Source organism: Pelodiscus sinensis, chromosome 19 (assembly GCF_052426305.1).
Source record: "Pelodiscus sinensis isolate ZL-2025 chromosome 19, ASM5242630v1, whole genome shotgun sequence".
NCBI lineage: Eukaryota > Metazoa > Chordata > Testudines > Trionychidae > Pelodiscus > Pelodiscus sinensis.
The window spans coordinates 2,426,990-2,494,792 of record NC_143070.1 but is presented as its reverse complement, the minus strand read 5'-3'; the positions used below and the strand labels follow the sequence as shown (position 1 = coordinate 2,494,792).

At 58.2% G+C, this 67,803-nt stretch overlaps 4 protein-coding genes and 1 non-coding gene across 11 annotated transcripts in view; 3 read left to right on the top strand and 2 right to left on the bottom strand.

The window, feature by feature from the left end:
• LOC112546115 (uncharacterized) overlaps positions 1–1,727 on the bottom strand; it is a 15,802-nt gene extending 14,075 nt beyond the window's left edge. Inside the window, exon 1 of one of the 4 annotated variants that reach the window (XM_089771737.1) lies at positions 1,706–1,727. The gene's annotated coding sequence lies outside the window, so the exon portion shown is untranslated. Of the gene's footprint in view, positions 1–189; positions 616–1,705 lie in introns of those variants that run through there. The other 3 variants (XM_089771735.1, XM_075918086.2, XM_089771736.1) reach the window with 3 other exon arrangements.
• A 14,823-nt stretch (positions 1,728–16,550) lies between these two features.
• Positions 16,551–16,741, bottom strand: LOC112544979 (U2 spliceosomal RNA). The gene has a single exon (XR_003088372.1). It is a non-coding gene; the product is annotated as a U2 spliceosomal RNA (small nuclear RNA).
• A 565-nt stretch (positions 16,742–17,306) lies between these two features.
• On the top strand, positions 17,307–33,211 carry LOC102447265 (uncharacterized). Of its 4 annotated transcripts, XM_075918138.2 has the most exons (10): positions 17,307–18,319; positions 20,902–21,048; positions 22,442–22,532; positions 25,951–26,422; positions 27,583–27,605; positions 28,688–28,785; positions 29,270–29,374; positions 29,916–30,103; positions 31,352–31,455; positions 32,454–33,211. In XM_075918138.2, the coding sequence occupies exons 4-10, from the start codon at positions 26,012–26,014 to the stop codon at positions 32,620–32,622; spliced, it is 1,098 nt and encodes a 365-aa protein (XP_075774253.2). In that variant the 5' UTR covers positions 17,307–18,319; positions 20,902–21,048; positions 22,442–22,532; positions 25,951–26,011; the 3' UTR covers positions 32,623–33,211. The 4 variants fall into 4 exon arrangements, with proteins under 4 accessions (XP_075774253.2, XP_075774255.2, XP_075774256.2 ...); XM_075918140.2 differs by lacking the exons at positions 17,307–18,319; positions 20,902–21,048 and adding an exon at positions 21,398–21,781; XM_075918141.2 differs by lacking the exons at positions 17,307–18,319; positions 20,902–21,048; positions 22,442–22,532 and adding an exon at positions 24,455–24,906.
• Positions 33,212–51,754: 18,543 nt separating this feature from the next.
• On the top strand, positions 51,755–53,788 carry IER3 (immediate early response 3). The gene is made up of 2 exons (XM_075918096.2): positions 51,755–52,062; positions 52,714–53,788. The coding sequence occupies exons 1-2, from the start codon at positions 51,871–51,873 to the stop codon at positions 52,987–52,989; spliced, it is 468 nt and encodes a 155-aa protein (XP_075774211.2). The 5' UTR covers positions 51,755–51,870; the 3' UTR covers positions 52,990–53,788.
• Positions 53,789–59,033: 5,245 nt separating this feature from the next.
• FLOT1 (flotillin 1) overlaps positions 59,034–67,803 on the top strand; it is an 11,904-nt gene continuing 3,134 nt past the window's right edge. Inside the window, exons 1-9 of the mRNA XM_089771734.1 lie at positions 59,034–59,127; positions 60,338–60,397; positions 61,062–61,137; positions 62,571–62,661; positions 63,732–63,875; positions 65,347–65,466; positions 65,552–65,647; positions 66,340–66,492; positions 67,347–67,528. Coding sequence (XP_089627860.1) covers positions 60,355–60,397; positions 61,062–61,137; positions 62,571–62,661; positions 63,732–63,875; positions 65,347–65,466; positions 65,552–65,647; positions 66,340–66,492; positions 67,347–67,528 — 905 coding nt within the window. The 5' untranslated portion in view covers positions 59,034–59,127; positions 60,338–60,354. The remainder of the gene's footprint in view (positions 59,128–60,337; positions 60,398–61,061; positions 61,138–62,570; positions 62,662–63,731; positions 63,876–65,346; positions 65,467–65,551; positions 65,648–66,339; positions 66,493–67,346; positions 67,529–67,803) is intronic.

The following is a 67,803-nucleotide window of genomic DNA, read 5'->3' as shown; positions in this document are numbered from 1 at the left end:
AGCGCTCCCGAGTCCCGTGTAGACGCAGCTGGCCGGGGGAATCCGACGCGGGGAACGGAACGGGACGGGTCTCCGCTCACGGACGCTGCCAGCCCCGGCCGGTCCTGCTGCTCTGGAGTCTCCGAGCCCCGCAAGCGAGCGGTGCGGGGATTGGGGGGGGGGGGGCTGCGCACAGAGCCGGCTACTCACACCCGGAGCCGCCTGACTTGCCGGGGATGGGAGGGGGGGGGGGCGAGATCTCCCAGGCCTGATTCTCCCTGCAAAGTGCCCCGCACCTGCCGGGGGAGACGCCTCACCACGAACCGCCCGCTCGCTGCGCCCGTCCGCGACGCGCTGCCTCCTCCGGGCTCCGGGGCACCGCGCTCTGAGCGGGGACGGGCGGGCGGCTGCCTTTAAGGGCCTGGGGGCAGCGCGGGGGGCGGAGGGGGCTGGCTCCCTCCGCTTTCAGTTTCGCTGCCCCCCACCCCGGTGGGGCCGGAGCCACCCGCAGACCAATGACGCTAGAGCAGCGCCCAGGGAGCTGCGCCTGCGGGGCCGGGGGGGCCCTTGTGCAATTCGCCGTGGCTGGGGCCCGGGGGCTCGTGTTGCCCCCAGCGCCCACCGCTCGCGTGCCCCGTATGGACAGCGCCCGGCGTCACGTCGGATTCCCCTGCCCAGCTGCGTCTACACCCTGCGCGGGGGCGGGTGGAGCGGCCCCTGCGCGGGGGCGGGTGGAGCGCGGAGCGCACCTTCCCCGCCCCAGGGCTAGTGCTGGGCCCGATAAATGCCCCCCAAAGATGGTGCCAGCCCCAGAGGGGCAGAGCGCGCTGCCCCCCCCCCCCCCCGCAGTGGGAATGGCCCCAGCTGGCCGGACTCTGTGTCTGTGGCTCTCGGAGCCAGAAGGGCCCTTGTGCTGGTGACTGCGCCCCCAGCTAACGCCCCAGACGATCCCAGCTCAGATCAGTGAGGGGACCCTGCTGGGCACCAGCCCCTCTACTGCCCCTCCCTCCGGGCCACCCTGACACCTCATTTCCAGGCGCAGTTTATCCAGCGCCTGCTGCTGGCCCAGGAGCTGGTGTGAGCCCACAGGGGGAGCCGGGAAGTGTCCGGTCACTGAATCGGTGAGTAACCTCATGAATTCTCATCGGTTACTTGACTAGCCCATAGTCCCTGGGGGCGGGGCCGGCAGCCAGTGCGTCCAGCCCCACGCTCGGCTAGCCCCCTGCCACTCCAGCGCAGGTGCCAGGTGGGCGCTGTACCAAGAGAGAAGCCAGTTTAAAAACCAGCTCCCCTCAGGGACCAGCTGCCTCTCGCCCCATGCTGCTGCCCTGAAACAGGGCCCCTATCCAGCACTTAAACTCCCAGGCCCGGTGCGAGCCAGAACTGAGCCGGGCTGCCTGTCCACCCAGCTCCTAATACACTTTAAATGCAGAACCTCAGCGGGGGTAAGTCCCAGCCCCGGGGCAATCCAGGGCTGGGCTGGGCTGGGCTGGGCTGGGTTGCTCGCCAGTCTGCTAAAAAATGGACTGGAAAAGGGCGGGGGGCGTGAACGCGTGTAGTCTAAAGCATTAACCAATCAGCTTTGGCTTATCGGGATCAAAGCTCATTCCATAAAGACTGGCATGAGATGAAACCTCCAGGGACACATCTGATGAAAACTGGCAGCTTTTGCTTCTCGGTTAATCGACTCCACTATTACGTCCCTAATCCAGGCTGCCCCACTGACCCGCCAGGAGTCGAGTTCACATGATGCCTGTTTCTCTGCTTTGCTTTCGTTTAGTTGGGCACCGCAGTCCGGGGCGGGACGGGTCACACACGCCAGCCAGGCACAGCTGGGGGCAGAGCGCTGCCCCTCTGGCCTGTTAGTCGATTCCCCTCGACCCTGGGGCTGCCTTTCAGAGGTTCCCAAAGAGAGGGCCCTGCAAGGGGGAGAGTGAGCGGGATTCGGAGGGGGACCGTCCAGGGGGCTGCACAGAGCCCTTGACTCAGGCACCTGCAGCCTTTCTTCCCAGAGGCCAATAGGCAGACACAGCCTGAAGCTGGGCAGATGGGCTGGGTGGGGTTTCCTGTGTGGATTTCAGCGCTGGGCTGTGTTCGGCTGGCTCTGCTCACTGTAGGACACACAGCGTCCTTCCTTCTGGGGGTGGTAGAGGTCATGTCCACAGCTGCCAGGAATCCTCCAGTTCCCCCTCCCATTTACTGGCAACATTCTCTGCAAACTGGGGAGCCTGCTGGGCTCTGCCAGATCCTGCGACCCCTAGTGGCAGCCGGCAGCTCCACAGGGCCAGTGCTGCGGAGAACAGTGACATTCTGCACAGAACAGTCCTTCTGCACAAACCCCGCACAGCTCCGAGGCGCAGGATTCCCCGGAGCAAAAGGCCCCCAGGGGCGGAGTTTCCATGACCTCCCTCAGCAGCCTGCACCATGGTCCGGCCGTCCTTACACTGTGGAAGTGTTCCCGAGTGTGACAAGATGACCAGTGTTGATATGTTGGGTCCCCAACTTTTCTTGGCAGGAGGGGATCTAGGAAATCACTTCGCCCTGTTCTTGAGAGCCAGCCACTCTCTATCCCTGAGGGTTTGTGCCCATTCCACAAAGATTTGGAGTCCATAGATGGTCCAATTCTCTCTTTCCTTTGGGAGGTTCTAGTTCATTAGAAAATGGTTTTAATGAAACTCTCAAAAGTGACAACATGAGGGACCTACTTTTGCTATGCAAAGACCGCAACCCATTGCCACTTGAAAGAAGCAGTTCCTGACCACCCCTTCTCCCCCCCACACACACACTAGCACTAGATAGTATAAGAATTGTGCTAAAAAAGGCCCTGATTCATTTAAGCACAACTTAACATTAGGCCTGTGCGCAAATCCATCCTTATTCAACAATTCACTCCATGGGGGTGTCTAGACTATAGGGGGGGTTCGAAAAAAAGTGGCCTTTCTTTGAAAAAACTTCCCCTGTGTCTAGACTGCTGCCGCATTCTTTTGACAGTAAATCAAAAGAACGTGGCAGTTTTTTCAACCCCAGAAAATCTCGTTTTATGACGAAGAACGCCTTCTTCAAAAGCGCTCTTTCGGAAAAAGGCACCATGGAATGCAAACTGTGCTTTTTTGAAAGAGCATCCAGACTGCCTGGATGCTCTCTTTCGAAAAAGCAGCTTGCCTTTTCAAAAGTATTGGTTGTCGTCTAGACGCTTTTTTTCGAAAGAGGCTTTTTTCAAAGTATCTTTCGAAAAAGCCTCTTTTGAAAGACGCTTGCAGTCTAGACGTAGGCATAATTTCCAGTACGTGTTGTTTCTTTTTAGGGCGAAGGGAGGGGAATTGGATTAATCAAAACAGTCACACGAAAAACTAAGGGTTACATTTAGATTTTTCCACATGCTTTGTGTTTCGAGAAAATCAGTTGGAGTAAATCAGGAAGTGGATGATGACTGTGCACCATGGTCTGCCCTAGGGAATTATTTCAAAATAACAAGAGAAGTGTCCCCATTCTCAAACCTACTATTATGAAATAACGGGCACTTAACGGGCACACCTAAACCTCATTCTCCGAGGAAGAACGCCTTTTTCCGGCAGAAATCTGTCGAAAAAAGGCGCTATTGCATGAAAACAGGGCTTTTTCAAAAGAGACTGTCTAGACTCTCTTTTGAGAAAGCGAACCGCCTTTTCGACAAAACTTCTTGTTCTCTAGATGCTTCGAAAGATACTGTGGAAAAAGCATCTGTCGAAAAAGCTGTGTAGTCCGGATGTACCTATGGTGTCGCTTGTGTAGATGTGTGGACAGAGTTGGCAACGGTGTTTGTTGCAGGGACAGGTTCATGGCTAAGCGTTTCAGTGGCTCTGGGTACCTGACTGGCTTTGTCAGTCTGTTTTCTCCTCTCCCCAGGGCTGTGTCTACACTGGCCACTTATTCCGGAAAAGCAGCCACTTTTCCGGAATACCTTGCCAGCTGTCTACGCTGGCCGCTTGCTTTTCCGGAAAAACTATGCTGCTCCCGTTCGGGCAAAAGTCCTTTTCCGGAAAAACTGTTCCGGAAAAGGGCCAGTGTAGACAGCCCAGTAGTCTTTTCTGCAAAAAAGCCCCGATCGCGAAAAAGACGATCGGGGCTTTTTTGCGGAAAACCGCGTCTACATTGGCCACGGACGCTTTTCCGCAAAAAGTGATTTTCCAGAAAAGCATCCTGCCAATGTAGACGCGCTTTTCCAGAGATACTTATAACAGAAAACTGTTCTGTTTTAAGCATTTCCGGAAAAGGGTGCCAGTGTAGACGTAGCCCAGGTGTATATTTAAGTTGTAAGAATGCTGGATAAAGAGCTTAGAACGGTGTTTCTTAAACTGTGTTCTGCGGCACACCGGTGTGTGTTTGGTGTTCCTCAGCCTTACAAAGTTACACTGCCTTAGATTCATAGAATCATAGACCACTAGGACTGGAAGGGACCTCGAGAGTCATGGAATATAGTCCCCTGCCCCCATGGCAGGACCAAATACTGTCTAGACCATCCCTGACTGTCCAACTTGCTCTTCAATATCTCCAGATTCCTCAAACACCCTAGGCAATTTATTCCAGTGTTTAACCACCCTGGCAGGTAGGAAGTTTTTCCTAATGTCCAACCTGAACCTCCCTTGCTGCAGTTTAAGTCCATTGCTGCTTGTTCTATCCTCAGAGGCCAAGGAGAACTATTTTTCTCCCCCTTCCGCGTGACGCCCTTTTAGATACATGAAAACTGCTCTCATGTCCCCCCTCAGTCTTCTCTTTTCTAAACCAAACAAACCCAATTCTTCCAGCCTTCCTTCACAGGTCATGTTCTCTAGACCTTTTTTCTTCCTCAACAATTTTTATTCCTCCTCCTTGTGATACTTGAAAGCCGCTCTCATGTCCCCTCTCTCTCTTCTCTTTTCCAAACTGAACAAGCCCAGTTTCTTCAGTCTTCCCTCTTAGCTCATGTTCTCTAGACCTTTCATCATTCTTGTTGCTCTTCTCTGGACCCTCTCCAATTTCTCCACCTCTTTCCTGCAATGCGGTGCCCAGAACAGGACACAATCCGCCAACTGAGGCCTTGGAGGTGTTAGTCTCTGTCTGAGGGATTGGAGCCCATAGGGTTGTATCTTAGGACTGGCTGTAGACGATCGATCGGGTGATGTGTCCTGGATGGAAGCTGGAGGCATGTGGATAAGAAGAGCGGTCAGTAGGGTTCCAGAATGGGGTGATGTTTATGTGACCATCAATTTTTTGCGCTGTAGCACCCAGGACGTGGCTTCTTGTGTGGATTGGTCCAGGCTGGGGTTGATGGTGGGGAGAACATTTCTGCAATCCTGGTGGAATATTTCAAGGGCTTCCTTTGGGTGGCTCCATGTGATGAAACAGGGCGGGATTTGCATTTCTCCTTTGGGATTTGCAGTGTCTGAACGGACCCACAGCCAAGGCAACTTCCTAGGAAGGGGATTTTGGCCGTTGCTTGTTGGATCTGTCGTCTGTGGGCGATGGCCCAGCCCTGGGTCACTGACCGGCACCCACCGAACAAAGACACCCTGGAGCTGGAGCGGAACCAGGAAAGCTTCACGACATCCCCGTCTTTGTTCTGCCCGTGCTCAGGGGCCGGTTCTCCCCTGGGCTCTGTCCCCTGCAGGGCACAGGGACCGGCAGTGCTGGTGATACAGGCGGGCACCATGCCGAGGGAGGGGGACTGTGCTCCAAGGGGTGTGAAAAGGGAACAGTTCAACGAACAACCCCCCCCACCTCAGTCTGGCTCTGCCCCTCAGCCCTAGGCTGGGCTCAGCCTTCCCCTCCCCTCACAGAGCACTGGGCAGCTGTCTCTTCCAGTTCTATGGTTCTATGATAAGGGGATGGTTTGATGAGAACATGATCTTGGTAACTAATTGACCATTCATTATCAGAGGTAAATAGGTCAATGGAGGGATGACAGGAGTTACTATAGAGAACTTTCTGGGTGTCTGGCTGGTGAATCTTGCCCACATGCTCAGGGTTTAGCTGATCGCCATATTTGGGGTCGGGAAGGAATTTTCCTCCAGGGTAGATTGGCAGAGGCCCTGGAGGTTTTTCACCTTCCTCTGTAGCATGGGGCGCAGATCACAGCTGGAGGATTCTCTGCATCTTGGGGTCTTCAAAGTATTTGAAGGCTTCAATATCAGAGATCTAGGTGAGAGGATTATTCTAGGAGGGGTGGGTGAGATTCTGTGGCCTGCACTCTGCAGGGGGTCAGACTAGATGATCATAATGGTCCCTTCTGACCTTAAAGTCTATGAGTCTATGAGCTGGGCACCGGGTCCTGCTTGTGGCTGTCACAGAGCCAGGCTGGAGCTGCCGCTGTTCTTCCTGTGGCAGTCAAAGTCTCCCTTGTGTGGGAAGTGAAAATCTGTGGCTTGGCTAAATGCCTGTAGCATGCAGGGGGCTGTTTTCTTGTCATCTCAGCAGGCCGGGTGCCTGCCACACTCACACGCAGCCCTCTGGTGTCTCTCACAAAAGCGCCATCAGGGAAGGTCACTGACCCGCCACGTCCCAAGCCGCCTGTGCATTGTCTGGCTGGGCTGCCCCTGGCTGGAACGACGACTTATCGGCCCAAGCCCCGAGCGGTGCCAGCCTGCCCCCCAGCACATGCTGAGGGTGCAGAACCCGGCGCTCCCCTTGGGTGGTGGCGCAGGGAGCCCCAGGCTGGGCTCCTCTGCTCGTCTGAACCGGCGTCACGGCCCTGAAGTCGGGGGGAGGGACCCCAAGAGCAGAACCCAGCCCTGGCCTATGGCCGGCCCTGGGGTCGCTCTGGATTTGCACCCGGGTCTGCTCCGTGGTTCACTTCCTGGTCACAGGCTGGCAGTGGGGGGCGACGGCGGGATGGGGGGGTCAGTGCGTAGGGAGGCCCTTGGCCTGTAATGACCCTACTGCTTTGGCCAAAGGAGGAAGGAGGGAAGTGCAGCCGCCAGCAGCGAGTCCCCAGCTCTGCCCTTGTGCGCAGGAGGATTGTGACAGGACACGGACACGAAATCCATCCTCTGGCAGGGAGTCCCGGCCAATGGCTCCCTCCCCTCCCCTCCCCCACAGCCAGGGCACTGCCCTTCCCCTAATCTAGGCACTTTCACTTCCCTCTTCCTTGTTCCCGGGGCCGGCCCCCAGCGGAGCTCAGGGCTCCAGGCTGTGAGGCAGCCCAGCGCCCCTCTGGCCCGGCCCAGCCGCCTGGGGCTCTCGCTGCACCTCCTGCCCCGTGAGGCTCAGGCTGCGGGATGTCGATGGGTAGCAGAGTACAGGGGTCATCGATAAGCCTGAGCTCGTGGGTTAACCCTGCTGAGTACATGCTCTCCCCTCCCCTTGCTGCCTCCGTATCAGAGGGAACGAAGGGGGGAGGGGGAGCCAGTGGCCTGGGTACGGGCTTCCAAGCCAGCTCCCCACGAGTCCTGGATCTGCACAACTGCCTCTCCCCCGCCCGGCACTGCTGCCTCTGATGGGCGGAGAGGGGCAGGTGGGAGCTAGTACATGCAGGAAGCCGGCTTTCCAGCCTGCTCCCCACACATGTCAGCTAATGCGAGCTGCTTTCTTCCTGCCCGTCCCCCACCCATGCTGCTGCCTCAGTATCAGAAGCAGCAGCGCTGGGACGGGAGGGCAGAGGCTGCTGCCTCAGAGCTGCCTTTGTACATGGCGGGCCCAGGCTCACCACAGACAGAGGCTGCTCCGTGGGATTCAGGCAAGGCCTCTGTCCCCAGGGAGCTAGGGCCCATTCTCAAGGTAACCCGTCTCCTAGACCGGTGCCCTGCTTTTGCTGCTGCTGGAGAGGACAGCCGATGAGATGGCGCCATGTCTGCCGCCGGATGCGCTGCCGGTGCTGTTACACAGGTGAGTCTGATGCCGTCGGGCTCGTCGGTGAGCGGTGCCGACACTGGCGGTGCCGACTTTGGCGATGCCGTTGGTACGTCTTGTTCTTCCAGCGCCGATGCCGGAGCCGAGTCTCCACCATGGAGGTCAATGGTGCCGGTTCCCTTGGAAGGGCCAGTCCTGGTGCCGATGTGCTGCGGCCCTTCTTGTGCCTCTCGGCATGACGGCTGAGGGCCATTCCCGACGTTCCCGGCTTATCCCCCACACTGATCCGCTTTGATGACGAGTAGCGGGGTGGGGATACCTCCTTCTTGGGAGCGCTTGGGGTGGTCCAATGTTTACTCCCCCTCCTCCCGACCCCGGGATCTGAAGGACTCCGTGTCCGTAGGCTGCAGAGCCTTGTGGAAGAGCAGCATTTTCAGCCGCATTTCGCGATCCCGTCTGGCTGGCGCTGGGAGCGTGGAACAGCGCGGGCATTTCTGAGGGATACGACCCTCGCCCAAGCACATAATGAGGCTCGAGTGGCCATTGGAGGCGGCATTAGATTGCGACTCATAAGAGATTTTTTGAATCCCAGAGATCCCGGCATGGCTACTTGCTAAGCTATCTACCGAGACTATGAAAGCAACGTTGTTGTTTTTTAATGACTATGAACAGAGAACTATCGACTGTAACTACTGAACTAACAACTCTACCAATTGCCCTGGAACAGGAACTTTCTAACTCCCTCTAATCTTTTCCCCTCAGGCGTGAGGAGAAGCCGTTCACTCCGTCTGCGGTTAGGAGGCCTGGTAGCTTTCAGACTGGACAGTCACAGGCCCGTATGCGAGGAAGGGAAGGGAAGGTGAAACGTGCAAATCCCTCCTGCCCCCCCATATTTCCCCTAAGCATGAGGGGGCTCTTTTAGAGCAGTGGGTCCGCAGCTTGAGCTCAGCCCGCCTTCCTCCCCCCACAGCAGGAAGGGGGAGCTGGCGCTCCAGCCTTGCCCTCCTCACCCCCGCGAGGTTGGAGCGCCAGCCCCGGATTTCTGGCGTTGGGGGATAGAGAAAGCTCCGAGCCCTGCTGCGTGATCAGACTAGCGGGGAAGAAGGGCTCCCTAGCCCCAGTCGCTCTCCCTCCCTCTCTCGGGCTAGGGGAACAGCAGCGCATGGGCACACTGCCTGGAGGCTTTCCCCGCTGCTCCCATTGGCTTGAATGCAGCCAATGGGAGCAGCAGGAGGTCTTGCCTCAGAGCAGTGCAGGGGGGAATCTTTTTGGGGTTGGAGGGGGCCACTGAGCCACAGAAAAATCAGTTGGGAACCACACAGGGGGCTGGACTTGATGACCTTCTGAGGTCTCTTCCGGCTCTATGGTTCTATGATTGTATGAGGTAGGGTGCAGAAGCAGGCTGGGAGTAGAGTCTCTGGCCAGGAGGCAAGTGCCTGGCCAGCAGGGAGGGGGCAGGAGCAGGCTGGGGGTGCAGAATCTCGGTGGGGGACAGCATGAGCGGTCTGGGACTGCGGGGGGCTGGACAGGAAGGGGTAGGGGGACACTTCCTTGCCTTTGTGCCCTGCACTGCTCTGAGGCAAGGCCTCCTGCTGCTCCCATTGGCTTCATTCAAGCCAATGGGAGCAGCGGGGAAAGCCTCCAGGCAGTGTGCCCATGCGCTGCTGTTCCCCTAGCCCGAGAGAGGGAGGGAGAGCGACTGGGGCTAGGGAGCCCTTCTTCCCCGCTAGTCTGATCAAGCAGCAGGGCTTGGAGCTTTCTCTTCCCCCCACAGCAGAAAGCCGGGGCTGGCGCTCCAACCTCGCGGGGGTGAGGAGGGCAAGGCTGGAGCGCCAGCTCCCCCTTCCTGCCGTGGGGGGAGGAAGGCGGGCTGAGCTCAAGCTGCGGACCCACTGCTCTAAAAGAGCCCCCTCAGACTTAGGGGAAATATGGGGGGGGGGGGATTTGCACGTTTCACCCTCCCTTCCCTTCCTCGCATACGGGTCTGTGACTGTCCAGTCCGACAGCTGCCAGGCCTCTGGCTCTGATGAGGTCCCGTGACCAGGCATTCCACAGGCTACTTGCCCCGGGGCAGGAAAAATGTCCCTTTTTAAATGTGCTGCATGTCACTTCAACGGGGACTCATGTGGGGATGGAGTAAGTGATACTGGACGTGATCCCCCGGCCCCCGACACCCGGGGACCATTTTGGACTTGTCTAACGCCCAGAAAAATTATTCATCTCTGGCCTGGGCTCTGCAGGAAGGTCGGTATCCACTGACATCGACCAGTTTCCTCAGAGTCAAGCTCAGGGTCCAATTTGTTCACTCCACCCCCTCAGGTGACTGTTGCCTGGATGGGATGCGGACATCTCTGCCGGACTCCCAACAATTGGAGACAGTCTTTGATGAACTGCCCTGGTCTGGTTGCACTTTCACAGGGCTCCCCAGCGAGCGAAGACCTGTGTTCCCGGGACCTTGGCGGTGGCCTTTGCAGCGTGAGCTTCCAAGAGAAAGGCTTCATTGTGAGGCTCAACAGTCACCCAGAGTTCTTCTTCAGGTCGTGTCCCCGCGGGTGCTCCAGTCTAGGTGTCGAGCTCGTCCCGGGGCCGCAGATCGGAGACTCGTGAGCAGTAGTCTAGCCAGCAGACGTCTCATGATGCTCGCGACGTCTTTCAAGTGCGCGCAGTCCAGTTCCCGCCAGTTCCTCCTAACCGCAGACGGAGTGAACGGCTTCTCCTCATGCCTGAGGGGAAAAGATTAGAGGGAGTTAGAAAGTTCCTGTTCCAGGGCAATTGGTAGAGTTGTTAGTTCAGTAGTTACAGTCGATAGTTCTCTGTTCATAGTCATTAAAAAACAACAACGTTGCTGTCATAGTCTCGGTAGATAGCTTAGCAAGTAGCCATGCCGGGATCTCTGGGATTCAAAAAATCTCTTATGAGTCGTAATCTAATGCCGCCTCCAATGGCCACTCGAGACTCATTAAGAGCTTGGGCGAGGGTCGTATCCCTCAGAAATGCCCGCACTGTTCCACGCTCCCAGCGCCAGCCAGACGGGATCGCGAAATGCGGCTGAAAATGCTGCTCTTCCACAAGGCTCTGCAGCCTACGGACACGGAGTCCTTCAGATCCCGGGGTCGGGAGGAGGGGGAGTAAACATTGGACCACCCCAAGCGCTCCCAAGAAGGAGGTATCCCCACCCCGCTACTCGTCATCAAAGCGGATCAGTGTGGGGGATAAGCCGGGAACGTCGGGAATGGCCCTCAGCCGTCATGCCGAGAGGCACAAGAAGGACCACAGCACATCGGCACCAGGACTGGCCCTTCCAAGGGAACCGGCACCATTGACCTCCATGGCGGAGACTCGGCTCCGGCATCGGCGCTGGAAGAACAAGACGTACCAATGGCATCGTCAAAGTCGGCACCGCCAGTGTCGGCACCGCTCACCGACGAGCCCGACGGCATCAGACTCACCTGTGTAACAGCACCGGCAGCACCGGCTGTGCATCCGGCGGCAGACATGGCGCCATCTCTTCGGCTGTCCTCTCCAGCAGCAACAAAAGCAGGGCACCGGTCTAGGAGACGGGTTACCTTGAGAATGGGCCCTAGCTCCCTGGGGACAGAGGCCTTGCCTGAATCCCACGGAGCAGCCTCTGTCTGTGGTGAGTCTGGGCCCGCCATGTACAAAGGCGGCTCTGAGGCAGCAGCCTCTGCCCTCTCGTCCCAGCGCTGCTGCTTCTGATACAGAGGCAGCAGCATGGGTGGGGGACGGGCAGGAAGAAAGCAGCTCGCATTAGCTGACATGTGTGGGGAGCGGGCTGGAAAGCCGGCTTCCTGCATGTACTAGCTCCCACCTGCCCCTCTCCGCCCATCAGAGGCAGCAGTGCCGGGCGGGGGAGAGGCAGTTGTGCAGATCCAGGACTCGTGGGGAGCTGGCTTGGAAGCCCGTACCCAGGCCACTGGCTCCCCCTCCCCCCTTCGTTCCCTCTGATACAGAGGCAGCAAGGGGAGGGGAGAGCATGTACTCAGCAGGGTTAACCCACGAGCTCAGGCTTATCGATGACCCCTGTACTCTGCTACCCATCGACATCCCGCAGCCTGAGCCTCACGGGGCAGGAGGTGCAGCGAGAGCCCCAGGCGGCTGGGCCGGGCCAGAGGGGCGCTGGGCTGCCTCACAGCCTGGAGCCCTGAGCTCCGCTGGGGGCCGGCCCCGGGAACAAGGAAGAGGGAAGTGAAAGTGCCTAGATTAGGGGAAGGGCAGTGCCCTGGCTGTGGGGGAGGGGAGGGGAGGGAGCCATTGGCTGTGACTCCCTGCCAGAGGATGGATTTCGTGTCCTTGTCCTGTCACAATCCTCCTGCGCACAAGGGCCGTGCTGGGGACTCGCTGCTGGCGGCTGCACTTCCCTCCTTCCTCCTTTGGCCAAAGCAGTAGGGTCATTACAGGCCAAGGGCCTCCCTACGCGCTGACACCCCCCCATCCCGCCGTCGCCCCCCACTGCCAGCCTGTGACCAGGAAGTGAACCACGGAGCAGACCCGGGTGCAAATCCAGAGCGACCCCAGGGCCGGCCATAGGCCAGGGCTGGGTTCTGCTCTTGGGGTCCCTCCCCCCGACTTCAGGGCCGTGACGCCGGTTCAGACGAGCAGAGGAGCCCAGCCTGGGGCTCCCTGCGCCACCACCCAAGGGGAGCGCCAGGTTCTGCACCCTCAGCATGTGCTGGGGGGCAGGCTGGCACCGCTCGGAGCTTGGGCGGATAAGTCGTCGTTCCAGCCAGGGGCAGCCCAGCCAGACAATGCACAGGCGGCTTGGGACGTGGCGGGTCAGTGACCTTCCCTGATGGTGCTTTTGTGAGAGACACCAGAGGGCTGCGTGTGAGTGTGGCCCGCACCCGGCCTGCTGAGATGACAAGAAAACAGCCCCCTGCATGCTACAGGCATTTAGCCAAGCCACAGATTTTCACTTCCCACACAAGGGAGACTTTGACTGCCACAGGAAGAACAGCATCAGCTCCAGCCTGGCTCTGTGACAGCCACAAGCAGGACCCGGTGCCCAGCTCATAGACTCATAGACTTTAAGGTCAGAAGGGACCATTATGATCATCTAGTCTGACCCCCTGCACAGTGCAGGCCACAGAATCTCACCCACCCCTCCTGGAATAATCCTCTCCCCTAGATCTCTGATATTGAAGCCTTCAAATACTTTGAAGACCCCAAGATGCAGAGAATCCTCCAGCTGTGATCTGTGCCCCATGCTACAGAGGAAGGTGAAAAACCTCCAGGGCCTCTGCCAATCTACCCTGGAGGAAAATTCCTTCCCGACCCCAAATATGGCGATCAGCTAAACCCTGAGCATGTGGGCAAGACTCACCAGCCAGACACCCAGAAAGTTCTCCATAGTAACTCCTGTCATCCCTCCATTGACCTATTTACCTCTGATAATGAATGGTCAATTAGTTACCAAGATCATGTTCTCATCAAACCATCCCCTTATCATAGAACCATAGAACTGGAAGAGACAGCTGCCCAGCGCTCTGTGAGGGGAGGGGAAGGCCGAGCCCAGCCTAGGGCTGAGGGGCAGAGCCAGACTGAGGTGGGGGGGGCTGTTCGTTGAACTGTTCCCTTTTCACACCCCTTGGAGCACAGTCCCCCTCCCTCGGCATGGTGCCCGCCTGTATCACCAGCACTGCTGGCCCCTGTGCCCTGCAGGGGACAGAGCCCAGGGGAGAACCGGCCCCTGAGCACGGGCAGAACAAAGACGGGGAAGTCGTGAAGCTTTCCTGGTTCCGCTCCAGCTCCAGGGTGTCTTTGTTCGGTGGGTGCCGGTCAGTGACCCAGGGCTGGGCCATCGCCCACAGACGACAGATCCAACAAGCAACGGCCAAAATCCCCTTCCTAGGAAGTTGCCTTGGCTGTGGGTACGTTCAGACACTGCAAATCCCAAAGGAGAAATGCAAATCCCGCCCTGTTTCATCACATGGAGCCACCCAAAGGAAGCCCTTGAAATATTCCACCAGGATTGCAGAAATTTTCTCCCCACCATCAACCCCAGCCTGGACCAATCCACACAAGAAGCCACGTCCTGGGTGCTACAGCGCAAATATTTTATGGTCACATAAACATCACCCCATCCTGGAACCCTACTGACCGCTCTTCTTATCCACATGCCTCCAGCTTCCGTCCAGGACCCATCACCCGATCGATCGTCTACAGCCAGTCCTAAGATACAACCCTATGGGCTCCAATCCTTCAGACAGGGTATGTCTACACTACCCCGCTAGTTCGAACTTGCGGGGTAGTGTAGACATACCCTATGAGATAATGATACTAGGGGTGATAGTTAGGGAAGCTATCTTTGTAATGGGTAAGGTAATTAGCATCTTTTTTAAGGTCCATTTGTAAAGTGTCAAATTTAAGCATGAATGACAGTTTGGAGGAAGTGGGTCTGACCCACAAAAGCTCATCACCTAATAAACCATCTTGTTAGTCTTTAAAGTGCTGCATAGTCCTGTCTTTTGTTTCAGCTATACCAGACTAACACGGCTACAACTCTATTACTAGTTTGGAGGTTTCTCTTTGTCGTCTGGTGTTAAAGTCTCTTTGAAGTAAGATACATGTAGTAAGGTCGTTAAGACTATGCCTAGGTTGGTTGAAATGAAATGAAAGTGATTTTCGTGGTGATAATGTCTGATGTCTGATTTGTGGCCATTAATTCTTTGGCAAAGTGTCTGAGAAGTCTGTCCAATGTACATAGCAGAAGGACACTGTTGGCACATGATGGCATAAATTATATTACTGGATGAACAGGAACACGTGTCTTTGCTCATGTAACTGACATGGGTTGGTCCAGTGATGGTGTCAGCAGAGTAAATATGTGGACAAAGCTGGCACTGGGGGTTCATAAGAACATAAGAACGGCCGTACTGGGTCAGACCAAAGGTCCATCTAGCCCAGTATCCTGTCTACCGTCAGTGGCCAGCACCAGGTGCCCCAGAGAGGGTGGACTGAAGACAATGATCAAGCGATTTGTCTCCTGCCATCCCTCTCCAGCCTCTGACAAACAGAGGCCAAGGACACCATTTTATCCCCTGGCTAATAGCCTTTTATGGACCTAACCTCCATGAATTTATCCAGCTTCTCTTTAAACTCTATTATAGTCCTAGCCTTCACAGCCTCCTCTGGCAAGGAGTTCCACAGGTTGACAACACGCTGTGTGAAGAAGAACTTCCTTTTATTAGTTTTAAACCTGCTACCCATTAATTTCATTTGGTGTCCTCTAGTTCTTCTATTATGGGAACTAATAAATAACTTTTCTTTATCAGCCCTCTCCACACCACTCATGATTTTATAGACCTCTATCATATCCCCCCTCAGTCTCCTCTTTTCTAAACTGAAAAGTCCCAGTCGCTTTAGCCTCTCCTCATATGGGACCCGTTCCAAACCCCGAATCATTTTAGTTGCCCTTTTCTGAACCCTTTCCAAGGCCAAAATATCTTTTTTGAGGTGAGGAGACCACATCTGTACACAGTATTCAAGATGTGGGCGTACCATAGTTGTATACAGGGGCAGTAAGATAGTCTGGGTCTTATTTTCTATCCCTTTTTTAATAATTCCTAGCATCCTATTTGCCTTTTTGACCGCCGCTGCACTCTGTGTGGAAGTTTTCAGAGAACTGTCCACGATAACTCCAAGATCTCTTTCCTGATTTGTTGTAGCCAAATTAGCCCCCATCATACTGGACGTATAGTTGGGGTTATTTTTCCCGATGTGCGTTACTTTACACTTATCCACATTAAATTTCATTTGCCATTTTGTTGCCCAATCACTCAGTTCGTTGCAAGGGAAAGTTCCAGAGTTGGTATCAGTGTGGTAAGTCTCGTGGTTGTTGGGAAGAAGCATCCTGTGGTTAGGTTGTTTGCTTGGCTTGATCATCCGAGCAGCAGCAGCGCCCTCTTGTGACACATACATGCACCAGACTTGAGACAGGCCTGGATTTGCTTTGTTAGAAATCCACCTTGTAGGTCAGACGGCCGTCGTTAGTCCTGTCAAGGCAGGGCCGGACAATGCAGACAGTATTATACCGGTCAAGACGGGGTTATCCAGGCTCCCCTACACCCCACTTGCTGCCTCTGGTTCAGGAAGCAGGGGGAAGCGAGTAGCAAGAGGCAGTGGGGGGGGGGGGGAGGAAGGCAGCAAGCGGGAGGGAGAGTACAGAAGCACCAAGGAGGGGAGCATAGTTGACTACTCGCTTAAGCAGTGTGAGGAGCAGCCAGCAGGCCGGTGATGGAGAGGTAAGATCAATGGCCAGCAGGAGGTACCAAAGAGCGGTGAGCAGGTGGCTGCAGAGTTTTCAATGGCCAGCAGGGGTGGCAGAGAGTAGTGAGCCAGTGACCATTGGGCAGCAGGGCAGTGCCCGGGAGCAGTGAGCAGGTGACTGGAGAGGGACCAATGGATAGCAGGGGGAAACAGAGAGCAGCGAGCAGGGGGCTGGTGTTGGACCAATGACCAGCCTCCCAAAGGCTTAAGTATTTAATCAAACTGAGATTCCGGGTCTGTCCAGGGGTGCTGGAGCAATTTTTTAGCGGAGAAGGAGGGGGTCCTGATGGCAGCTTTTTCTCTGCCCTGCCCCTTAGAAACACATGGATTCTAATCTCCTCCTTCGTGGCAGATTTGCAGTCAAATCCCAGCCAGCGCAGGAGTGAGACCCGTTCTGGTTCAAACCAGCAACAGAGTGAAGCTCGGGGCAGAAGCAGAGAGTGAAATTCATTCTGTTTTTCAACCAGAATAGTCTCCCCAAGGGGAGGTGCACCGTTCCTGGAGGTACTGCAATACCAGGTCGATGCGTGGAGTGGATGGAGCAAGCTCCTATTCCATCTCCCTGTTCCAAAAATCCATTTAATATATAGTCCTCAGATAGAGGACGTATCAGATATTAAACTGATAAGAACAGATACTACACTTGATCTTAGCCAAAAGGCCGAGAAGCGATACCAATACGCTGAAATTTCATGCACCCCTCCTACCTGCACATTTTTCTACATCACAAGGACATGCATGAGACATGTACTAGGCACCGCAACGAGACTCTCACAATTGTTTGCCTAAAACCTGCATGTACTTGACCGTCCAGCGTCTCCTGTGTATCCAGTCAAAGGAAAGCACTTCTTGCCTGGTAATTTAGCTTCAAAAAGCAATAATTCCAGCAGACATGTGCATTTCCTCCCGGTTGCTTGTTTCTCCAGCCGAGAGAGCTTGTCTCATCTGCATGAGACCAGCCCTTACGTTGCAGCGTGCTGACGACACGAGGCTGTTAACCCTGTATCGACAGTAGACTCTCAGTTACAAACTCTGAACTGTGCAATCAACCATACACTTCTCAGTTGGAACCGAAAATATTCAATCCGGAAGCCGACATGAAGAAGAGGGAGAGCAAATACAACACTGTGCTCTGTTCAACGTCAACTACTAAAAATACGAGGGAAAGCGTAAAGATTTGAAAAGGGAAAGGAACATTTTTTTGTCCTTTCTTTCCATTTAGTTTAAGATCGTTAAAGCAGAATCTTCTCCCTAGTAATGTTTCAAAGCTGTATTCAAGCAGTGTTCAGTTGTAAACTTGTGAAAGAACAACCGTTGTTGTTTTGTTCAGTGTTACGAACGTTTCACAGCCTCATGTCGTCAGCACGCTGCAACGTAAGGGCTGGCCTCATGCAGATGAGACAAGCTCTCTCGGACCGACAAACAAGCAACCAGGAGGAAACGCGCACGTCTGCTGGAATTATTGCTTTCTGAAGCAAACAGCCTCCTTTCTGGTGTGTTTGTAACTGAGTTTCTACTGTGTTGAGTTCCCAGGCGTGCTGGCCTCCCCCCCAGACTAAGGAGAGGAGCTACTGGATCCAGGATCAAATAAATACAGTGGGCAACAAATGAGAAAACAGGCAAGGAGTTCATAGAGTTAAAAGCGGGGATCTAGAATAGGACTGTCAACAGCGTGAACTGCTCATTTTACACTGGTCCCTTAGGCACACATCATTGTCTTCCTTTTATCAATGAATGTCTGTATTCAAGGGTCTTATCTCACACACTTGAAACGATCAAATTGCATAATGCAAGGCTTGTCAAGTGGAAGGAAAATTGAAAATACTGCATTGTACAAACACCACGAGGGTTGGCAGGAGCACTCACAGAAGCCTACCCAGCAAAATCCCTATTCTTATTAACAGAGCTAAGACCTAGAAGGGTTCGTTTCTGCATGCCGATATCCACTCCAGAGGTTCCTTCCTGTCTCCTGAATCTACTGCCATGTGCTTTGTTATGGAGCATTCACACTCGCCTCCCCATCACTGACTGGCGAGTCCTGTTCAGTTTCTGCACTTCGATAATGTGAAATGTTGAAAGGTTCGTCATTTCTGGTCCTGCACGGCCTGGGAGCTGAATGCGAGTCTGCCACTGAGGAGGCAAGCAGTGGAACCCAAGGCTGTGTCTACACTCGTGGCTTCTTGCGCAAGAATCCGCAAAGCATCCACACTGCCCGCCCGCTCTTGTGCAAGGAACTTTACAGTACAGCGTGGTAAGAGAGGGCTTCTGTTTGGAGAAAATTTGTTCATCTTGGCCTCTGAGGATAGAACAAGCAGCAATGGGCTTCAACTGCAGCAAGGGAGGTTTAGGTTGGACATTAGGAAAAAGTTCCTACCTGTCAGGGGGGTCAAACACTGGAATCAATTGCCCAGGGAGGTTGTGGAATCCCCGTCTGTGGAGATATTGAAGAGCAGGTTAGATAAATGTCTCTCAGGGATGATCTAGACAGTATTTGGTCCTGCCATGAGGGCAGGGGACTGGACTCGATGACCTCGCGAGATCCCCTCCAGTCCTAGTGTTCTGTGATTCTTGCGCAAGAGCTCTGCTCTTTTCTAACAGGTGTAAGCCCTCTTGCACAGGAGCTCTTGCACAAGAGGGCAGTGTGGACACCAGCAGGGATTTCTTGCGCACAAAACCCCAATGGCTAAAATGGCCATCAGAGCTTTCTTGCACAAGAGAGCGTCCACACTGCCAAGGGCGCTCTTGTGCAAAAGCACAACTCGCACATGACAGCGTGGACATTTTCTTGTGCAAGACTTCTTGCACAAGAACCCTTGTGCAAGATGTTCTTGTGCAAGAAGCCGCGAGGGTAGACATAGCCCAAGTGTGTGAAGGGCAAGTCTGCTCTAGCTCAGGGGAGAAGAGGCAGGCCCAGTGTTTAAGAGTTTGGGGATTCCCAGTTAAGTAAAGGGTTAAAGTGCTGAAAATATACTATTCATTGGGGATGGGGTGAGCTACCAACTGATTCTTAGCCTTAAAGGCATCAGGGACAACGGGGTCGTTCGATCTGACTGCCCATGTCACGCAGGCATTAGAATTTCATCCTTTCGCCCCACCGGAAGCCAAATAACATGCCTGGGACTAGATCTGTCGCCCAGAAAGGCAGGCACCCTTGATGACATCGACAGTCCCTGGCTGCTCTTCGTTTGTTCCAAGGGAGCACCAATAAAACATGACAAAAATCTCACTCCCATCAGCTTGGATCATTGCACACTTAGGCAAGTCTCAGGGCCCGTCTGCCTGGACAAAACTGACCCGCATGGCTAGAGCAGAATAGCTTTGGAAGCCACGTAAAAGTTGGAAATAGAGCTGCTTTTAGTTAGCACAGAGGCTCCCGGGAGAGTTTTATACAGAAATAGCTACAGCACAGGAGCTAGGCACTGCAGCTATGCCTGTCCATTTCCCCGAAAGCGAAATCACATTCGGTCAGAACTCACTTCCTTTCTTGTAATGTTTTCTGCCATTGGCTGTGGAGCTCTGGCACCACCTGGTGTTCTGATCCGAACGCTTGGTGGCACACAATTGACTGAACGAGGGGAAAATAAACTCTCCATACCTGACAGGCAGCCTGCTTCCCGTGAGAATAGTACGATATAGTTTAGAGAGTTTGTCTGTTTGTTCAAGAATGCCTCTAAAACGGTAAGAGCGAGGCCCACCAAATCCGGAATATAGCTTCCTCTCATCATAACGTAAAGCAACACAAGGTTTGATTGTGCCAAGAAAATGGGATGTGCCCGGAATAGGATTGCATCTCATAAACCCATAATGGCTGTGTCTACACTGGCCACTTATTCCAGAAAAGCAGCCGCTTTTCCGGAATAACTTGCCAGCTGTCTACACTGGCCGCTTGCTTTTCCAGAAAAGCAATGACGATCTAATGTAAAATCGTCATTGTTTTTCTGGAAAAACTATGCTGCTCCCGTTCAGGCAGAAGTCCTTTTCTGGAAAAACTGTTCCGGAAAAGGGCCAGTGTAGACATCACAGTAGTCATAGGTGGGCATCTGGCCAGAGAGCAGGGTGCTGGTGATGGTCTGGCCAGGGTGCAGGTGGGCAACTGGCCAGAGAGCAGGGTGCTGGTGTGGGTCTGGCCAGGGTGCAGGTGGGCATCTGGCCAAGGAGCAGGGTGCTGGTGGGGGTCTGGCCAGGGGAAGGGAGCAGGGTGCTGGTGGAGGGTCTGGCCAGGGTGCAGGTGGGCATCTGGCCAAGGAGCAGGGTGCTGGTGGAGGGTCTGGCCAGGGTGCAGGTGGGCATCTGGCCAAGGAGCAGGGTGCTGGTGGGGGTCTGGCCAGGGGAAGGGAGTAGGGTGCTGGTGGTAGGTCTGGCCAGGGGGAGGGTGCAGGAGCAGCTCAGCTAGTACCTGGGAGTCTGAGCTGAGGCTGCCCTGCACAGCTCTGCCTTTTAAATCTAAGATGACCCACGTGGCTCTTGCTAAGTTCAAAGGGCAAAGCGGCATCCAGACCGGGAATCAGCTGATTCCCAGCTCCCGCTCCTGCTGCCGCTCTGCCCTTTAACCCTAGGAAGGCCCATGCAGGTCTCCTTCGCTTTAAAAGGCAAAGCCGCCCAGGAGGGTGCCAGCCGAGCTGAGAATCCACTGATCCTGGTTTGAGCACAGAGCAGCAGAGGGCCAGGATCAGGCCCTGCCTCCCGCTGCTCCTATTGGCTGGCTCCAGAGCAGTGGGGAAAACCCGTCAGGAGGTCCTGGCACACGTGCGTTCCCCTGGAAGAGGGCGGAGGGGGAGAAACAGCAGCCTTCAGCCGCTTCTAGCTGCGCTCCCCTTTCCAGGGCATTTACAGGGCACCAGGACAGAAGATTGAAATTCGGGACTGTCCCTGATTTTCCAAGTCGTGTGGTCAGCGTAGCTGTGCGGGGAGGCTGAAGGAATTGGGCTTGTTTCGTTTGGAAAGGAGAAGACCAAGAGGGGACATGAGAGCGGATTTCAAGTACCAACATGGGTGTCACAAGGAGGAGGGAGACAAACGGTTCTCCTGGGCCTCTGAGGACAGGGCAAGCAGCAAGGGGCTGAAACTGCAGCCAGGGAGTGTGACGGTGTTTGCTCTGCACTGATCCTTTAAGGGCAAATCCCCAGCTGTGAGCGAGGCTGAGAGCAAAGCCCCAGGGGAGGCAGTTCTGGCTAATGAGGGCCCAGCTGGGGGTGATATAAAGAAGGGCTCCTGGAGGGAGGGGGGAGCTCACTGCTGCTCTGGACATAGAGCAGTAGGGACCTGGCTGCCAGGGAAGCAGGATTAGCAGTGTGGTAGAGCAGGGCTGGGGAAGACAGGAGGGTCTGGACAAGCCCCCAGGCTATAGGGCCTGAAGCTACTGGGGCTGTAGAGAGGCAGCCATGCTAGGCAGGGGCAGCAGGTCAACCCCCTTTGCCAGTGCTGAGTGGCCATTACAGGCGGCAGTTTGCCCCAGAGGCAGGGCCTAGATGGAGACTGGCCGTGGGTCTCTGAGGCAAGGTGGGGACAGGAGAACTGGGTGCCCCTAGGGAGGGGAGGACCCTGGAGTGCACGCAGGATAAACAGCCACCCCCGAAAGTAGGGTTCAGACTCTGGTGTGGGCACTGCCGGAAGGTCGTGTCCTGAAGAGACACGGGGAGACCCCAGCTGGGGGGAGGCGTCCAGCGAGTCAACCAGCTAATTTCCAGAGCAACCCGCCGGAGGCGCCGTGGGGGTGAGTCGGCCCCGTGACAGGAGGTTCAGGCTGGACATTAATAAAAACATCCCGCCTGTCCGGGTGGTGAAACACCGGACTAAATTCCCTGGGGGGATTGTGGAATCGCCATCTCTGGAGATATTCAAGAGCAGGCTGGACACGCACCTGTCAGGGACGGTCTAAGACCAGCCGTGGCCAACCCGTGGCTTGTGAGCCACATGTGGCTCTTCCCCCTCCCCCCCCACTATGGCTCGTTAAGCTGCCCCTACACCAGGTGTCCAGTATTGACCCGGACAGTCTGGTATTTTCGCCTCCTGTGCGATAAAAAACTTCAGAAAATACCAGACACCTAAAAAGTCCTGTATCTTCTGATTTTTTTTTTCCCCTAGCCAGGAGGCAAAAATACTGGATACTCGTCAACCCTACACCCTCAGCAACTGGGCCCAGCCCCTAGGGCCCCCCATCTCCGCCCCTCCCTCCCCCGCTTACCTGGGTCCGTAGGGAAGCTGCGTTCCAGCTCCATGAAGAAAACAAAAGAGCCGCTGGCAAAAAGCCTAAAGAACTGGGTCTTAGTGCTCAACGGCTCCCGTCTTGCTGTCCCTAGTCTGGCCCTGGAGGCACTTAAAGCTGTTTTCTTAAAGGGGACGACGTCTTTATTTTTTTTTTCTTTTTTGACAGTTTTGCCCTGGCTCTTCACGCTGGGTTCACTGCTGCCTTGGCTCTTGGTCCTGCCATGGGGGCAGGGGACGGGACTCGACGCCCTCTCACGGTAAACTGTCTGGAGATGTATGGCTGGTTCCTTGGGACTGGGGGACCCATTGGGGCAGGTAGGATTGGATGCTATAGCCCCTCACCTGTGTGCAGGCCTGGGGCTGATGGGGGCGCAGGGAGAGCTGGCGTGTCTGAGGGGTTTTGCTCGTGAGGCTTCCTGCGGGCCGGATTGGCAGCTGGAGCGCTCGGTGGGACTGGTGTGTGGCCTGTTTAGGGAAGGTTTCCAGTCTGGGGCTGTAAGCAGCCTTGGTTTTCAGCAATTCGCCCTGAGCGATGCCTAGGCCCGACCTGTTTTATTACAGTGAGATGGAGGGGGCTGGCATGGGGGGCTCTGTCTGTGGGGTCAGACTGGCAGTTAGTCAGGGATGTGGGGGAGGGGCTGGCATGGGGGGGCTCTGTCTGTGGGGTCAGACTGGCAGTTAGTCAGGGACGTGGGGGAGGGGCTGGCAGGGGGGGGCTCTGTCTGTGGGGTCAGACTGGCAGTTAGTCAGGGATGTGGGGGAGGGGCTGGCAGAGGGGGGTCTGTCTGTGGGGCTCAGACTGGCAGTGAATGTTTCCATGGGCCAGGCGCAGGACTCAGCATTGATGCAGTTCGATCCGTGGGGCAGGAAATCACGACCCCGCCCTGCGTTACGGGGGCAGCTGGACCAGCCGTTTCGGTTCCTGGGGCCTTGCTCTGAGCATCCCTCCGTCAGAACCTGGCTTGGAGCCGCAAGTTCCCGGATCACCGCCAGCGCTTAAGGGCTTCCTCCCGGCCCCCGCCCGTCCAGCAGTAATTACACAGCCTGGCAGATCACCTTACTCAGCGCAGAGCTGAAGGATCTGACATTTCCCGTTCTCACGTTCCTCCCTGCACCTGGGCCGGTCGCTCAAGGGAGCGTGTCTGCCGCCCGGCTGTTTACAACTTCCAATTTAGAAGCCTGTTAACATTGTTAATACGCATGAAGTGTAGTACAGTCGAACCTAGGGACCATGGTACCGTTGTGCGGGGCACAGTCCCTGCTGTGGCACAAGGGGGGGGGGGGTCTGCTCTGTGACCCGGGGTCCCCCTGCGCTGGGAGGGGAGATTCTCACTGACTCTCCCAAATGTGGATTAACCCAGACACCCCGGCTCAGCCTCCCCAGGAGAGACAAAGGGAGGAAGGGGGAGACCAGCACCTGGCTGGGGGCAGGGCTGGGAGAGAGGTTTTAGTTTCTGTCTGGGATCATGAAGGAAGCAGCCTGAGCAAGGGGCTGGGATTTAGGGGCCCAGGCTCCCCCATCTCAAGGGGGCTGAGGCATCCTAGGCCTGCCCTGGAACCGGATTCCATCTGTGCTGGGCTGTATCCTGGAGAAGCAATAAACCCCCTCTGTTCTACCGGCTGGTGGAGTCTGTTCGTGCCGCTACGGGGGTGCAGGAGGCGGGGGAACCCCGATGCGCCACCACACCTGCCGCAGCTGGGATCAGGGCCCCGTTGTGCCGGGCGCTGCACAGACACAGCGAGAGACAGTCCCTGCCCCAGCTGAGATCAGGGCCCCGTTGTGCCGGGCGCTGCACAGACACAGCGAGAGACAGACCCTGCCCCAGCTGAGATCAGGGCCCCGTTGTGCCGGGCGCTGCACAGACACAGCGAGAGACAGTCCCTGTCCCAGCTGGGATCAGGCCCCGTTGTGCCGGGCGCTGCACAGACACAGCGAGAGACAGTCCCTGCCCCAGCTGGGATCAGGGCCCCGTTGTGCCGGGCGCTGCACAGACACAGTGAGAGACAGTCCCTGCCCCAGCTGAGATCAGGGCCCCGTTGTGCCGGGCGCTGCACCGACACAGCGAGAGACAGTCCCTGCCCCAGCTGAGATCAGGGTCCCATTGGGCCGGGTGCTGCACAGACACAGCGAGAGACAGTCCCTGCCCCAGCGGAGATCAGGGCCCCGTTGGGCCGGGCGCTGCACAGACACAGCGAGAGACAGTCCCTGTGCCAAAGGGGTTACAATTTCAGTAGACACAGGGTAGGTTTAAGGGGGTGTAACACACAAGCAAAGCGAACCATCGGTGTGAGGCAGGTTAGCTGCAGCACGGTTTACTTCACAGGGCATTAGCTAGCTGAATCAGCCAGGGCACGGGGAGGGGCAAGGAGTCCAGGACAGGAGAGTTATGGGGGGCAGGTGTGGGGTGAGGCTGAGGTGAAGCAGCTGTGGGCCAGGGCCCCAGATGGGGCTCCTGCCAGCAGCCAATCAACCCTCGCGAAGAAGGAGAAATCAGCCAACCAAGCCCCGCTCGCTATTTCGGTCTCCCCCTGATCAGTTTCACTGCCCCTCTCTGAACTCCTCGGACTCTGGCTGCTGCGACCAGCTGTTTCACTGGGGACTCCTCGGTGCGGCGGAGCGCAGGGTCTCAGGTGAGGACTCCCGGGAGCCAGGGCCTGCTACAACCCCAGACCACCGTCCAGGTACGGCTTCTCCAGAAAGCTGGTTGCACCCCGACACGGGCGAATGAATTTGCCTTTTCCGCCACGAGCCTCGGTCGAATCAATTTGATCCAGTCCCCGGCCGTCTAGCGGCCTTTGGAGAAAGCGTCGCGTGTTTCGCAGCTCGAACTGGCTGGGATGTGGGTTTAGTTTGTGTGGCTGGTGCAAGGATGTTTGTGCTGGCACAGAATCGCCCTTAGACTGAGCGGATTGTTTTCAATTAAGTCCTGAGTCTAAGCTCATTTGTATCACTTGATTAGTCCCAGTGGGAATTCTCACACGCTTGCAGCGACGGGCGTGTCCGCGAGATCAGGTTATGAGAGAGAGGAAAAAACATTTCTCTGCTTTTATTCTCCTGCATGGAGCAGCATTTTGTGTACAATTGGTCACAATTTCTCCGCTCCAGTTTAGTAATAGAGATGCAGCCGTGTTAGTCTGGTGTAGCTGAAACAAAAGACAGGACTAGGCAGCACTTTAAAGACTAACAAGATGGTTTATTAGGTGATGAGCTTTCGTGGGCCAGACCCACTTCCTCCAGTTTTAGTGTCCTGTGCGCGGGTCCCTCCTCCCCAGAGCAGTGGGGCGGGAGAAAAACCTGTACGAGAGTAAAGAGCCTGCAAACCGATCAATAGCAGGACAGCACCAAGGCGGATGCAAAAGCAGGAACGGCAGGAACAGCTGTTGACTCCTACTTTGAAACAAACTAGATTTCACGCTGAGTGTAAACCCTAAAGCTCCGTCTCCACTATGAGTTTTCTCTGCAAAAATTATGCTCATGAGGGTCTCATTTGCGTGAGTGGCAATCTCATTTGCATATTGTCTTTCACCTTATCCTTGGTGGAGATGAGCCCCATCCAGCCTGGTTTGATTAGCGCTGAGGTCACACACCCATCTCTGTACCGCTTCCTCAGGGAATATCTCTGCCCGTCCGTGCTCGGTTTGATTCCTCTTCACCCCCTCTCCTCCTTCCCACAGGGCCGGGGGTAAATCGACACACACAAGGAAGGTTCACAGTCGGCCAGCTCTGTCAGGAGCCATGGCAACGCCGGACTATGCTGACCACCGGCACGGTCCCGCGACTTGCTCTCTCTGCCAGGGGCGCTGTCGAGACCCAGTGATCAGATCCTGCGGGCACAGCTTCTGCCCGGCCTGCGTCCACCGGCCCCGGAGGGACGTGACAGAGCAAATCCCCTGTCCTTGGTGCAAGGAAGATTTTCAGGGGGGGAAATCCAGCAGCCACGCCTGGGCGGGGGATGAAATAGACGAGCCATTCCTGTTCGAGGACCCGGGTGCGTGGCCGGAGAGGGTGTGTGCGAACCACAAAGAAGAGCTAAACTTCTTCTGCGTGGAGGATCAAACCTTCATTTGCCGGGTCTGCAGGGCGAGCCGGAGTCATCAACCCCACACGGTGCTTCCCAGAAGGGAGGCTGAAACCGACATGAGCCAGGTAAGAAACTGCAAATTCGATAATTGTTACGTGCATTGGAGCAGCTCCCAGATGCCATAGCTGAGATCAGGTCCAATAGTGCCGAGCGCTGCGCAGACACAGCAAGAGACAGTCCCTGCCCCGGCTGAGATCAGGGCCCCATTGTGCCGGGCGCTGCACAGACACAGCGAGAGACAGTCCCTGCCCCAGCTGAGATCAGGGCCCCGTTGTGCCAGGCGCTGCACAGACACAGCGAGAGACAGTCCCTGCCCCAGCTGAGATCAGGGCCCCGTTGTGCCGGGCGCTGCACAGACACAGCGAGAGACAGTCCCTGCCCCAGCTGAGATCAGGGCCCCGTTGTGCCGGGCGCTGCACAGACACAGCGAGAGACAGTCCCTGCCCCAGCTGAGATCAGGGCCCTGTTGTGCCGGGCGCTGCACAGACACAGCGAGAGACAGTCCCTGCTCCGGCTGAGATCAGGGCCCCGTTGTGCCAGGCGCTGCACAGACACAGCGAGAGACAGTCCCTGCCCAGCTGGGATCAGGGCCCCGTTGTGCCGGGCGCTGCACAGACACAGCAAGAGACAGTCCCTGCCCCAAACAACTTGCAGGGCGGGACAAGGCAAACAATGGAAAACGCACCATCCTTAGAGCAAACTGAAATATTTTTGAACAAAATAAGTTGTGGGAAAATGGCCACTTTTAATTTTTTTTATTTGATTGTTTAATAAATGTCAGTGAAACTGGGATCAAAACATTGAACTTCTCCTGCGTTTTCCCACTGCCCTGGGGAGTTTCACTACGTCTAAAGCGCGACCTGCGTTGCTGTCACACAGCTGGGCCACATGGTGGATAACAGCCTACTACCTCTGTCGCTTGATGGAGTTACCTCTAAGGCACAAGCTGTAGTGGTCACAGCCTGAGCCAAGAGCTCTGATGTCGGGCCCACATACACACACTTTGAATATCAGTGACAAATATAAGTGAGCTATGAATCCGGCCGGCCAAGCCTTTTCCTTCACCCTCTACTCGCTCCCAAGTCCCATGTGCTGGACTGACAAGAAACAGTTGTTCTGCAGGGGGGTGAGTTACAACAGTTGGTGGCCTCTTCCGGTGTGAGCCGCCTCTTGCTACTAGAGGTGTCGGGAACACAGGGTAAGGGGCTGTTGCTTTTTCTTCTAGGACCTCCGGCGCACCTGGGGCAGGTAAGTGGCTCTGGCTGTCTGCTTCCTCTTGTGCTTTGTGATGCTAGGAAGGGCTCAGGGAAACAGGTGTGAGCCCAAAGGGTAAGTCCGCACCGTCAGGGCCCCACTCGGCTGACGGCGGCTCCCCCGGCAGGTTGGTAATAGCGACGAGAACTCCCCTGCTCGGGCTGGAGACGGATTCCGGCCCCGGGCCAAGTTTCCTTTGCTGCTTTGTTTGTCGTGCGGGTTCTGCAGCTGCCGGGAGGCGCTAGCTGTCCTCGCTGTCGGAGGCTACGTCTACACTACGCGTTTTCTCTCGGCAAAAAATATGCTAATGAGGGACTCGTTTTGCATGCATCATGATCTCATTTGCATATTGTCTGCCGAGCTGTTTCTGTGCTCGGGGTGTTTGCGCAAAAACAAGCGATGTGGACAGTTTCTTTTTGCACAAAAACCCCCTTTTTCTGTAAGATCCTTGTGCCCCAAAAAAGGAGGTACATCGGTCTTGCGGGAAAAGGGGTTTTTTGTGCAAAACCCCCTTTTTCCGCAAGATCCATACGCCCCAGAAAAGGGTTTTTTATGCAAAAAGAAACCGTCCACACAGCTTGTTTTTGTGCAAAAACGCTCCAGCACAAAAACGAATCCGCAGAGAATATGCAAATGAGATGGCAACACATGCAAATGAGTCCCTCATTAGCATATTCTTTGCTGAGAACTCGCCGTGTAGACGTAGCCTGATCTCTCTCTGGCTGCTGCGTTAGCTCCTGCCTTGTCCCAGGCTCCTTGAACCCCTTGGCCTGACTGCCTGTGTCCTGGGCTACAGCAGTCGCAGGCCTTGGGCAGTCTGTCCGGTGTCTGCGGCTCTCCCTCCTGCCGAAAGGGGCTTCATTGCTCCTGTTGAGACAGAAATAGGGGGCTGAGTCATAACTGGCCAATAACTTGCAAGGCCAGCCAGCTGTTGACGTTGGATGAGGACTCAACTGATGGCCCACATAGCCAGTAATAATAAATCCCACCCCCCCCTTGCTCCTCCCCCATTCTCCCCCCTTCCCACCCGGAGAGGGCCCGGCCGGCGGCTTCAGTGGATTCTTGTGTTTCTGTAGCTGGGAGAAGTTTCCAAGCTCAAAGCCAACTTCTGCTGCGAGCAGAGACGTACACATGGAGGAGCTGGCGGCAGACGGTGATCTAGCTGGACTCAAAGGTAACGGGAAATGATTGTTTGGGGCAGAGGGTTTCTTCTTCAGAATGCGTGGATCTGCATCTTTCTGCAGGGCCTCATGGGAGTTGTAGTTCCCGCATGCCCTCATTTTCCCCCAGGGGCTGGGCTCCCGGGCTGGACTACATCTCCCATGATGCACCCATGGTAACGTGACTCCTGTGATGCATCATCCAATAGGAAGAGCCTGGTGCATCATGGGATGTGCGCATACTGGGGGTATGGAGGAAGGCAGGGCCACCCGGCCAAAACGCTTCCAGGAATACGTGGTGCTTTTCATTGGTGGGGCGCAAAGGGCTTGACACAGGAAATTGGTCCCGTTTTGCAGAGGGGAAACTGAGGCAAGGATGGGCGTGAAATGGCTCAGGGATGGGAAAATGCAGGCCAGTGCCCGCCAAGGTCTGTCCACACCTGGGCTCTCACTTTGCCCCCAAGAGATTTTAAAGGGCTTTCCCCTCCCCCATTGCAGATGCACCGTCTTTCTCCAGGGTCCAGACGTTCATGGCGTGGTTGGTCCTGTTCCTTTTCCTGATTGCCATCGGTGGCTTGAGCGCCACCATCTTTGCTTTTGCACGTGAGTGGGAAGGGCCCAGGACTCGACTACACAGTCTGTCCTCCCGGCTCTCTTTTCCCTTTCCCAGGCAAGACCAGACCCCATCCCCTTTGAGCTATTCCTGATGGAAATGGGCAGCTTCCTAGTTGGCCATTCCCTTTCTTAGAGGGGAGATCCCTACTAGCGTAGACAACTGAGAATGTCGTCTTATATGGAATCACTTTCTCAAATGGGGGGGGATTATGAAAAGAAAACTGATGCAAGCTACAGCCCCCAAATAGACATCTACACAACTCGCGCTCCAACTTTGCTTCTCTTGTTGACCAAGGGGGAACAAATTGCAAGTGTAAAAAATCAAGATTGGGGATATCTGGGACAGTCTGGGTATACTTGATTCTGCCCCAGCAGACTTGATGCCCTCTCATTGTCCCAGCCCAACATTTCGACAATTACAGCTGTGTCTCCCTGGTGCCAGTGGGAAATTTACCTGCCATTCTCGTGGCACCAGGACGACACCCCAGTGAGGGGGAAGCCTTCATGTGGTGTTATAACTTATTACCAGGAGCAGCCGTCAAACCTGATGGGGCTGATCCAAGACCATCCGCAGCCTCCTGTTGTCCAGAAGGCTGGATCGGTGCCGGAGGAAACTGCTACTACTTTTCTGAAGACGAAAGGAACTGGGAAACCAGTCAGAATTATTGCTCTGTGCACGCCGCCTCTCTGGCTGCGAACGATAGCTTAGAGGCTCTGGTAAGACAGAACCATCTATACGTGTTGATTCAGTGATACCACATTGGGGACAGTAGGAGGTATGGGTATGAGACCAGGAAAAATAATGTGGTCGCAAGCCCCGCCCCCAATGCAAGCCCCGCCCCAATGCAAGCCCCGCCCCCACATGACACCAAGTGTCCCTCTGTCACAGAAATCATGAGATGAGGCTTAAAAACCGTGGTACTCAGCCACATTTCAAAGCTTTCCTCCGCAAACACAGAGCTGGCAACGTTTTACATGTTTAACGGGAGGCAGAGAATTTTATCTAGTCCCAGGACTTACGAGCTGGGGTTTCAGGACTGCACACCGAGTCTAACGATGAAATCATAAGAGAGGGCAACTCCAGATGGGGTTAAACATCCAGATGTTGTCATTAGGGTTCAGAGTCAACACCCAGCGGCAATTAGCAGGGCGTGTGCCATCATGTTAAATGATTGGCTTGGGCTCTCTGCAGACTCAGGCAGGAGTGGCTGTATCATTTACAATCAGTTCTCATTTTCAACCATGTGGGATAGAGCATCTCAATTCTCTGAATCTATTAGTTCTATTATAGTCAGCCTAGAAGTTAGTCAGAGATCAGGGCACATTGATATATGGAACCACAATCCATTTTAAATGTGTGGGGAATTATTAAAAGAAAACAGATGCAAACTATAGACCCAAACAGACTTCTACAGAGCTCGTGCTCCAACTTTGCCTCTTTTGTTAACCATGGAACCCCACCCTGTGATTCTGTGAAGATCCCAGTGATATCTACTGGCTGTATGAGATACTTGTATAGACATGTCACAAAGGAGCCAGCCAATGCTTCCCTGAAGAGTTTGTAATCTAAGATTTGGAAGCACAAAATAGCAGCCCTTCCTCCCCACTCTCTGCCTGCCACGGGCAGGCTCAGTGACCTAGTTCCAGGCATGGGACTTTAAGCTACAGCTGATATCCCCAATTCAGCTCCCGTAGGGCAGCCCCGGATGGGAGGTGGGTGAGATGCAGCTAATGCAGGTTGGTTTCACCGTTTAGTCTCAGGGTTAGGCCAATAACCTGGGCTCGATTCCTAGCTCATCTGCAGACCTTTGTGGTCACCTGGAGAATATTTAGGAGCCCAGCTCCCATGGACGGACCTGGTGGCCTCCAACGGAACTGCATGGTAGACCCCCACGGCCGCATACGCGCCATAAACGGGCAGGGGAGAGGGATATGTATGACGTGATTTCCCTTTGCATTATTCAGAATATCACATTGCACCGTAAAGGGCCCTCCAATCACTGGGTTGGACTCCGGAGGGAACCGGGCCAGCCCTGGAGATGGGTGGATGGCGCTGCATTCAACCACCCGTGAGTCCTCTTCTTTCTGATTGCACACGAAGGGCAGGATTAAGGGGATTACGTCGTGATAGAAGACAACTATGGTCAGAGCCCCACCCACTACTTGGGAGCATTAGGAAAGCCTCGTTCCCAGAGATGTAGCTGCCCCCTTTCTGGCACCTCCAGAAGTGGCCGCAGAGGCCTGTCTACTCCCAGAGTGGTATTGGTGGCAGAGGTGGGATACCTTGCCCAACAGCAGGGTCTACTGTTCTCCTCATTCCTGCCCCACAGCATCCCCTGCTGGGGTGGGGTTGGTATGGACTGTCACTCACTAGCAGGGGTGCAACACTAGCATGACACTAGCATGTCTGGGCAGTGTTGTAAGTCATGACTGGGAGAGGACGGCAGGCAACGTTTCCCCGTCTCCCAAGGTCAGTTCCTGGAACGGGAACACCGCTGTCTAGTGGCACTTAGGAATGTGTCCCAGGGTTCGTATAACCCAAGCACTCGTGAGAGACTCGGGGGGGATTCTGCACATCCATCCGCCTGGCATGGTTTTGCATTTCCCTGCTTAAAAAAACCTTTGGCCTAAATGCTGCAGTTCCGACTCTGCCCACCAGGGGCCGCTGTGGCATCAAACCAGCACCTGCAGCGCCCTCTAGCGGGTGAGGGCGGAATGGCAGCTTGTCCAGGGCACCACGTTTGTGATGGGGGCAACTATTACATTTTCTGCCCGGTGCTGCAGAAGTGCCATGGGGCAGAACCCAACCCAGCCCAGCCCCTTAGGCAAGAACCGTGGGGCAGATGGAGCTACTGGGGGGCACAGAGTTGGGGTGAAAATGGCTAGTGGGGGAAACTGGGGGCTAGGACCAGCCCCCCTCTTTCCATCTGAAGTCCTGCCCCTTTTGGGGGCCTGGCAAGTCTGTCCGTCCCCCTGCATCTACCCCACGCTCTCCAGGTTCACACCCGGGTTCCTTTTTTCTCTCCCTCTGCTCCTCATTCTATCCATGGGTGCCTCTTCTGGATAGATTAACCAGCCCCCTTGAGCCCCACAGCTTTGCGATCCGGGGGGCTGGACTGTGCGCTTACCTGGCGGACGGCGTTGTGAGCAGCGCGGGGTGTGACACGGAGAGGAAATGGGCCTGCAGCAAGCCGCACGGACGGATAGGCGCGTCGCCGGAAGACGCCGAGTGTTAAGAGCCCTCAACCTGCAGCCTTACACGACAGCTCCCGGCAGGAACCGGACTGGACCATTCTGGACCACACCAGAGCACATCTCCTCCAAGTGTCACCCTCGCATGCGGGGAGGCCTGTAGTACCGCTGGGTCCGTGTTCATCCCAAAGCCCACGGCTAACATCGGACGGCGGGGAAGGATCTGGATTTTAACGCAAGCGGGCCGTGTCCCAACACAGCAAACCCACGTGAGACACCCTCCAAGAGCCACGCTAGGCCCAGAGATCGGTCGGAGATGGGGAAACGAATCTGTTTGGCTTTGAAACCGACGAGCGGGTCCGTGGCGCATTAAAAACGAATCACTAGCTGGGACCAGGAGCTTTCGTGAGCAACGCCCACTTCCTCAGAGGTACTGGCGTGGAAAGAAGAGAAGCAAGATGGTTATAACAGAGGGGAAAGCTGCCTGTCAATTGTAGGACGATGCTAATGAGGCTAATTGGGTGAGCTGGAAGTGTCCCAGTCTTTGTGTGTGTGGTAAAAAATGCGGCGGTTGGAGGTAGGGGAGAGAGACTGGCTTTATAATGCGCCATCCAGTTAAAGTCTTTGTGCAAACCCAGGGAAACTGTGTCACATTTGTTGATCAGTGTCAATTTCGCACTCTTGTGAAATTCCTTGAGAAGAAGGGCTCCTTGTAAACCCGGGATCGAGTGCCCCGGCGGGTTAAAATGTTCCGGGCTGTGCCGGTTACGCAGACTGATAGGTTTTTCTGCAGCCACGAGAGAGGGAAAGCTGTGGCCGGGTGGGGGGGGGGGATGGAAGCGACTGTAGCCGCAAACAGAGGTGCCGGGTTAGAAATGCCAGGTGGTCCTACCCACCCCCGGCCCAGACAGAACCGCTGGGCTCCCCCAGTCTGGGCCCCAGGGGATCCCGGATAATTTGGGGCCAGCGCTTTCCGAAAAGCAGTCGGTCTTGACCTAAAACGTTGCATGATGGAGACGACGACGCGGCGCCGTTAACGACTCCCGTGGCCCTGCCTGCGTGGACAGAGGGCCCCAGACGTGGACGCAGGATCCCGGCAGCGGTCGCACCGGGGCCAATTCCTCTCGCGTCTCCCCTGATTATGCCTCCCCGGGTCTCCGCAGCGTCCCCCAGGGAGGTCCCGGACAACGGAGAGTCCCCCACACCCCCCAAATCTTTGGCAGAGGTGCCGCTTCCCTCCTCAGCCCCCTACCCAGCCCCACAGACATCCCCCCAGCCAGCCCTCCGGCCCTGCCCACCCACCCCTCCCCCCTTCCCCACCCCGCCCTGCCATTGGCGGGGTGGGGGGCACAGGAGCCGGGTATGGCCCAGTGGGGTTTCGGCGAGGGGGTACATGGGACCAGGGCTGCGGGATCAGTAAAGGGGAGTCTGGGTCGAAGTGGAGGATGGGTGTGTTATGGGGGGGTCACCAGACCAGAGAAAAGGGAAGCAGGGGTCTGTGTGACTAGTGGGGGGGGGGGGGCGAACACACACACACACACACACACACACACACACTCTGCCCAGGTCTCTGTACCCACCAGCAGGGGGCAGTGCTAACACACACAGTGGCAGACACACACACACACACACACACGGCCCAGGTCTCTCTCTACCACCAGCAGGGGGCGGTGCTAACACACACACCGTGCCCAGGTCTCTATACCCACCAGCAGGGGGTGGTGCTCACACACACACACAAACACACACACACACACACACACACACCAGGTCTCTCTCCACCCCCCCGGCCAGGGGCGGTGCCTCCCTCTGGTCCCAGCAGGCTGCAGAATGGGCCCCGGGTGAGGTTCCCTCGGGCACATGCCTCCTTGGCCCCATGGGCCCCCCGTTACAGCCTCTCTGAGCCTCTCAGGGCGGGGTGACTCTGTGGGGTGGGGGGACTCCAGGGCAGGGCATCTGCACCCTGCTGGGCCCCCTACCCCTGGAATGTCCCCCCAACAATCAGAGAACAGAGACCGACAGGGGCCGGCCCCCCTGGCCCAGCCCGGCCCCTGCCCAGCCCCCTAGCAGCCAGCCCCTGCACGGCCGAAGCCTCTCTCAGTCCCAGGATTCTCCTGCCCTGCTCAGCCTCAGCTTATGTGGTGAGGGTGGGACCCGCTGCTCCTCCCCAGAGCTGGCTGCATCTCGGCACTGGGCAAGCCGTCCCTGCGCGGCTGTTCCCACTCGCTCCGCCCCAGAGCTGGCTGCATCTCGGCACTGGGCAAGCCGTCCCTGCGCGGCTGTTCCCACCCGCTCCGCCCCAGAGCTGGCTGCATCTCGGCACTGGGCAAGCCGTCCCTGCGCGGCTGTTCCCACCCGCTCCGCCCCAGAGCTGGCTGCATCTCGGCACTGGGCAAGCCGTCCCTGCGCGGCTGTTCCCACCCGCTCCACCCCAGAGCTGGCTGCATCTCGGCACTGGGCAAGCCGTCCCTGTGCGGCTGTTGCCACCTGCTTCACCCCAGAGCTGGCTGCATCTCGGCACTGGGCAAGCCGTCCCTGTGCGGCTGTTCCCACTCGCTCCACCCCAGAGCTGGCTGCATCTCGGCACTGGGCAAGCCGTCCCTGCGCGGCTGTCCCCACTCGCTCCGCCCCAGAGCTGGCTGCATCTCGGCACTGGGCAAGCCGTCCCTGCGCGGCTGTTCCCACCCGCTCCGCCCCAGAGCTGGCTGCATCTCGGCACTGGGCAAGCCGTCCCTGCGCGGCTGTTCCCACCCGCTCCACCCCAGAGCTGGCTGCATCTCGGCACTGGGCAAGCCGTCCCTGTGCGGCTGTTGCCACCTGCTTCACCCCAGAGCTGGCTGCATCTCGGGGTTGGCCTGATCCATCCTTGGGTGACTGTTCCCACCTGCTCCGCCTCAGAGCTGGCTGCATGTCGGTGTCAGGCAAACCATCCCTGTGCGGGGTCCCTGTGCAGCTGTTCCCACCTGCTCCTCCCCAGCGCTGGCTGCATTGCCACCACTGGTGCTGGGCATGAGCGCCCCTTGCCCCGGGTGGTCACACCAACACCCGCGTCACAGGCCGCATCCAGAGCACTCCGCCCCTGCCAGCAGGGCAAACGTCTGGTTCGTGTGGGCCAGGGCTGGGCCAATGGGGCGATCGGAGGTGGGGGGGGGCTGTTCATGAGTGACGGGGCCTGTTGTCCCGGCAGAGCGATGAGCTGGAACTAAGGGACAGAGGGTACCGGGGAGAGTTAGATCTAGTGTCAGCCTGTAACTCTCACGCACACAGGCCCCTGCCCCCTCCCCCTCCCCACATTGTGTCCCACCCACCGGAGGGCAGATGAGTCTGACGCTCAGGGTATGTCTACGCTTTGTCGGAAAAGCGGCCGTTTTTCCCGACCAAAGGTGAGTTACGTCCATACTGCGATTGCAACCCTCTGCAAGAAAACTGAGCGCCCAGAGGGGGTTTTCCGGCGTCGGTTTTCCTCTTCCTGTGAGGAAGGAGGCTTTTGGGGAAAGAGCTCTTTCGGGAAAAGGCGCACGTGGGCGGGGAAGAGGGAGTTCTGCCAGAAGAAGGGGGAAGAGGAGAAAGCCCAGGTGCCCAGCTCCGCCCGTAGCAATCCCAGCTGACATGCGACAGAGCGTCCGTTCAGCGCGGACGCTCTGTCGAAAAAGCAGGTGGCTTGTTCGAGGCGCTGTGGCCGTGTGGGCGCTCTCTTCCGGAAGCCGGTTTCCAGAAGATCTGTTCAGGAAAAACATCTTTCGCAAGAAGCCTGCCATCTAGACATTGCCTCGGGGGCAGGGCTGGCCTGTGAACCGAACCCTTCCTCCGGCACCCAGCAGGGAAAGGACCAGATGACGACACCCGGGGCTCGCTCATCCTCCAGCTGCATGACCCTCTGGTTGCTCACACGCCATGGTGACTCACCCGTCACTGCTCAGCTGCCGTCCTCAGCCCTGCAGGAGAGAGGGATGGAGGGATGGACAGGTGGTGAGATAGATAGATAGATAGAGGGGGTGTGTGGGGATAGATAGATAGATAGATAATTAGATAGAGGGGGTGTGTGGGGATAGATAGATAGATAGATAGATAGATAGATAGATAGATAGATAGATAGATAGAGGGGGGGTGTGGGGATAGATAGATAGATAATTAGATAGAGGGGGTGTGTGGGGATAGATAGATAGATAGATAGATAATTAGATAGAGGGGGTGTGTGGGGATAGATAGATAGATAGATAGATGAATGGACAGGTAAATAGATAGTGGAGAGAGAGAGAGAGAGAGAGAGAGAGAGGAGGGGATAGATAGATAGCCTATCCTCCATGAACTCTCTTATTCTTTTTTAAACCCAATTACACGTTTGACCACCACAACATTCCCCCGGCAGGGAGTTCCACAGGTTAACTCTGGCTTCTGGGTGGAAGTGACTGCCTTTGGTTTGTTTCCAGGCTGCTGCCTGTTCTTTTCCGCAGGCGCCCTCTGGCACTTTTGGCGCAAGTCGGGATGAATGCCGCTTTCCCGACTCGCCTTCTCGGCCCCCGTCAGGATCTCGTTCACCTCCGGCAGGGGCGTCTCTTTCCGAAACAGGGCAGCCCCGGCTGGACGCCGATCCTGGCCCTGCCTCGTTTCTCTGGGCCTTTCCCAGTTCCCATGCCGCTTTGCCAGGGCAGAGCGGGGCGATTGGGGAGAGGTAGATACATTGGAGGGCAGGGATCGGGTCCAGAGTGACCTGGACAGATTAGAGGATTGGGCCACAAGAAATCCAATGAGGTTCAACAAGGACAAGAGCAGAGTCCTGCCCGTGGGAGTGAGGAATCCCAAGTATTGGGACAGGCTGGGGACCGACCGGCTGAGCCGCCGTTCTGCAGAACAGGCCCTGGGGGTTCCAGGGGATGAGAAGCTGGAGATGAGTCAACAGGGGCCCTTGTAGCCAAGCAGGCTAATGGCACATTAGGTGCATTAGGAGGAGCATTGCCAGCAGATCCAGAGAAGTGATTATTCCTCTTTATTCGGCTCTGGGGAGGCCACATCTGGAGTGTTGTGTCCAGTTCTGGGCCCCCCACTACACAAAGGACGTGGGCGCATTGGAGAGGGGCCAGCGGAAGGCGACCAAAATGCTCAGGGGACTGGAGAGGCTGAGGGATTTGGGTTTGTTTACTCTGCAGAAGAGAAGAGCGAGGGGGGATTTGAGAGCAGCCGCCAGCTTCCTGAAGGGAAGTTCCCAAGAGGCTGGCGAGAGGCTGTTCCCAGTGGGGCAGGCGGCAGAACAAGGAGCAATGGGCTCACGTTGCAGCGGGGGAGGTCTGGGTTGGAGATTAGGAAACACTATTTCCCTAGGCGGGTGGGGAAGCCCTGGGCTGGGTTCCCGAGGGAGGGGGTGGAGTCTCCATCCCTAGAGGGGTTTCAGTCCTGGCTGGACCAAGCCCTGGCTGGGTTGATTGAGTTGGGCTGGTCCTGCCGTGGGCAGGGGGCTGGACTCGATGACTCCTGAGGTCTCTTCCGGCCGTAGGAGTCTTTGATTCTACGAGGCTTAGGAAGGCGAAGCCGCCACAAAGGATGCGGCCTGTCTCCCTGCGCAGGGCCGCCCCCGAAATTCCCGAGACGTGGGAGTCCACCTGTATCCCGACTGTGGCCCCGCCCCTTCCTGAGGCCCCGCCCCCTCGCTCGCTCCTCCCTGCCCCCTTTCTCCCGGCACTCGCCTTTCCACCAGGAGGGGGCAGAATGGATCCAGTTCACAGCCAGAAGGTGGGGCAGACAGTAGCAAGTGAGTGGCGGGTTGGGGGTGGTCAGGGACAGAGAGGAGCGGGTGGCCGGTGGGGGGGGCTGTGGGAGGGGTGCAGAGGAACAGAAGGGGGCCCTCAGAGGAGTGAGCTGCAGGCGGGGGAAGACTCAGAGGAAGAGGCGGATTGGGGGTGGGGGAAGTGGTCGAACATGGGTGGGGCCTCTGAGCATGGAGGCGGGGCCATGGTCCAGGCATCGGTGCCCCTCCCCTCCCTGCTAGGACCTCCCAGGCCTCCCGAAATCCACGAGTCACCCCCTGCCCGTGAGACATCTGCCTGCAGCCCTCAAACGGAGGGCGTCCCGGGGAATTTATCCAGAGGCAATTAAAACAGCCCCTGCCGCCTTCTCCCTCCCGGTTTAGAGAGTACCCGCTTCCTCTTTGCTTCCCTGGCGGCAGCTGCCCAGGGACAGGGGTGTCTGCAGAGGACCCTCCACCGTGACGTCTGCAGATTTTCCCTCCTCTCTGTTTCCCCCCTTTCTCCAGATCCTTTATTAATAGATTGAATAGGATTGGTCCCAGGATGGACCCTTGGGGGACCCCACTAGTGATCTCTCTCCACTCGGAAAACTGACCATTTATTTCTACCCTTTGTTTCCTGTCTTGTAACCATTTCTCAAGCCACAAAAGGACCTTCCTCTTATCCCATGACAACTTCCTTAAGAGCTGTTGGTGAGGGACCTTGTGAAAGGCTTTCTGGGAATCTAACCAAGTGCATCTGACGAAGTGAGTCTTTGCCCACGAAAGCTTACGCTCCTGTCGTGACCACGAGGGTTAGTCAGCAGCCTGGGAACTAAAGGGTTAACCTTACCTAAGCCAGGTGGAGTGGCCAATAGGAATGTAGGTAGGAATTTCAAATTGGGAAAAAGGAATTTTCATTTTTTCCCTCTTTTGTCCTGGGCAGCTCTTCTCCAGCTACTGAGACCCCGGCGTCCGGTCAGGTCGGATCTGGACGGGACAGCCAAAAGCCAAGAAACCATTCTTCACTTTCTGTGAGTAGGGTAAAGTTTAGATCAAGCTGTTAGGTTTTCTTGTTCATGGTGTGGGTATGGGATCTGATGTCTGTGCACTCTTAAAAAATGTTTTGACTTTTCCTTTGTAACTAAGGGTATGTCTACACTACCCCGCTAGTTCGAACTAGGAGGATAATGTAGGCATACCGCACTTGCAAATGAAGCCCGGGATTTGAATTTCCCGGGCTTCATTTGCATAAGCGGGGAGCCGCCATTTTTAAAACCCTGCTGGTTCGAACCCTGTGCAGCGCGGCTACATGGGGCACGAACTAGGTAGTTTGAACTAGGCTTCCTAGTTCGAACTACCGTTACTCCTCATTTCACGAGGAATAACGGTAGTGCGTGCCCTGTGTAGCCGCACTGCACGGGGTTCGAACCAGCGGGGTTTTAAAAATGGCGGGTCCCCGCTTATGCAAATGAAGCCCGGGAAATTCAAATCCCGGGCTTCATTTGAAAGTGCGGTATGCCTACATTACCCTGCTAGTTCGAACTAGGAGGGTAGTGTAGACATACCCTAAGTTCTAGGCCCATGGTGGAGTTTCTCCATGAGTATATTATTTTGTGATTTTTCCATCTAGTCTTTATGCTTGCAAGGGGGATGTTGTGGTGATAATAAAAGTTCTTTCTCTTTTCTTTTTATTAACCTGGTAGTGGTTCATTTTTGTGTCCTGGTTTGTACTTTAGGGGTGAGGTTCCCCTGATATTTTTGTATCAATACTTGTGTGGTGGCAGCAGGATTTTATCCCCAAAATCTAGATTGTTAAGATTTTGGGGGGAAGTTTTATACCAAAGCCTGGTAGAGACAGTTTTGGGGGGACTTTTACTGGTCCCTATTCCTGCATTTAGCATGCCAGAGTGGAGAAGGAGCCATGACAGCTCCAATAAACCTGTTAGTCTATAAGGTGCCACAGGACTTCTGGTTGTTCTTGGAAATCTAAGTACACTATATTCACTGGATCCCCTTTGTCCACATGATGGTTGACCCCTTGGAAGAACTGTAGCACTGTGGCTCTCAATCTTTTTGTATCAAGTATCCCTTTAAAAACATTGTAAGTACCCCCGGTACCTACAGTTTTCGGACACCCCTTTTTTTTTTTCTAGCATTGCAACATATTTGTGTAAACAATTTCATCGTAACCGGATGGACGATGACTTTTTTGGGTGTAAAAAGTACAAACATCATAAAGCGCTGTAAAACTTACACCCAAGCGCTGTAAAACTTACAACCAAACATCCATGTGCTCCAAATGTCAGTTGTGTTGACATAACCTTCAGACTTCCCTCAGGTACCCCAAAGGGAACTCGTACCTCTGGTTGAGAGACACTGGTCTAGCAGATCGGTGAGGCCTGATTTCCCCTGCTGATGAGACAGAATTGCCCTTCAAGGCTGTGCTAACACCTCGCCCACTGCATATTTATCTTTCTCTCGGATCATTCCCTGCTTACAGTAAGTCTCAATCTGTTTGCCCGGTGCTGACGTGACATTTACCGGCTGTAATTGCCAGGATCGCCTGTCGAGCCCTGTTCAAACATTGGCATCACGTAAGCGATCGTCCAGGCGGTAGGGACGGACGCTGATTTGAAGGATCGGTTACAAACCACAGTTCCTAGTTCCGCAATTGCACATCTCAGTTCTTTCAGCGCTCTTGGGCGAATGCCATCTGGTCCCGGGGACTCGTTACTCGTTCCCAAGACTCCTCTAATAACCCCTCCCGCTGGGACCGGTCCGCAGCTTTGCCACCCCCCAAGAAGGGCTCCGGTTTGAGAATCTCCCCAACATCCCTCCGCCGTGAAGGGCGAGCTACGGAATTCATTTCGACGGCCTCGCCGTCTCGTGTGCTCGTGGCTTCCTGCTTCCGACCGGCTCCAAACCATCAGTGCTGTGGGCGTCTCTGCAAACCCGTTTCCAGCCTGTCGCGCTGCGTCTTTTCCCTTGGAGCAGGGGCGTCCGAGCGTAGCCAGATGTGGGGAGAAGTGGGCAGACAGACAGCCGTGCATGGGGAGGGGAGATACGGGGGTTACAGGGATAGACAGATGGACAAACAGAGATGTGTGGCGATAGACAGACACATGGGGTGGATACACAACGGGCCCCTGATCTCAGCCGGGGCAGGGACTGTCTCTCACCGTGTCTGTGCAGCGCGCGGCACAACAGGCCCCTGACTTACACCCCCCCTTTCTAGCCCCCAAACACCCCACGTGCTGCTGCTCCAGGGACCCTGCTACAGGTGCAGGTCCCTGGCAGCAGCATCCCAGCTGGCAGCATCCCAGCTGGCCCTGAGCAGCTGTTTGTGCTGTGCTGCACCACACGTCTGAACCGCCGGGCCAGCGGCTCTGTGTCAGCCCGGACACCGGCCAAGGGCTGACATCACCAGCAATCACGTTCCTCTTGCAGCATTCGCACTCCACTCCCAGAGTTGGGGGGAACCCCAGCGACCTGGCTCCCAGCTCTAACCACTAGCCCGCACTCCCCTCCCAGAGCTGGAAGAGAACCCAGACATCCCGGCTCCCAGCCCCCCCTGCTCTAACCACTAGGCACCACTCCCCTCCCAGAACCAGGGAGAGAACCCAGGTATCATAGCTCCCAGCCCCCCTGCTCTAACCACTAACCCCGCTGCCCTTGCCCAGCCAAGCATCCCGGGGAGAGGTCAGGAGGCCACAGGGGAAGGGAAGTGACGGCAATTAGCCGCTGTGTTTAATAAACATCCCCGGGGCTCTGCCGAGGCCGGGAGTTGTTTTTCCGAAGCCTGAGTCCTTGGCATGCCTGGGCCGGCCGGGGCGCCTGCGCGCTGCCCGGATCCGGCCCCCACCGGCTTCGCTCACCCCTGGGACGCGCGGCTGGGCCTCTGGGACCCAGACAGCCCCCCCATCGCTCAGCTCTGTGCAGGGCGGGCGTGAGGGGCAGTGGCAGGGCTGGGGACAGGGGCTGTGGGGCGGGAGTGAGGGACATGGGCAGGGGCTGTGGGGCAGGAGTGAGGGGCACAGGCAGGGCTGTGGGGCAGGGGCTGTGGGGTGGGAGTGAGGGGCACAGGCAGGGCTGTGGGGCAGGGGCTGTGGGGCGGGAGTGAGGGACACAGGCAGGGCTGTGGGGCAGGGGCTGTGGGGCAGGAGTAAGGGGCACCTGCAGGACTGGGGGGCAGGGGCTGCAGGGCAGGAGTGAGGGGCAGGGGCTGGGGGGCAGGGGCTGTGGGGCAGGAGTGAGGGGCACTGGCAGGGCTGGGGCGACAGGAGGAAGGAAGGACATCCGGGCCCGTTTAGCAATCCGGAGTGGAAACTTTTCTTTCTTTCTTCCTCCCCCTCCCCCTGACTTTCACCTTCCTTCCCTGAACAATTCACCTGGCATCCGTTGCGCAAGAAACGTGTCCTGGGAAAATTCAGCGTCTCCGGAGCCTGGCTCAGCCTCCCCCACGGCTGAGCTGTCCTTGGAGCAGCGGCCCGAGACGCCCCGGCCCGCGGCAGTTCCTGCCAGGCCCCAACGCTGGCGCAGGCCAGAGAGCAGTGGGCTGTGTTCGCACCCAACTAGAACTACCCTGCGGCAGTCAGCTGTTTGCGGGAGTGCTGGCAGGGCCCCCCTCATGTTCCCCAGTCCCTCCTGTGGCTCTTCTCCTCAGGGTGGCCCCCCGGAGCCCCGTGCAAGACACTGCTGGTGCCAGAAGTGGGATCCCATAGCTGGGAAGGGGTCTGGCTCTCCAGGACTGGGAGGGCAAAGGGAAAGATGCGATGAGTTTGATGGGGCTGTGTTAGAAAGTGGCCAACAGGTACGTTCAACCCTCCAGACACACTACATCTAACACACACACAATCACCTTCACTCACATACACTCACACAGTCATACACGCACACGCACCCTTCCTCATGGGACACAGGCACACACACGCGTGCACCCAGCCACAGCAACAGGAACAGTCACAGATTCACACACCTAAACGGTAACACAAACACACACACCCCACATTCCCAGCAATACAAGTGCACACAGTCCCAGCAACAAAAACACACATACCCAGTCCCAGCAACCCACGCGTAGACAACACCGCAGCCAGCCACACAAACACACACAGCGCTGACAACACAAACCTGTACCCAGCAGCGCAAGCACCCACTCACAGCCATGTGTCACGCACCAGTGCAAGCAGCCACACCAACACAACACAGGCACCGAAACGCCCGTGCAAGCCGTAACGCTAACATGCACACACGCATCCTCCGTGAGGACACGGTTACAGCAACAGAAACACACCCAAGTCTTAGCAACACACACACCTAGCAACACAAACACACACAGGCACGGCAACACAAACACACATTCTCAGCGCCATGCCTATGCATGGCTGTCACACACGCTCCATGCCACACACACACACACACACACACACAGGCTGAGTTGCGTGCTAATCTGGCGAGGAAGCGGGTGACTCAGCAGCTGGGAGGGAGGCAGGAAGAGCGGTTGTAATTTCCACAACAAGCGAGCTGCCGCGGCGTCCCACAGATGCCCTCTGCCCAGACTGAAGCGGCCACAGATTGAGGAGGAATCTGGCCCTGAATCCACGGGACTCACTCTGGATTCGCAAAGGAGTCACTGAGCTCAGAACCGGCTCTGGCTCCATTCTCGGCAGGGGAGTCACTCTGGAGTCACGCCAGATTCACTGAGCTCTGAACCGGTTCTGGTTCTATACACGGCAGGGGAGTCACTCTGGAGTCACGCCAGATTCACTGAGCTCTGAACCGGTTCTGGTTCTATACACGGCAGGGGAGTCACTCCGGAGTCACACCAGATTCACTGAGCTCTGAACTGGTTCTAGTTCTATACACGGCAGGGGAGTCACTCTGGATTCACGCCAGACTCACTAGGCTCAGACCTGGTTCTAGTTCTATACACATCAGGGGAGTCACTCTGGATTCACACCAGACTCACTAGGCTCGGAACCAGTTCTGGTTCTATACACGGCAGGGGAGTCACTCTGGAGTCACACCAGACTCACTAGGCTCGGAACCGGTTCTAGTTCTATACACGGCAAGGGAGTCACTCTGGAGTCACACCAGACTCGGAACCAGTTCTGGATCTCTACACGGCAGGGGAGTCACTCTGGAGTCACACCAGACTCGGAACCAGTTCTGGATCTCTACACGGCAGGGGAGTCACTCTGGATTCACCACTGAGTCACCGGGCTCAGACCCAGCTCCGGCTCCATGGACGGTGCGGGGTCACTCCAGATTCCCAGGGGGAGCGGAGCTCAGCGCTGGGCCGTGTTGCTCTGATATTCACCGGGGCTCCCCCTGAGTCACTCCTGAGTGTGTGGCCAGTGACTCACCCGGTGCAGACGCCCCCGCCCTGGCGAGCCTGCAGCTGTGGATCCTGGGGGCTGGACGCAGGGCAAACAAACCCTGACCCCGGCCTGAAAGATAAAGTTCAGGGCTAAGTCACCTACTTCGTCACCTGGCCGGGCCACCCGGACCCCGCAGGCAGGGGGGCTGGGAGCAGGATGCCTGGGGTCTCTCGACTCTGGGAAGGGAGTGGGGGCTAGTGGGTAGAGCAGTGGGGGGGCTGGGAGCAGGACGCCTGGGGTCTCTCGACTCTGGGAAGGGAGTGGGGGCTAGTGGGTAGAGCAGTGGGGGGCTGGGAGCAGGACGCCTGGATTCTCTCTCGACTCTGAGAAGGGAGCAGGGGCTAGTGGTTGGAGCAGGGGGGAGCTGGGAGCGAGGACGCCTGGGCCCTCTCTCCGGGGCTGGAGAATTCCAGGTTTGCATCAGTCGTTCCATTCCAGGAGTGGAAAATTCCTGCCCGGAGAGCGGCTCTGACATAAGAGCCCAAAGGACCAGTGAGTCAGGGGCGAGGAACCCGGGTGTCGGACGCCCAGCCCCGCGCCCTGCTCTAACCACTGGGCCGCACTGCCCTCGAGCGCCGCCGTCAGCGTTGGAAGCTGCGGTTCTGAGGGTGGAACCCAGGACCTGTCCTGGCCCGTTGGCCACCCGCAGCCTCCCTCCCCGGCGGCGCGGCGCTAAAATTAGCATCCGAGCCCGCCCAGGGAACTGGCGCCCTGCACCCTGCCCCGGCGCACCCAGCGCACGGCCCCCTGCCCCACCCTGCACCCTGCCCTGCCCAGTACCCTGCCCCCTGCCCCACCTGACACCCCCGGCCCCTTTGCACCAGCCGGGCACTGACCACCCCTCTGCCAGTGGCTGCAAACCCTGCCGGTGCCCCTCACTCCTGCCCTCCCGCCCCTGCACCCTCCACTCCCACCGCCCTGCCCCCACCCTACTCCCCCAGCACCCTCCACTCCCACCCCACAGCCCTGCCCCCGCCCCCTACGCCCCCAGCACCCTCCACTCCCACCCCACAGCCCTGCCCCCGCCCCCTACGCCCCCAGCACCCTCCACTCCCACCCCACAGCCCTGCCCCCGCCCCCTACGCCCCCAGCACCCTCCACTCCCACCCCACAGCCCTGCCCCCGCCCCCTACGCCCCCAGCACCCTCCACTCCCACCCCACAGCCCTGCCCCCGCCCCCTACGCCCCCAGCACCCTCCACTCCCCCTCACAGCCGCGGTTCCCACACGGGAAGTGAGGGCTCCTCTTCCTCCCCCCACTTCCCATCACACCGAACTCCAGGGCCCTTCCGGGAGCTGGGCTGTGTCATCTGGGGGGAGGGGGCCTCCCCTTGGCCCTAGGGCCTTGTCAGGCTTCCTCTTTTCCTGCCAGAGCCTCTGGGCTCGGCTCTGCATCTGCCCAGGCTCCCCGGGGCCCCCACTCAGATCCAGCAAACCTGCCATCCCTCCCCCCAGGGCCAGGAGAGAACCCGGGCCTCCTGGCTCCCAGCTGGCACCCCCTCTAACCACTAGCCCCCACTCTCCTCCCAGGGCCAGGAGAGAACCCAGGCCTCCTGGCTCCCAGCTGGCACCCCCTCTAACCACTAGCCCCCACTCTCCTCCCAGGGCCAGGAGAGAACCCAGGCCTCCTGGCTCCGGCAGCCCCTCTAACCACTAGCCCCCACTCTCCTCCCAGGGCCAGGAGAGAACCCAGGCCTCCTGGCTCCCAGGCGGCACCCCCCTCTAACCACTAGCCCCCACTCTCCTCCCAGGGCCAGGAGAGAACCCAGGCCTCCTGGCTCCGGCAGCCCCTCTAACCACTAGCCCCCACTCTCCTCCCAGGGCCAGGAGAGAACCCAGGCCTCCTGGCTCCCAGGCGGCACCCCCCTCTAACCACTAGCCCGCACTCTCCTCCCAGGGCCAGGAGAGAACCCAGGCCTCCTGGCTCCCAGCTGGCACCCCCTCTAACCACTAGCCCCCACTCTCCTCCCAGGGCCAGGAGAGAACCCAGGCCTCCTGGCTCCCAGGCGGCACCCGCTCTAACCACTAGCCCCCACTCTCCTCCCAGGGCCAGGAGAGAACCCAGGCCTCCTGGCTCCGGCAGCCCCTCTAACCACTAGCCCCCACTCTCCTCCCAGGGCCAGGAGAGAACCCAGGCCTCCTGGCTCCGGCAGCCCCTCTAACCACTAGCCCCCACTCTCCTCCCAGGGCCAGGAGAGAACCCGGGCCTCCTGGCTCCCAGGCGGCACCCCCTCTAACCACTAGCCCTCACTCTCCTCCCAGGGCCAGGAGAGAACCCAGGCCTCCTGGCTCCGGCAGCCCCTCTAACCACTAGCCCCCACTCTCCTCCCAGGGCCAGGAGAGAACCCGGGCCTCCTGGCTCCCAGGCGGCACCCCCTCTAACCACTAGCCCCCACTCTCCTCCCAGGGCCAGGAGAGAACCCAGGCCTCCTGGCTCCCAGCCAGCACCCCCTCTAACCACTAGCCCCCACTCTCCTCCCGGGGCCAGGAGAGAACCCAGGCCTCCTGGCTCCCAGCCGGCACCCCCTCTAACCAGTAGCCCCCACTCTCCCCCCAGGGCCAGGAGAGAACCCGGGCCTCCTGGCTCCCAGCCTGCACCCCCCTCTAACCACTAGCCCGCACTCCCCTCCCGGGGCCAGGAGTCCTGGCTCCCAAGATGTGTTGGGGGGGGAGGGGGGGGGAATCCAGCCTCCAGGCTCAGCCAGTTTTTTCCAGCTCGGATTTTGCTGACTCGGGACGTCAGAGCCTCTGGCGCTGTTTACGGAGCCGGATTTTTCCACTTCACCCGCTGGAATCATCCCTTCCCTCTGGCCCGATGGGCCTCCAGGCCCGGCCCCCCCTCCCGGCCTCATGCACGGCCCCATCCCCCACCCCCAGGAGGGCCCGGGCCCCTGCCTCGCTGCCTCCCTCCCCTGCCCCTGCCCCGGCTCCCCCTGCCCCGTTGCCCAAGGGGAAGTCGTGTTACAACACTTGGGTTTTCTCGTCTTACGAAATCGCAACAGGCTGGAAATCAGGATCGCTTGAAGCTGAGCCAGCAGGCAGCCGGGCAGGCGGGAAGGGAGTGTGTGTGTGTGTGTGTGTGTGTGTAGAGCTGTGCCCCTTTGTGTGAACGTTGTGTCTCAGTGAATGCATGGTTGCTCTGTGTGTGTGTGTGTGTGTGTGTGTAGAGCTGTGCCCCTTTTTGTGAACGTTGTGTCACAATGATTGCATAGTTGTGCTCTGTGTGTGTGTGTGTGTGTGTGTGTGTGTGTGTGTAGATCTGTGCCCCTTTCTGTGAATGTTGTGTCACAGTGAATTCATGGTTGATCTGTGTGTGTGTGTGTTTGTGTGTGTGCGTGTGTATGTAGAACTGTGCCCCTTTGTGTGAACATTGTGTCTCAGTGAATGCATGGTTGCTCTGTGTGTGTGTGTGTGTGTGTGTGTGTGTGTGTGTGTAGAGCTGTGCCCCTTCGTGTGAATATTGTGTCGCAGTGATTACATGGTTGCTTTGTGTGTGTGCGCGCGCGCATGTGTGCTCGCCAGGGCGTGTGCGTGTGGGTGTGGGTGGGCGATGTGCGTTTCGGTGGGTGTGCTGAGGATGCGTGTGTGTGACCGAATATGTTATTTGCAGAGCTCGAGGGAGGAGGATCAGGGCGTGTGTATGCTCTGCAGCGCCTTTGTGCGGAACGTGTGGGTCTCTACTGCACGGATCAGGCTGCGTGTGACAAGTGTGTGTATCCGGGAGTGCTGGGTGTGTGTGTGTTGCACAGCATGGGAGCTGGGTGGATGTATGCCTCCCCTGCAGCTGCTTTCCAGCAGGCTTTTGGGATTTTATTTAAGAATGGCCCTTCTGGGTCAGACCAAGGCCCATCCCGCCCAGGTGCCCCAGAGGGAGGGAACTTCCAGTCGTCCCTCCCTGTCACCCACTTCCACACAAACAGCGGCTAGGGACATCATCCCTACCCAGCCTGGCTAATAGCCATTGACGGGCCTACCCTCCAGGGATTTATCTTGCTCTTTTTCGAACGCTGTTAAAGTCCTGGCCTTCACCACATCCTCTGGCGAGGAGTTCCACAGGTTGGCTGAAGAAAAACTACCTTTGGGTCACTTTAAACCTGCTGCCTATTAATGTCATTGGGTGACCCCCCAGTTCTTATGTTAGGGGAACAAGGAAATCACTTTTCCTTATTCACTTTCTCCACCCCTGTCATGATTTTCATAGAACACTAGGACGGGAAGGGACCACGAGAGGTCAGTGAGTCCAGTCCCCTGCCCTCATGGCAGGACCCAGCACGGTCTCTAGACCGTCCCTGATAGACATTTATCCAACCTGCTCTTCAATATCTCCAGAGATGGGGATTCCACAACCTCCCTGGGCAATTTATTCCAGTGTTTGACCACCCCGACAGGAAGTTTTTCCTAATGTCCAGCCTCAACCTCCCTGGCTGCAGTTTAAGCCCCTTGCTTCTCGTTCTAAAGCGGATCTAGTCCCCCATTTCTTCTCTAGTTTCTATGGCACGTTCCCCCAGCCACTGTGGAACAGGAAATATGTGAATGAAATCCAAACCCTGGATCTGATGCGACGCCCCACGATGGGACACTTCATTTTTGGTACCACAGACACAATTTTCTCTGCTACGGCAATTTGCTGGCCAATTGTAGAATGTCCCTGAAACAATTCTGTAGCCTCCTGCCTATCCCCCCATTCATCTCCTCTTTTCCACGCTGAAAAGTCCCTGTATTTTTCATCTGTCTTCATCTGGGACCCGTTCCAAACCCCGAATCTTTTTTTTTTTGCCCTTTTGTGACCCTTTTCCAGTGCCAAGAGATCTCTTTGGAGATGAGGCAACTACATCTGTAAGCAGGATTGCAAGATGTGGGCATCCCAAGGATTTATACAGAGGTAATCAAATATTCCTGCTCTTATTCTCTACCCCTTTGAAAATTATTTCTAACATGCTACTTGCTTTTTTGGCTGCCGTTGCACACTCAGGGAATGCTTTCAGAGATTTTGTGTGTGCGTCTTTTGGCCTGGCCAGGTCAGGCAAGCCGCTTCTATGGCTCTTCAGAAATATGTGCGTGTGTTTATTACACATCAGGAAGCGGCCGTGCGGGAGAGTTTATCTTCTGAGGCCGTGTTTGTGCTGCCTGTGTTTGTGTATTGCACACACCAGGATGTGGGGGGCGACATGTGTGTGTGGACTTTATGAGTCGTTTTGTTTGGTGTGGGGGTGTCTGTTGCACAGCTCAGGAAGTGCAGCTCTCTGTGTGTATGCATTGCGTGTGTGTGTTTGTGTGTCTCTGTGTGTTACACACATGAGGAAGTTGAAGTCAAAGAGTTTATTTTCTATTAAGGTTTTAATGTGTGTGTGTCTATTGCATAGCTGGAGGGGGTGTTCCACTGCTCAGTGGGGTGGGGGTGGGTGTGTCGGTGTGTTTTACACATGAGGATATTTAGGTCAAAGAATTTATTTTCTATTAAGGTTTTAATGTGTGTGTGTCTATTGCATAGCTGGAGGGGGTGTTCCACTGCTCAGTGGGGTGGGGGTGGGTGTGTCGGTGTGTTTTACACATGAAGATATTTAGGTCAAAGAATTTATTTTCTATTAAGGTGTTTGGTGAGTGTGTGTCTATCGCATAGCTGGGGTGTGGGGGCATTCCACCACTGGGGGGGCTGTCAGTGTGAGTCTATGCTGTGTGATTTTGTGTGTATGTGCGCAGTTCTGGATCTCTGAGTGTGAGGGTCTTCTATGTGTATCTAGTGCACATCTCAGAATGTGGGTTTTGGTGTGAGTGTGTAACGCACAGCTCGGGAAGTGTGTGTGACTTTTGCAGCTCCGGATGGGTGTCATTTTGCACTGCATAGCTCGGGGGGGGGTGCATATATTCTCTGGGTGGTGTGTTGCACAGCTCCATATCTGTGTGTGTTCTCGGTGTGTGTGTCTGTTGCACATCTCACTGTGTGTGTATTCTCTGTGTCTATTGCACAGCTGCAGGTGTGTGTGTGTGTGCATGATGTTGCTCTTTGTGTGCATCTCTTGCACAGCTCAGGGAGTGTCTGTACTCTGTGCCTATTCTCAGAGTGTTTCTATTACACAGCTGGGCTGTATATAACACTGTGTGTGTGTTGCACAGCTGGTGTGTGTGTGTGTGTGTGGCCGTTGCACAACTGGAGGTGTATATACATGAGTGTGTTGCACAGCCGGGGTAGTTATATAGTGTGTGAGAGTGTGGTGTGTTGCACAGCTGGTGTATGTATTCTCTGTGTATGTCTATTGCACAAATGGGGGTGTATATACAGTGAGTGTGTTGCATAACCAGGGTGTGTATACAGTGTGTAGATACATTGTGTCTGTGCACAGCCGGGGTAGTTAAACACTGTGTGTGAGTGTAGCATGTTGCACATCTGATGTGTGTATTCTCTGTGTGTGTCTATTGTACAACTGCGACGAAGAGTCCTGTGGCACTCTTCGTCGCTTTTGCAGATTCAGACTAACACGGCTACCCCTCTGATATTGTACAACTGGAGGTGTATATATGTAAGTGTGTTGCACAGCTGGGGTGTATATACAGTGTATGTTACACAACTGGGAGGGTGTGTAGATACATTGTGTGTGTGCACAGCTGGGTAGTTATCCAGTGTGTGCGAGTGTGCTGTGTTGCACAGCTGGCGTGCGTATTTTCTGTGTGTGTCTATTGCACAACCGTGGGGTGTATATACACTGTGTGTGGTGTACAGCTGTGTGTATGTAGTGTGTGTGCTGCACAACTGCAGATGGGTGTGCACACAGTGCATGTGTGTGTTGCACAGATGAGGAGGGTAGATACAGTGTGTGTTGCATAAATGTGTGTGTACAGTCGGTGTGTTGCACAACTGTGTGTGTGTGTGTGTGTGTGTGTGTGTGTGTGTGTTGCACTGATGGAGGGTGCGTTGTCTACCCTGCCCGCCCCCGCCCCCCCCCCCCCCGCACACACACACACACACACACACACAAGCGCGCGCGTGCTCTGTGTCGGTCCTGCCTGGGATTTCCCCATGCTGTCACTCCTGGCGCAGCCAATGGGGAGTCAGGGGGGCGGGGCGCAGCCAATGGGGCGGCAGGGGCGGAGCCCGCCCTCTTTCATAAGGCGGCCGGCGCCGGCTGGGGCCAGTTGATCGCTCTGCGCCGCGCACGGGGACTCGCGCTGAAAATCGCGCTGCGCGCCAGCCCCATGAACGCTCTGTACGGTGCCACCAGCATGTGCCTGGCCTGCGAGCCCCGCCTGCCCGCCCTCCCCGCGGCCGAGCCCCACAGCAAGGCCCCCGGCCCCCAATACTTCACCTTCGACCCCCTGCCGGTCCTGGACCGAGCCCCGGCCCGCCGGGGCAAGAAGCGGCTGCGCAGAGTCCTCTACCCGCCCGTGGTGAGTCCGGGGGCAGCTGGGGTGGGGTGGGGGGCAGGCTGCCTGGCTTCTCTGGGGTGGAGGAGAGGGACTGTGGCTAGGGCTCTGCTCTGATCCAGCCTCCTCTGCCTCAGTTTCCCCTGCTGGAGAAGGTGGCTGGGGGAGTCCCTGGCCCCTGGAGGGTGGTGAGGGGGTGCAATGCTGGTCCTGGCGGGGGGGTCGGTCTCTCCCCATCTCTGCTGCATGGGGAAGCGGAGACCTGGTGCCCAGTGCCAGTGCGATGAGTGTCACGTTGACTCGGCATGAGTCACTCGTCCCCACCTGCTGAGACACATCCCAGACAGGAGGCCCCATGGATAGTGCTGTCCCTGCCCCGGGTGTGGCCCTGATTCCCCTGCAGAGGCGTGAGAATCATTTCCCTCCCCAGCGGGGGAGCAGTACGGAGCATATGACACACACCGCAATGGGGCTCCGATTGCCTGTTGGCCCTGCAGCCTTACATGTTGGCTTTTTGCAGAAGAGGGTATTCTGGGTAACCGGGAGGGGGTGCATTGGGGTTGCCCAGGGCATTCTGGGTCTCCTGTTGCCGACATAGGGCAGGCCTGGTGCACGGTGGGTAACGCAAGCCCCCTACTGGATCTCTAACGTCCCGTCTCTTTTCCCCCCGACCAGGTGAAACGCTACTACCCCGCCAAGGAGCGTAGCCGAGCCAAACGCCTGCTCTTCCTCTTCCTCACCATCCTCTTCTACCAAGTCTACAGCGCCGACGAGGACCTGGCCCTGGGGCCGGAGCAGGAGGCCCCCGCCTGTCCCCCGGCTGGCCAGCTCCCCCTCCCAGCGGTGCCCGTGGAGGTGCCGGAAGTGGCCAATGCCACCGGCTCGCCCGGGGGCCAGGACCCGAGCCTGGATCTCTCGCAGCTCCTGGAGCAAAACCCAGCGGCCTTCTGAGTCCCCCGAACCCGTCCTGGCTCCGGCCGCCGCAGGGTTAACACCGGCCGGGCTCCATTTCCTGCTGCCACCTATGAACTAGTCGGGGAAGAATCCAGACACTTGCCGGCCGCCTGACGTCAGCGGCTGCTCAAAACCTCTTGGCCAGCCAGGCCCGGAGCATTCCCGACGCAGGGCGCGTCTCAGGCGCTCTGGGGGGCGGGCAGAGTATGCGTAATTTAATTTATTGTTAATCTAATATTTATTATAATAATTTATGTGCACGTAATTTATAACGGGGAGGGGGGGCTATTTAAGACAGGCCTGCGAGGAGGAGAACGCTGCTTGGATCTGGGGTGGAATAAAACTCCTCGTCTGCCCAGACAGATCTGTATTTTCCTCTTGCCTCTGACGGGACTTGAATGAATGATTCTCTTCCCCAGGAGGCAAAACCAAATCAGAGAGACTTCTAAGTCTATGGGGATGCTACGGGGGCGGGCCACTCGTACAAACATGACACTACAGTTCCCCCGTGGAAGGCTGCGATCCGTGGGTCCGCTAGAAAATAGCTACTTGACAGGAGCTGCGGGTGGGGTGGGGGGGAGGGATATGGGCCTGGCCTGCCTTTGGCTGCTGTGTGCTTACTGTGTAAGCCAGAGCCTCTGCCGGCTGCCAGAGCCCAAACGTAGTCCGAAAAGCTGGCAATTCACGCTGATGTGTCTGGCGGGGTTTTGCCTCCAAACGGTTTCAATTTTTTTCCTGGACGAGTCGTCCAAACGGTGTATGTTCTGTGAACACAATAAACATGCTGACTTCCGTGGCTGGGGGTGTCTGATTTCGGGGGGGCAAAGGGCCCCTATTCTTGGGGGGGTGAGTGGCTCTCTCCGAGGAAGGTCCACTCGAGTGGAGAAACCAGCAAACGAAGTCCCTGTTTTGCGGGGGGTGAGCTAATCGTCCATCTCCCACCCTGGGGCTTCTCCCTGCCAAGCTCCGCCCCTTTGCTACATCCCAAGTGTTCCATCATTAGGCTTGCCAGAGACTTACAACAAAAAGGCCGAGTATGGCAAATGTGGTTGAGCCCCAAAAAAATGGGTGGGGGGGGAGAAGAGACCAGAGTTGTTGAGCAAAAGGGAAGGGGGAGACCAAAGTTGAGCTCCTGCCAGATGCAGCAGCAGAAAACTGTCCCGGCCCGGTTTCCGTCCAAGGGAACCAGGAAATACCGGACATTTCACGTGTCTGGTATTTTCTGGTTTTTTAAAGCCAAATACCGAACAATGGGGGTGAAAACCGGACACCTGCCAACCTTATTCTCACTGGCCCTGGCTGATTGGGGACAGGCCTTGGGGTGCTTAAACTAGCCCATTTCTGAGGGTGCTGGGAGATGGGGACTCCTGGGTTCTGTTTCCCAGCTGCAGAGAGAGTGGGGTCTAGTGGTTAGTGCAGGAGCTGTCTGGGACTCAGGACACAGGCTCGAGTTCTCGTCTACCCCTGCAGGGTGGATTTCCGGAGTCCCATCCAAGTGGCTTGTTACTTTTAGCAGGGTCACAAGCCTTGTGGCTAAGGGGGAAGTGGCAGATGTGGTACACCTAGCCTTCAGCTGGGCCTCCTGTGATGGTCTCGTACACGAGGGAAATCCAACCTGCACGGGGTTTCTGTAAGGCGGGGTTGCAGCGGGCTGGGCTACTGTCCCCAGAGAGTAGATACCAAGGGGTTCCCAGTCATGCTCGGTGCTCAGCATCACCCCCAAAAAATGTTTGGAATCATTCAAAAAGGGCTAGAGAACAAGACAGAATATTTAGTGCCTCTGTAAACCCATGGTACGCCCACAGTTTGAATACTGCATACAGATGCGGTCAGCTCATCTAAAAAAAGATGCCTTGGAAAAAAGTTCAGAAAAAGGCACCAAAAATGATTCAGGGTTTGGAACGGGTCCCATCTGAAGAGAGATGAAAAAGGCTGGGAGGTTTCAGCTTAGAAAAGAGGAGACTGAGGAGGGATAGGATCGAGGTCTATAAAATCAGGACTGGTGTGGAGAAAGTGATTAAGGAAGAATTATGTACTTGTTCCCACAATATAAGGAGGAGGGATCACGCAATGAAATGAACAGGCAGCAGGTTTCAAACCAACACAACGAAGTTTTTCTTCATGCAGCACATCGCCAACCTGTGGAACTCCTCGCCAGAGGATGTGCTGAAGATCAGGACTTGAACAGGGTTCAAAAAAGAACTAGATAAATTCATGGCGGTTAGGTCCTTCAATGGCCGTTTGCCAGTGTCCCTAGTCTCTGTCTGTCCGAGTGACACGGGAGGGACACATGAGGATTACCTGTTGTGTTCCCTCCCTCTGGGGCACCTGGCGTTGGCCACTGTGGGCTGTATGGACCTTTGGTCTGATCCAGGCCGGCCATTCGTATGCTGCAAGGGTATAACAAGTAGGGTCCTACAGGGATGGGCTCTAGGACCGGCCCTGTTCAATATCTTCATCCGTGATTTCGATATTGGCATAGCGAGGATGCTTCTTAAATTCGCAGCTAATCCCAAACTGGGAGGGGAGGCAAGTGATTTGGGGGACGGGGTCCGAATTCAAACTGAGCTGGGCGCACTGGAGACATGGTCGGAGGCAAACAGGATGAAGTTCAACAAGGACACGTCCGAAGGGCTCCACTTGCGGAGAACCAAGCCGTGTGGCGCACGCAGAACAGGAAGCGGCCGTCTCAGAAGGAGGATTGCGGAGAGGGACTTAGGGGTCGGAGTGGGCTGTAAGCTCAGCATGAGTCAGCAGTGTGACAGGGTTGCACAAGCACACCACAGACGTCATGGGGGAGGCATGAACCGGCGTGGTGTAAGCAGGAAATGTGGAGCAATCCTTCCGCTCTGCCCCACATTGATTCGCACCCCCCGCCAGCGGCTGCACTGCGGCCACTTCTGGGTACCGCGTTTCGAGGAAGAGGTGCCCAAGTTGAAAAGGGCAGGGACCATTCCGGCAATCTGAGCTTCTCTGGGTGGTGCGCATCTGAACGGGCCTTGGTGCGCAGCACAACATTTATTCCACATGTGGATGGAAAAAATAGGAACCTTGCTGGCAGTAAGTATGTCACTGGGTGGTGCGCATCTGCACAGGCATTGCTGAGCAGCTCAAAATTTATTCCATACATGGATGGGGAAAAAATAGCATGGACCTTGCAGCAGTACGTGCTTCTCTGAGTGGTGTGCATCTGCACAGGCCTTGGTGTGCCATACAATATTTATTCCACACGTGGATGGAAAAAAATTAGCAGGGACCTTGCCGGCAGTCTGAGCTTCTCTGGGTGGTGCACATCCACACTGGCCTTGGTGAGTAGCATAAAATTTATCCCACACATAGATGGAAAAAAAATTAGCAGGGACCTTGATGGAAGTTTGTGCTTCTCTGCATGGTGCACATCCAGACCGGCATGGGTGGGAAAAATTAGCAGGAACCTTGTGGGAGTAAGTGCTTCTCGGAGTAGTGCGTGTCTGCACAGGCCTTGGTGCGCCACACAAACTTTATTCCACACATGGATGGAAAAAATAGCAGGAACCTTGCTGGCAGTCTGTGCTTTTCTGTGTGGGTGCGCATCCACACCGGCCTTGGTGCGTAGCACAACATTTATTCCACGCATGGATGGAAAACATTAGGAACCATGCTGGGAAGGACTCAGCCGCTGTCCTTCCGGCCTTATCTCCCTCCCAACCATGAGCTGGAACCAGCTAATCTCGCTGGTATCTGGCTGTCCAGCCACCCCCAGCCCTACCGACCCGCCCTCCCAGTCGACTCGCCCCTCCGGGATATTTTTAGCACTAAACTCCCAGGCAGCGAGGCCTGGGCGAGCCGCGCCCGGCGCCCTTGGCCCAAGGATAAGTCCGGCGGCAAGGCCTGATAAGGGGCTATTCACGGCTCTCGGCGGGGGCAGAGGGACGGCGGGTTCCCGGCGGCACCTGTTTGGGCCACGAGTGGAGGGTTAAATATAACCAGCGCCCACGGGCAGACAGCGCCTGCACCCGCGGACACAACCCAGCGCAGCCTACGCAGGACTCCTGGGTTCTCGCCCCGACTCTGGGAGGGGAGCGGGGGCTAGTGGTTAGAGCAGGGGGAGGAGGGGAGCCAGGACTCCTGGGTCTCACCCCTGGCTCTCCAGGGTTCACTGTGTGTGTGTGTGTGTGTGTGTGTGTGTGTGTGTGTGTGTGTAGCAGGCCAGCCTGGGCGTGTGCACACACTCACATGCCTGGTCACACACCCCAGACCAGCTGAGGAAACAGGCTAGCAAGGGCTGACCCGGGGCCCAGGCGGAGGCTGGGAACTGCCCAAACTCCTAGTTTCCAGGCTGGGCCCGCCCGCTGCACTGCCCCACGGTGAGACCCACACGCCCGCCTCCCGCCCGCCCCACACAACGCCCTGCTGAGGGGCCAAGGAGTAGAAATACCAGCTCTGGCAGGCAGGGGGGCAGGAGCCTGGCCCTTCTGGGGGGCCCCGGTTCTGAGCACTCCAGTGAGCCCAGCTCTGTGGAACGAGTTTGCTGGGTCTCTGCCTGGGCACCCACCGACCCCTGGCCGGCCGACCCCCTCTGCCCCCCATGGGGCGTGGGGCAGGGACGTGGGCGGCTGGTTGGGGGCCGGGGGCTCCCTCTGGGGCACCCAGAAGAGCCGGGGAGGGGTGTTACCGGCTGGGCACCTACCCCCCAACACACAGGGGAACTGGAACATTTCTCCCCCTCCAGTCAGCTGATCCCCCCCCACCCCGCGGCACTATGGGCCCCGTGCGCCACCTGCTGGCCCCCTGGGGTTTGGGACAAGAAGCCTCACACCCTGAGTCTGCCTGGAAAGGGGGGGGGCTCTCACTAAAACACCAGAGTTGACTCCCCCCCCATCCACAGCCCCAGCCCCCCCAGTACCCCCCACAACCACAGCCCCTGCCCCCCCAGTGCCCCTCCCAATCCACAGCCCCAGCCCTGCCAGTGCCCCCCACAACCACAGCCCCTGCCCCCCAGTGCCCCTCCCAACCCACAGCCCCTGCCCCCCCAGTGCCCCTCCCAATCCACAGCCCCAGCCCTGCCAGTGCCCCCCACAACCACAGCCCCTGCCCCCCAGTGCCCCTCCCAACCCACAGCCCCTGCCCCCCCAGTGCCCCTCCCAATCCACAGCCCCAGCCCTGCCAGTGCCCCCCACAACCACAGCCCCTGCCCCCCAGTGCCCCTCCCAACCCACAGCCCCTGCCCCCCAGTGCCCCTCCCAACCCACAGCCCCTGCCCCCCCAGTGCCCCTCCCAACCCACAGCCCCTGCCCCCCAGCCCTGCCAGTGCCCCCCATCCACAGCCCCTGCCCCCCAGTGCCCCTCCCAATCCACAGCCCCTACCCCCAGCCCTGCCAGTACCCCCCAATCCACAGCCCCTACCCCCCAGCCCTGCCAGAGCCCCCCATCCACAGCCCCTACCCCCCAGCCCTGCCAGAGCCCCCCATCCACAGCCCCTACCCCCCAGCCCTGCCAGTGCCCCCCACATCCACAGCCCCTGCCCCCCAGCCCTGCCAGTACCCCCCAATCCACAGCCCCTGCCCCCCAGCCCTGCCAGTACCCCCCAATCCACAGCCCCTACCCCCCAGCCCTGCCAGAGCCCCCCCCATCCACAGCCCCTACCCCCCAGCCCTGCCAGTGCCCCCCACATCCACAGCCCCTGCCCCCCAGGGTCCCTCCCAATCCACAGCCCCTACCCCCAGCCCTGCCAGTGCCCCCCATCCACAGCCCCTACCCCCCCAGGGTCCCTCCCAATCCACAGCCCCAGCCCCCCCAGCCCTGCCAGTGCCCCCCATCCACAGCCCCTGCCCCCCAGTGCCCCTCCCAATCCACAGCCCCTGCCCCCCCCAGTGCCCCTCCCAATCCACAGCCCCTGCCCCCCCAGTGCCCCCCATCCACAGCCCCTACCCCCAGCCCTGCCAGTGCCCCCCATCCACAGCCCCTGCCCGCCCGCGGGGGGGATCCCGGGGAATTTGCTCCCCCCCCCACACACAGACTTTGCCGCTGCCACGTGGGGGGCCGGCAGGTGGCAGCAGTGGGGCAGCGCGCGGGGGCCGACGGGACACTGGGGGTGCGGGGCGGGGCGCCTGGTTGCGGCTGGACCCTCGCGCGGAGCCAGGAGCCGGAGACGCGGTGAGCGGGGGGGGGTGCAAGGGGATTGGGGGCGGGGGGCTCAGGGGGGTGCAAGGGCCGGGGGGCTCAGGGGGGTGCAGGGGCGGGGGGGTGCAAGGGCTGGGGGACTCAGGGGGGTGCAGGGGCGGGGGGGTGCAAGGGCTGGTGGGCTCAGGGGGGTGCAGGGGCGGGGGGTGCAAGGGCCGGGGGGCTCAGGGGGGGGGCAGGGGTGGGGGGGGTGCAAGGGCCGGAGGGCTCAGGGGGGGGGGCAGGGGCGGGGGGGGGGTGCAAGGGCCGGAGGGCTCAGGGGGGTGCAGGGGCGGGGGGGGTGCAAGGGCCGGAGGGCTCAGGGGGGTGCAGGGGCGGGGGGGGTGCAAGGGCCGGGGGGGGGTCAGGGGGGTGCGGGGGGGAAGGGCAGGGGCGGGGAGATCAGGGGTTGCAGGGGAGGTGCCAGGGCCAGGGGGATCAGGGGGTGCAGGGGCGGGGGGTGCAAGGGCCGGGGAGATTAGGGGGTGCAGGGGCGGGGGGTGTGCCAGGGCTAGGGGGATCAGGGGGGCGCAGGGGCGGGGGGGGTGCAAGGGCCGGCGGGCTCAGGGGGGTGCAAGGGCCGGGGGGATCAGGGGGTGCAGGCGGATCAGGGGTTGGGGGTGCATGGGCCGGGGGGACACAAAGAGATTGGAGGACAGGAGCAGGGTAGGGTTGGGGGTGCAGGAGGGGTAGGGGGATCAGGGGATGCAGGGGTGGGGGTGCAGGAGGATTGGGGGGCAGGGGCGGGGGGGATCAGGGGGCGCAGGGGCAGGGAGGGGGCAAGAGGCTAACACTGGGGGGCGCTGGAGCCAGGGGTGGAGGTGAGGGGGTTTCGGGGGGCCGCAGGAGCAGGGAGGGGGCAGGTGGCTAATTCCGGGGGGGGGGGGCGCAGCTGGAGCCGGGGGTTCAGGGCAGTCAGTGCACAGGCTGCTGGGGGGGCGGTGACTTGGGGTGCACAGGTGCGGGGGGGGGCGGCACGGACAGACCCAGCAGTGGTTCTGTGGGGCTGAGATGGGGGGTCCTGGGGGCCGCTGGGGTCTGACCCAGCTGGAATCTGGCCAGGGAGGGGTCGGTAGTGATCACCCACCGCTGGGGGATTGCCAGGACTCCTGGGTTCTCCCCGCAGCTCTGGGAGGGGAGCAGGGGCTAGTGGTTAGAGCCAGGAGGGGGAGCCTGGGTTCCATGAGTCTCTCTTCTCTTTCAGGTTCCCTCAGCCCCAGGATGTTCTTCACCTGTGGCCCCAACGAGGCGATGGTGGTCTCCGGTGAGTGGCTCCCCCCCCCCCCCCCGCTCTCACATGGGAGAAGCCAGTCCCGGGGGTGGGGGGGGGGAGCCCGATGCCCCCCCCCCCCAGTCCCTTCCTGTCTTGGGACCTCCCACACTCCCTGCCCCAGCCCTGACAGCCCGGCTGAGTCCCAGGCCCAAAGTCACAAGCTCCGGAACCCGGATCCCCAGGGGAAACCCAGACCAGGCCCCTGCCCCCCCTCCACCCTCACCAGCCAGGCCCCTGCCCCATTCCCTGCCCCTCTGGATACCCGGCAGCGAAGAGACGGGATTTGAGACAGGATGACGTCACCAGTTCCCAGGGGATGGGACCGTGGAGCTAATCCAAGGGTAAACAATCAAATCCTCTTTTCTGGGCCAGGCTAGGCCACGGGGAGTGGGGCGGGGGCCCAGCAGGAGGCGCTGAGCTGTGGGGATTGGGGCGGGGCTTTCTGATTCCAGACAAGATTTAAAATCCGAGCTCACTTCCTGCCTCCTTAAGATTTCCCTGCTGGTTTCCAATTGCCCGTTCCCCAATGGCGGCCGCGTCTCAGCCCCGTGCTGCGTCCCTGTTCTATGCGGCTGTTTCCCCAGCCGCCCCGCCCCAGAAGCAGCTGCATCTTAGTGCCCGATGGCAACTAACACTCTGCTCCCCTCCCCGCTAGGCTTCTGCCGCAGCCCCCCAGTGATGGTGGCTGGGGGCCGGGTCTTCGTCCTGCCCTGCATCCAACAGATCCAGAGGTAAGTCCCCACCGCAGAGATCTGAACATAGGAACGGCCATACCGGGTGAGACCAAAGGTCCGTCCAGCCCCGTGTCCTGTCGGCTCACAGTGGCCAGTGCCAGGTGCCCCAGAGGGAGTGAACAGAACAGGGAATCATATAATGATCCCTCCCCTGTCGCTCATTCCCCAGCTTCTGACAAACAGAGGCCAGGGACCCCTCCCTGCCCATCCTGGCTAATAGCTATTGATGGACCTACCCTCCATGAATCTACCTAGCTCTTTTTTAAACCCAGTTAAAGTCTTGGTCTTCACAACGTCCTCTGGCAAGGAGTTCCACAGGTTGACTATGCACGACGTGAAGAAAAACTCTTCCTTTTGTTTGTTTTAAACCTGCCACCTATTAATTTCATTTGGCAACCCCTAGTTCTTATATTATGAGCAGGGCTTGACAATCTATTGAATCTACTCGCCCGTGGCGAGTAGATTTCAGCCTGGCGCCCCGTTTACCGGTGGCACGTGCATGTGCAATGCGGGGCTGGCGAGCGTCTTTCGCCGCGGTTCCTCAAGCCCTGATTATGAGAACAAGTAAATAACTTTTCCTTATTCACTTTCTCCACTCCAGACATGATTTTACAGCCCTCTGTCCTATCCCCTCTGTCTCCTCTTTTCTAAGCTGAGAAGTCCCAGTCTTTTTCATCTCTTCACATGGGACCCGTTCTAAACCCCTCATCATTTTAGTTGTTCTTTTCTGAACCTTTTCCAATGCCAAGAGATCTTTTTTGAGACAAGGCGACCCCATCTGTACACAGTATTCAAGCTGTGGGCGTCCCATGGGTTTATATGGAGGCAATAAGATATTCTCTGTCTTATTTTCTACTAGCAGAAATACCCGGCGTCGCCCGGGGAAAATATAGTAAAAGGTGTGATGAATGAAGTACATTGCGTATTTTATTGGAAATCCTTTTCTCTGATATTTTACTTTAAGAAATGAACCCAGCTGGTACTTTTCCTGTTATCGTAGGGAAACGATCTCGTAGTTGCAGTTCGTGTGACATGCTTCACAGAAGAGTCCAGCAAATGCCTATGATCAGGCGCTACTAAAAGCTAATGAGTGGCCCAATTCGGGCTCTGGGGGAACCGATTTCGAGATAAAACCATCCCAGTTATTTACGTTAGGAAGTCAGTGGGATCCGTGCCAAATTTGGCGTTTCTAGCTCTGACCGTTTCGGAGATCTTTCGGGACAAACAAACTAACTTTCGGAAATATTCGTAAGACCCCTTTTTCAATGATTCCCAACTTTCTGAGCCCCTGGGGCCCTCCCACCGCCCCACTGGGCTTGCCGGCACTGGGGAGGGATTCGAGACGGGTCAGAAGAGGGGCAGCGTGTGGGGGGTGGGGATGTGGGGTACATAGGTCTTTGGGTCATGACATGGGGGTGTCCCGTCCACAGGATCTCCCTGAACACCCTGACCCTGAACGTGAAGAGCGAGAAGGTTTATACCCGGCACGGGGTCCCCATCTCCGTCACCGGCATCGCCCAGGTAACCGCTTCCCCAGCTGCGAGGTCGCCATAGAAACCCTGGGGAGGCGGGAACACCTAGGAAACTAGCCGGGTACCCCCCATCCCCCGCAGTGGTACCTGCCACTGGCACCCCCTCAACCCTATACTTCCCCCATTGGTGTCTGTCCCCCCTTTTCCCCAATGGTACCTGCCCAGCTTGTCTTCCCCCCCCTTTTCCCCAATGGTACCTGCCCAGCTTGTCTCCCCCCCCCTTTTCCCCAATGGTACTTGCTCAGCTTGTCTTCCCCCCTCTTTTTCCCAATGGTACCTGCCCAACCCCCAGTTTCCCCAGTGGTAACTGCCACTAGCACCACCACCCCATGTCCCCAAAGGGTACCTGCCTGGCCTGGCTCCCCCATTTCCCCCCAATGGTACCTGCCCAATCCAGCTCTCCCCGTTCCCCCCCTTCTTCCATTGGTAGCTGCCCAGCCCGGCCCCCCCTCCATTCCAATTTCCCTCAGTGGTAACTGCCACTGGCATCACTGCCACATTGCCCCAAATGGTACCTGGCCCCCCTGTTTCCCGAAGTGGTACCTGCCCAGCCTGGCTCCCCCTCTTTCCTCCAATGGTTCCTGCCCAGTTTGTCTTTCGCTCCCCCCGTTTCTCCCAATGGTACCTACCCAGCCCAGCTCTCTCTCTCCCCCCCCACCGCCCCGCCCATGGTAACTGCCACTGGCACCACCACCCTATTTCCTCAAGTGGTACCTTCCATGGCCTGGCTCATTTCCGCCAATGGTACTGCCCACCTTGGCTCTTTCCTCCCCCCACATTTACACCAATGGTACCTGCCCAGCCTGGTCTGTTCCCCCCCTCCCTTCCAGCCAGTGATGCTCAGGGGACCACAGAGCCAGAGCCCCCTTCACCACCATGGACACGGTCTCCAGGCAACCGTTGTCGGGGCGCAGCAAGAGCCTCTTCCTCTTAAAGGGGCAGGCGCCCCATCCCTGGAGCATCTCCAGGTTCGCGGGGGGAGGGGGAGCTGTTGGGGGGGGCTGGGCTGGCCCGGCCGGGGTCCCTCCCTTCCCACCTCTGGCGCCCTCCCCCCGGCAGGTGAAGATCCAGGGCCAGAACAAGGAGATGCTGGCGGCCGCCTGCCAGATGTTCCTGGGCAAGACGGAGAGCGAGATCACCCACATCGCCCTGGAGACGCTGGAGGGGCACCAGCGCGCCATCATGGCCCACATGACCGTGGAGGTGGGGCCGTGGCGGGGGTCAGACCTGCCCCTGTGTGTCATAGCCCCCTGCTGGGGGTCCTGCCCCCCGTGTGTCATAGCCCCCTGCTGGGGGTCCTGTCCCCCTGTGTGTCATAGCCCCCTGCTGGGGGTCCTGCCTCCCGTGTGTGTCATAGCCCCCTGCTGGGGGTCCTGTCCCCCGTGTGTGTCATAGCCCCCTGCTGGGGGTCCTGTCCCCCGTGTGTGTCATAGCCCCCTGCTGGGGGTCCTGTCCCCCTGTGTGTCATAGCCCCCTGCTGGGGTTCCTGTCCCCCTGTGTGTCATAGCCCCCTGCTGGGGGTCCTGTCCCCCGTGTGTGTCATAGCCCCCTGCTGGGGGTCCTGTCCCCCGTGTGTGTCATAGCCCCCTGCTGGGGGTCCTGTCCCCCGTGTGTGTCATAGCCCCCTGCTGGGGGTCCTGTCCTCCTGTGTGTCATAGCCCCCTGCTGGGGGTCCTGCCCCCCGTGTGTCATAGCCCCCTGCTGGGGGTCCTGTCCCCCGTGTGTGTCATAGCCCCCTGCTGGGGGTCCTGTCCTCCTGTGTGTCATAGCCCCCTGCTGGGGGTCCTGCCTCCTGTGTGTCATAGCCCCCTGCTGGGGGTCCTGTCCCCCGTGTGTCGTCAGCCCCCTACTGGGGGTCCTGTCCCCCGCGTGTCATAGCCCCCTGCTGGGGGTCCTGCCCCCCGTGTGTCATAGCCCCCTGCTGGGGGTCCTGCCCCCCGTGTGTCATAGCCCCCTGCTGGGGGTCCTGTCCTCCTGTGTGTCATAGCTCCCTCTGGGGGTCCTGTCCCCCGTGTGTCATAGCCCCCTGCTGGGGGTCCTGCCCCCCGTGTGTCATAGCCCCCTGCTGGGGGTCCTGTCCCCCATGTGTGTCATAGCCCCCTGCTGGGGGTCCTGTCCCCCGTGTGTGTCATAGCCCCCTGCTGGGGGTCCTGTCCCCCGTGTGTCATAGCCCCCTGCTGGGGGTCCTGTCCCCCGTGTGTGTCATAGCCCCCTGCTGGGGGTCCTGTCCCCCGTGTGTCATAGCCCCCTGCTGGGAGTCCTGTCCCCTGTGTGTCATAGCCCCCTGCTGGGGGTCAGACCTGCCCCCTGTGTGTCATAGCCCCCTGCTGGGGGTCAGACCTGCCCCCTGTGTGTCATAGCCCCCTGCTGGGGGTCCTGTCCCCCGTGTGTCATAGCCCCCTGCTGGGAGTCCTGTCCCCTGTGTGTCATAGCCCCCTGCTGGGGGTCAGACCTGCCCCCTGTGTGTCATAGCCCCCTGCTGGGGGTCCTGCCCCCGGTGTGTCATAGCCCCCTGCTGGGAGTCCTGTCCCCTGTGTGTCATAGCCCCCTATGTTAGCGCCCTGCTGGGAGTCCCGTCCCTTGTGTGTGTCCTAGCTACACTCCCTCCCCTACAGTTCCCATTACCAAGCCCCCCCCCCCCCGACTCGCTCTCTGTGGCCCTCCCCCGTGGCAGGAAATCTACAAGGATCGGAAGAAGTTCTCGGAGCAGGTCTTCAAAGTGGCCTCCTCGGACCTGGTCAACATGGGCATCAGCGTGGTGAGCTACACGCTCAAGGACATTCACGACGACCAGGTGAGGGGGGAGCCGGCCGGGCCCCGTGTCCCTGCCCTGCCCGGGGAGGGGACTCAGGGCTCCGTCTCTCCTGTCCCCGCCCCAGGATTACCTGCACTCGCTGGGCAAAGCCAGGACCGCCCAGGTGCAGAAGGACGCCCGGATGGGGGAAGCCGAGGCCAAGAGAGACGCCGGCATCAGGGTGAGCGCTGGGCGTGGGGGGTGGATCTGGGGGGGCGGATCTGGGGGGGCGGAGGGGTTCCGGCAGGCGGTGTCTGCGGGGTGGGAGGCGGAGCCAAGCCGTGTCTGTCCAGAGGGGGTGGGGGGAGCGGCACCACCCTGCCGTCCCCAGGCGAACGTCCTACCCCTTAGGCCACGCCGGAACCCATCCCAGCACCTTACCTCCAGGGCGTCCCTTATCCCAGCAGGCTGTGTCTGCAAGGCAGGGGCCGATCCAGGCTGTGTCTGCCGGGGGGGGAGGCAGCACCAAGCGGGGTGGGAGGGTTCCAGCAGGCCGTGTCTGCAGGGTGGGGGGTGGATCTGGTCAGGGCGGAGGCGGGGGGGGGTTCCGGCTGGCTGTGTCTGGAGGATGGATCAGGGTGGGGGGGGTGCCGTCAGTCTGTGTCTGCAGGGTGGGGGGGGGTGGGGGGGCGGCATCCCGGACGGGGGGGGGGGGGTCCCGGCAGGCCGTGTTTGCGGGGCGGGGGGCGGATCCGGGTGGGGGGGTCCCGGCAGGCCGTGTTTGCGGGGCGGGGGGCGGATCCGGGCGGGGGGGTCCCGGCAGGCCGTGTCTGCGGGGCGGGGGTGGATCCAGGCTGCGTGGGGGGGGCGGTAGCAGGCGACCCCCGGCCCTGACCCCCGGCCCTGACCCCCGGCTCTGCCCCCCGGCCGCAGGAGGCCAAGGCGAAGCAGGAGAAGCTCTCCGCCCAGTACATCAGCGAGATCGAGATGGCCAAGGCGCAGCGGGACTACGAGCTGAAGAAAGCCGCCTACGACATCGAGGTCAACACCCGCAAAGCCGAGTCCGACCTGGCCTACCAGCTCCAGGTGAGACGCCCCCCGAGGGGTGGGGGCCGGGCCCCCCCGATGCCCGTGCGACACCGAAACCTGGTGGGGCCGGTGGCTTGATGTGGCTTCCCTGGAGCTGCTGACCTTTGACCCCTGACCTCCTCGGGTTGACCTTTGGACAGCCTCGTGGGTCGCCCCTCCAGGGGTCCCGCCCTAATCGATGCCTCCACCCTCCTGGCCAACCCCCGACGGCGTCCCCTGGCCCCCCCGCCTGCTTCTGCATGGCATCGTTTCCTGACCTCTGACCCCCCCGGGCCAGGCCGAACCCCTCCCCCCCCTTCGGTTATTGACCTTTGACCCTCTCTCCCCACTGGCCATGCTGACCCCTCCTGTCCTGACCTTGTTGACATCTGCTCTTGGCTCCCAAATCCCGGGGGGGGGAAGGTTGTGACGTTTCCCCCATCGTTGGGGGCTGTTCTTGGCCCCAGTAGCCCCCCCCCCAACGCTGACCTTTGACCTGTCTCGGCGAGGTCACCGAGGTGACCTTTGACCTGTCTCCGCGAGGTCACCGAGGTGACCTTTGACACCTTGATGGTGCCCATCCTGCCCCAGTAGCGTTGACCTTCCCAACGTTGACCTACCTCTGTGGGCTGGGCCCTTGACTCCTCCCCTCCCCCCATGGCCCCACGTTGGCGCCAGTGCTTCACCATTCGCTCCTCTCCTGGGGGGGGGCACAGGTTGCCCTCTGTATCCTGGGGGGGGGTTGACCCCGTGACCTCGGCTCATTCACCTTTGACCTCCCCGGGAGCGGGGAGTTGGTGCGAAACGCGGGCAATCCAGGCCGGTGGACGCCGCCCCGGGGCGCCCGCGTGCTGAGCCCTCCCCCCGGGCAGGTGGCCAAGACGAAGCAGAAGATCGAGGAGCAGAAGATGCAGGTGCTGGTGGTGGAGAGGACCCAGCAGATCCAGCTGCAGGAGCAGGAAATCATCCGCAAGGAGCGGGAGCTGGAAGCCACCATCAAGAAGCCGGCCGAGGCCGAGCGCTACCGGCTGGAGAAACTGGCCGAGGCCCAGAGGTATCGTCCCCCCCGTGCCCAACCCATGGGCAGCCCCCTCCCAACCGGGGCCACAGCCTCTCCCCACCCTGGCGCCCGGACGCCAAGCCACCCCGTCCCCCTGCTCAGCCTCCCCCCCCCCCGGCATCCGTCCACCCCGTGCCGGCCCCCCCAGCCTCACAGGGCCTCCGCTCTCCTCCCACCACCTCTCCCCTCCCCATAGAGCACCCCACGTTCATCCCCTCCCTCGCTTAAGTGCCAGGGCTGAAGCAAGTTGGGCTGTTATTGTAGGGTCT

Bases quoted from the DNA above. Each gene is read 5' to 3' on its own strand.
- LOC102447265 (XM_075918138.2), top strand. From the start codon at position 26,012: ATGGCAACGCCGGACTATGCTGACCACCGGCACGGTCCCGCGACTTGC. The intron at 29,375-29,915 runs GTGAGTGGGAAG...ACTTATTACCAG, and splicing joins CACCATCTTTGCTTTTGCAC to GAGCAGCCGTCAAACCTGAT. The intron at 31,456-32,453 runs GTGAGTCCTCTT...TCTTCTGGATAG, and splicing joins GGCGCTGCATTCAACCACCC to ATTAACCAGCCCCCTTGAGC.
- IER3 (XM_075918096.2), top strand. From the start codon at position 51,871: ATGAACGCTCTGTACGGTGCCACCAGCATGTGCCTGGCCTGCGAGCCC. The intron at 52,063-52,713 runs GTGAGTCCGGGG...CCCCCCGACCAG, and splicing joins GAGTCCTCTACCCGCCCGTG to GTGAAACGCTACTACCCCGC.